Raw genomic sequence first — 55,202 nt, forward strand, 5'->3', positions numbered from 1 at the left:
TTAGGCCTTTGAGGAATAGACTTCTTTTTAGTGGCTGCCAGCATGCCTGTACCTAAAAGCTCCCATGCCCTACAGCTATTATTTCTCATTTTGAAGGCTTTTAAAAGTCATCTTGCCCTGGCTGGATAGCTCAGTCGGTTAGAGCATCATCCTGATATGCCAAGGTTGCAGGTTTGATCCCAGGTCAGGGCACATACAAGAATCAACCAATGGATGCATAAATAACTGGAACAATAAGTCCATTTCTCTCTCTCTCTCTCTCAAATCAATCAATAATTTTTTTTTAAAGTCCAGTCTCATCCTCAGAGACTCCTTGGTACCCAACACAAAAGCATTCCTGGGAGGCTTCAAATGCTGTTGCCTTGAACAGGTGCTCGGGGGCTTGTAGAAGGCTTCAAAGAATAAAATTAAAATGGTATTTCCACAGGGAGGTAGAGAACGTGAGGAACTGGAAGGATTTCTCCCAAATCTGGCCAGTGATCCTTGCTGAGAGGCCGATTTGCCCCGTGTTTTACGCTAGACCAGGCAAAATAAACAGTGTGCACAAAAGAGCACTAATTGCTTCATTTATTCCTCCATTTAGCCAGGGAACAGCAGAGCTCATTCAGTCTCAGGATGGAAAATTACATGATGGAGAGAAAATAGCCACACTGAAGGAATGACAATGCAATTCAGGTTCTGCTGGTTCACATATTTTATTTATCCAGTGAAGGAAGGGAAGGGGGGAGGTGGAGAACACGAAAGGGCACAAATTCTGAGAGAATAAATACCAAGGTCACATCTTCCATTTTCCTCAGTCCATTTAGATCCACATATTTAATAAAAGTCAAAGGGATGAGACAAATATCTTGCTGGAGAATAAAATGTCTTATTGGAGAAAGAAAACCCCTTTCAAGGTTAACATCTACTCAGTGGTTTCTTATTTGAGGATGGCTTACTATTGTCTTTATAAAAATATGGCAGCCTCCTAGAAACTTCTGGGGTTGGATATTGAAGGGTAGATGGATGGAGGCCACTGACTTGGAGGCTTTCCTGGAGTCCAAGTTTCAAAGAACCTCACCTCACCATGGTGAGAAGCACGGGACATCAAAAACATACTTGGAGGAGGCCTGATGACAGATGGCAAAAAAGGAACCTCAGACATCACAGCCCAGGACCCCCATTACACAGATGGGGGAACTGAGGCCTGGGAAATTAAATTATTTCCCTAAGGTCTCACAACTATTTAGCAGTAGGAATTCCCCAAATTTCTTGGTTTCTAATTATGTGCTTTTGGACATTGCGTAAATAGATTCTCCCAACATAAACTTCTTTCTGAAGATTCTAGAGTTGGCAATTTCAGCTTAAGTGAAAAACAAACAAACAAACAAAAAAACCTAAACAGAAAGGATTTGTGAAGATCTCTGACAAATGTATCCAATCTCAAGAACCTCAGGTTAAGATATAGTTAAAAGACTAATAATGTCCGGGTTAAAATCAGGGAACTCAATTTTTCTAGGGACACATATGACCATATCTTACATGTAATGCGATGGGAACAGAAGGCAGCACCACACAGGAGAGATTAGAAAAACGAATATTAGAAATCAAAGGGGGCCACGGTAGTGACTGGTAGGCTGGTCTAAACTGTTCAGGGCTTCCCAATAACACGGAAAATGACACTGAGCCACAATCTATGGGAGGGGAGTTTCAGGGGGCTCCTGGGGGCACACAGAGGCACCCTCTAAGCAGCTGGCGCCTGTGCTCAGGTCGGCACATGGCATCCCCCCGCACCAGGGCCACTGAGCGGGTGAGTGTGAACTCATGCCCTCTGCTGCCCACAGCCTAGGACAGCCACGGGGCAAATCAAGGCCAAATCCTTGTCTTCTCAAACGCTGGCCTGCTCCATTGTAGCCATGTGTGTAAATCAGACAGGAGAGGATGGGGGAAAGGGTTCAGGTAGCCAAGACAGGCTGGACATTTTGAACCCTGGACAAAGTGACTGGTATCTTTGTTTCCCCAGGGCCGGGCGCTTTTGTAATGGGTTGGGTGTGGGCCTTGATGTCTGCGATTCGCTCTTTAAACTTCTGCTGCAGGAATTTTTCTTCTTTGGAGTAGCTTTTCGCAAACACTGACATCAGCAGGCACCCTGCCATGGACGTGCCCCCGATGCAGAAGAGCACGGCTCCCGCCAGCTTGCACACGTCCAGGGCTCCATTAAACTGGACAGCATGTGTGTCGACCACCATGAAATCGGCTTCACCAAAAGCTTCGATCTTGGGGGGCACAAGAAAACCCACTGCCAGAACAGTCAGTCCGAGAACCACAAAGATGGTGCCGGAGATGAGTCCGACCTAGAGAAAGACACAATGAAGCGAGACAGGTGAGCACAGAGCCTCAGCTCTCCCGGAGGCGCCCAGGGCGGGCCTGGAGCACCTTTCAGAAACTGCAGTACTGTCTTAATTTTTCCTTTGAGCTTTCGGTGTGCACAATACTTTGTTGTTGACAAAGCCCCCTTTTGCTTACATTGTCTCACTTGGTCTCGAGGAAGAGAAAAGCAGGCCTGATATCCAGGAACCGGCCTGACTCTACCCTGGCCTTGATGCTGTTAGCAGAGGCCCAGAGCTCACAGCGAGGCCATGTTGTCCTCCTGTTGGTACAGTCAGTCTCACAGAACATCAACAGACAAAGCGCTTTCTGCCCCGTGATGAAGTAAGACTACGTCGCAGTTTTCCCTAAGCACAGACCAAAACAAGGTCAAATACCCAACACCTCCTCTCCTCTCCGCCAATATGAATGACTGCTGCATGTAGACCAATTACATCTTTAGTCTCTCCCTACAGATAAGATTCATTAAGAAATTCAATCATAGAATTGCCCCTGACAATCTACGGAGAACTCCTATTCCCTTAGGCCCTCCCCAAATCACCCAACTAAAGCCCACATCCTATATGTCCTTCCTCACACTCCCTTACTGAAATACTCCAGGAGCCCTCACGGTGTCATCTCTCTCACTATGATGCGTAATAAAGTTAACTGTTCAATATATAGGTATGTCCTGGTGATTCTGTGACAGTGACAGTCTGTGTAACTAACTACTTACCTCTTCCCTAAGTCCGTGGGAATGCAACCATAACCATTTAAAGCTGAGGAGATGTAACCTTGCAGAGGGTAGGTCACGGCCCAGGATGAACAGCTAGCAAGCTGCAGAGGCAGGGCTGGAAGCCACACATCTGACCCCAGGCCAGTGTTCTTTCTCTAACAGGGAGCTATTTGGTTGGGCCTGTGCAGATGCTGAGAAGTGGTAGGAATAGCAGATGGAAATTACACCACATCAGCTCAAGTTCTAATAAAATGTAACATGCTGAAGATGGAAAGTAATACACCATGTGGTGGATTAAACTCAGAGGTTTGGAATTAACAGACACAGACTTGGATTCTAGCACTGCCAACTAGCAATGAATCATATAAGGAATGTTACTTAAACACTCTTATTAATGTCCTCACCTATAAAATGATAAATGATAATAGTACCCACCTCCTAGAGTTGTTATGAAGACTAAGAGACATTCATGAAAGGCTTAGTCCTTTGCCTAAGTAATACATTGGAATAAGTAGTTATTGTTTGGAAATGTACCTCTTTTAAAATTATGCTACATTGGCAACTGCATTACAATTGCTCAATACTTAGAATAAAGAACAGCTATTATAGTTATTTATTTTTTAAACACATTTCTCATTTCCTCCTGTCTCTAATTGCTTTTAGTTAGAATAACAAAGTAGGAAAAATAACCAAATGCATAACACCATTTAATCTTGAACATTTAAAGTATGTTTACTTAACTTATTTATTAATTAAATCCCATGGTAATACACTAATAAAGAAGTTTTATATAATAGAAGAAAAACGTATTTGCAAACCCATCACCTTAACAAAGGGGCAAAAGGAAAATTAGTATTATTGAGCATTGTGAACCTCAAGAAGAAGTATATCTGCAAAGAAAAGAACTGATGATTAATTGGACTCAAATTCATAATCAGAGTCTAAGAACTGTTGCTGGCAGAGGTCTCGCATGCATGCTGAGAGTCGGAGAAAGCCACAGGCTGAACTGTGAGTCACCTGAACTGTACTCCTGCTCAGAGTGAGCTGAGTCTTATAAAGGAGTTCCTGGCATCATATTTCAACCAACAGGTTGTGACCTGCCTCATCTAATCAGAGCTACACAGCTATACCCTCATTTGCATATTTACTGACCAATCAGAGCAGCTCCATAATAACCAGTCAGAATAGGATTCCAGCCAATCAAGACATTGCTATTTGGACCAATCAAACTGTGCAAACTTGGATTCCTGATTTACATAAAAATAGATTAATCTGGGACCAAGGTGGAAGCTTTTCCTATATAAAGCAATCTTTCCTTGGTCTTTGGGGAGCTGACTTTCAGTTTCTCCGGGAGGCTGAGTTTCTCCAGTTTGCAAATTGTTTTAACTGAGTAAAATTTCTACTTTTACCACATTTGAGATTGGGGACTCTTTTTGGCATTGGATTGGTGGCAGTGACCTTTTGCTGAAAGCATCTATTATAAATTAGGCCTAGTGCTAGATATGTTTTTCACTTTATCCTCACCAGCCTTATAAGAGGTAGATATTTTTATTCCTATTTCACCTATCAAACACTGTGGTTTATAGGGTTGAAGAAGCATAGTTCAAGGCCCTATAATTAGCAAATGGTTTGATTGGACTCTGTCCCAGGTCTTCTAAGCTCTCCACCCTTTTTATTCTCCCATGATACTTCATCAATTATGATTTTGTATATTGCCTGATGTTATTTTCTTTTATTGCAACAAAGTTTTTGTTACCAGAGATGGACAAAATTCCATTATGTAATAGTGTGAGGAAACTGAAAAACAAAAAAAAGTCAATATAATCTCTTCTGAAAAAAAAAAAGAAACTATACTCCATAAGACATTAGTACAGAAAAAAATTGGGTTGTAAAATAGCTTTCTATTTTATAATTTCAAATAGCTTTCTACATTTTTCTAAAAATTGTGGTGAACAAATTCACCATCAAAGACTAACCATTATTTAAACATAACTTAAAAAATGACTCATATTGGAAAATTTTGAATGCACAAACTAAAATAACTTAAATATCCATGGTGACTTGCTTCATATGTCACTAAATTACCTTCCTCCTTAAGAACTGGCAATAATGCTCAAAAATTGAGGGCAGCAAAAATGTATCCATCTTAGCTTCTAAAGTTCTTCAGAGTAACTGAGGCAAATGCTCTCCATCTTCTATTTCTGTCTTGTCTCTCCACAGCTCTGATTCCAGCCTGTGCTCAATAAATATTCCTGACTGGCTAACCTGAACCACCAAGCTGCTGAATATGGAGCCAGGTGATTAATTCTCAGAGCAGTCTGCTCTTCAACTGAGCAGTGCTCTATAGTTCAAAATTCATGCTTGGAATAGCCGTCAAAAGCTAAAAGGCAAACCATGACTTGTAGATGGCAAAATTTCTGCTCACTTTAAGAACTGGAGAGTGGCTGGCCTCCCTGAGCCTTCTCCCTTTTCCTTGTGATATCCATGTGTCAGAGAGAGAGATGCCTACCATCTGTGGAGGGGAACACAATGTAATGGAAAGCTAACTCCAAAGAGTCTGAAGGTGCCACAAATGTAAGTCTAATGGGAATCTTCAAGAGATGCTCCCAGAGAGGCACTCTTAACCTGTTAAAACATATCAGGGAGAACTTGGTATGGTAGGCATGAAGGAGACCAATGATGGAATCAAACTTCCCTGCATCTTAACGTCCCTCAGCATATAATGGAGGTGGGGAGGGATGCTGGCATGCATCAGCTTAATTCTGGTACCATGTTGGAATACTGGAGAGAATAAAAAATCCTGAGAGTGATGCTCTACAATATCACAATTGTCTCTAAGTTGCAGTGGTCCTAGATCTAAGAAGATAAGGGCTCTATTAAATAGAGTTTTAAAAAATGCAACACAGAGATCTTTTAAGGGTTGAAGAGAGCAAAGCAGCCCTGTTTAGGGCCATGCAGAAGAGTTGAAATGCTTTTCGGCAAAGGGCCTCCCCCAGGTATACCAGAGCAGCCCAGGGCTGTGGGGTGTTCAGATCAATACCAATAGTGAGAGAGAAAGACCTCCTCAAGCTGTGACGAAGCTTGAAGACAGCAGCAAGGACAGCTTTTGAACTGCAGTTTCTGATGGTTCCCCTGGCTGTGGGGAGCATGTGTGAAAACCCAGTCCTAGCTGTTGGAAGAGAGGACTGGATAGGGAGGAGAACTTGGATTCCAGAAATTCTGCTGCTGGGGGCAACAAGCCAGCGAACGCTGTTATTTTGACCAACATCCCCTTCGCTGTACCTCCGTGAGCTGATGAGTTCTGAAAATGCAGTTTACTCCAATGAGCAGATTTGGCAGCAGCAGCAACGCAGCTGTTCTGGCAGCAAGGAGGCAGTAATGACTGTTGGAAGCAAGAACTAGTATGGCAGGGCAGAGCAGCATGTGGGGGGAAATGCTGGATGGAGCTAAATGTGAACGGGGCCATCTGGGTTAGAGGTAATTCAGGGGAAGCACATCAAGAGTGAAGACTGGCTTTTCTTCTTCGTTAGCCCCAAGGGCTGCCGCTGACCTCTCCTTGGCAGGATCTGAGCTACGAGTAGTGTCGGCTTGCCAGCAGAGATAACAAATTCTAGCTTGTGTCGCGACCTTCTTGCCTGACCTACCTGTCGGGACACTGAGCTTTACAAAGTCGAAAACCTATGCCAGACTATGATCTAGGTCCTTTCACATGCCTTACCTCCTACAGTGTTAAAGCTCCCTTCACCTGGGTGGTGGTACCCGTTATCCTGCATTGGTTCTTCTACTTCACAGAGGCTCTGTCCCTCTCTCACACATGAACACACTCAGCTGCTTCAGTCTTCAATATCTGTTCTAAAACGCTGCGTTCCTCACTAGCTACTGCTTCAAGTCATTCCTGCTTTTGACAGCCAAATTTGGTCCTCCATGATTCCACTGAAATTGCTCTCTCCAAGGTCACTACTGACCTCCTAATTTTCAAATCCCATGTGATTTTTCTTATCTCATTTGAATGTTCTGCAGTCATTGTGTTAAACACTCATGCTTTCTTCAAACCCTCACCTATTGTTATACCTGATACAACTCTCTTCTCTTTTTACATCTTACCCTTTAATAACCCACTCTCAACCTGCTTTGCCAGGTATTGTTCTTAATTATCAGTGTTCTCAAGGGTTTCACCTTGACTCATACCCTTTGTTCAATATGTTCTCTCTAATGTTTAATCTACTGACATTTCAATACCACCTATATATCAATGACTTCCAAATCTTCACAACTTGGGCCTAAGTAATTATCCTGGACTCTAGCCTCATATTTATAACAGTCAATAGGAGGATTGTTACAGTCCAATATGATGAACACTCCCCTAAAAGTAGTCATAGTATCATAGTAGTTACTGGGAGCACTCAGTGGGGGGGGGGGGGTGGGGGTGGGGGGACAAGATGATGTCCCAAAGGTTCATCAAACCCAAATATTCAAAATGGTACTCCTTCCTTCCTTTCCATTTTTCCTAACTGTGTTCCTGCCAGCCATTCACTGACTCTTTCCTCACATTAATAGTTAATAGTGCGTTAAATCATATGGATTCTATCTCATAAAGTTCTCTTGAACCTTGAATCACCACAGCTATTCTAATGGCGCAGACCATTACTATATCTTGCTCTGATAATCACAATAGCATTCTGATGGTTACCATTGGTAGTCTTATCCTTCTTTATACATTCTTCAAGTCTTATCTAAGAAAAAACATTTAAAAATACAATGAACATCACATGGATTGTCTCTTAAGAGGCTTCCATAGCTTTTCTCATTTCTAGTATGAAATCATCTCCTTAATATCTAGTAATACTTTGAAGAGAAATAAATAAAAGTAAGTTTAAATTCTGACTTAGCTTAGGGGGGAAACTGGACAGATCGGGACAGATAGGAGGAAGGTCTTGAAAGAAAAGAGGGAGAGCAGCTGCATCAGGTTCTCCCCATCCTGTGCTTCTACTTTGACTACTTTTAAGGGAATGTTTAGAATGTAGGATTGTAACAATCTTTGTATGTGTCTATCTTTTCCATTTGCTATATTAGTACTATACCTTATTCACAAGTAAAGAATAACATTTTATTCACAATTGAACCCCAGAGTCTAACACATATTTTGTGCAGACTGGACCTATAAACATCTGTAGAAAGAATAGCACAGTGAGATGGATGCTATGTCGATCCATACGACAGAGCAAATAATCTACCTCATCCCCATTTGATTCCAATCTCCATTCTCATTAACCCCTCCATGCCGCCCACTGCCAGGGAGCTGGTTTGAGGGCAGAGTCCCATTGAGACAGTATGAGCAGAGTCCCCAGGGAGATATCAACATGACCATGGCAACATTATAGTGGAAGAAGGGAAGGGGAAGCTCAGAGCTTGAACCAACTACAAATGCAATTTGAAATGAAAAAATAAAATAAAATAAAAGAATCATAATAGAAACATAGGCATAGGCAGTTCCTTTCTCTGTATTGGTAGAGAGTACTTCAAAAACCTACTGAAATGAACTCACTTATATTTCCAAGGAGGAAAGACAAGGGTTGTTAGTTTATTCCATTTGTAGGGGTGAGGTCTCTAAGACAGGGATTCCTAGGTTATTCAGGTTGACTGAAGGGTTCTGAATGCCCAGTCCAGTGTTAATGACTAGAATATGAGTCTAAGATTTGGATTTTGATATAATATAATCTCTATGAGGCTATGGATTTTGCCTGTTTTTCTTCTCTGCAAGAATACTTTTGGATCCTGTTTGTATAAAATGAAAGGGAGAAAATATTGAATATGAAAATCTGAAATCTGGGGTTGGTAATTTACTGTGAGTTCTTTATTTCAAATACAAACTTTTATATTATTTGATCAACTTACAGCAGCACAAATCACATAATCATCAGTGTTTTGGATCCACATAAATGCTGACGATATTCTGTATGGCAGTGGCATTTTAGGCTCTTGGCACAACAGCTCTGTGAGGCAAATATTTGTTTTTTGACACATACTGAAGCAACCACCCACTTATGTGGGTAAATACAATATGTGCCAGCTTGGCTATTTATTTCATTGGTTCAGGCCAATAAGGATTCATCAGAGGTGACAGGGCAAGGATGATAGCTTGACCAATTCTAATACAGAGCACATGACCCTAGTGAGATTTTTAATAATACAGGTCTTGGATAATCTATGTTAACAACTATTATCCAATATTTTGTTTATTAACTAGATTTCCAGTTTTATTTCCACTTCAGGATTTAATGTTCCACATGGCACCTGATAATAGTAACTACTACATTGAATGCTTATTGAGTGAGTACATTGTTCTAAGCACTAGGGAAATATTATCTTATTTAATTCTCACAACTTTATCTAGTTGGTACTATAAGTATTACCATAAGAGTCCCATTAGGGTCAATTACTGTCCAAAGTTGCAGAGCTATTAAATGGAAGAGCTGATATTTGAACCATGCAGTCTGAGGACAGAGTCCATGTTCATAATCATAATATTGCATTGTCTCTTGTTACACTATTGCCAATAAATTGTAAGTTTATGTCAATATCAATGTCTAAAATTGTGAGATATTTTGGGAGAAAGTCAGAATGATTGGAAACCCCTGAGGTACAGAATGTTATACCTGGAGGCGACCAGAAACATCATGCAAGGCTGTATCTTCTCAGAATCCCTTCCCAATCCTCAGCCTTTTCTTTATTTCTAAATGTTGGCATGCCCCAATGACCCTTCTCTTCTATGTCCCTACTGTCTTCCTAGGTGATCTCATCTAGTCTAGTGCTTTATATACATTCTTTATACCACTGACTCCCAATCCATGAGCTGCAGATCAGTATATTTAAATTGCCACTAGGGATTTCCATTTGCGTGTCTAATAGGCATCACCAATATGGTTGGATAGCTGGAATCAAACTCTTAGTTCCCCACTCATCCCACTGCTCTCCCTGTGTTCTCCATCCCAGTAAATGATAACACCATTCACTAAACAGCTCAGGCTGCAAGCCTTGGAGTCATGCTTGACTCCACTTTGCCTTTTATCTAGTTCATCAGCATGTCCTGACAGCGTGGCTTTCAAACTTTATGCTAAATTTGACTACTTATCACCATCTCCACTAACATCACCTTAATTTAAGTCACTATTATGTCTTATTGGGGTAATTTAATAGCCCCTATACCAGCTGCTTCTATACTTTTCCTTCTATAACCTCTTTTCTGTACACTAGCCAGAATTATCCTGTCAAAGTATTAATTTGATCACAAAATTCTTCTGCTTAAAATGTTCACATGGCTTCTCATGGCTCTCCAGGTAAGAGTCAAAGTCCTCACTATCATCTATAAGGCTCTACATACATCATCTGAGCCCTGTTGTTTTCCTGAATCCATCACCTTTCCTTTTCCCCATTTCATTCCACTCCAAAAAGACTGTACCTCTTGCTATTTTTTCAAATACATCAAACTTATTCTCATTTCAGAGCTTTAGATTTGCTATTTTCCCAATCTGGAATGACCTTAAGCTAGATAATTTTATGGTCTGCTCCCTCAGCTCATCCTCATATTTACTCAAATATTTACCATGGAAACCTTTCTATGATCAGCATATCCAAATACATGTCCTCCACCACTCCCTGTCCTCTTATCCTAATTTATTGCTCTTCATTGTACTTGTCACTACCTGACATTCTATTATGTGGTTTCTTTCTTTATGGTCTGTTTACCATGATAGATGGTAAGTTCCATGAGGGCAAGGGCTTTTACCCCTCCTGCTTACCACTTTAATCTCCAGCATTTTGCAACATTTTGGCACAGTATAGGTGCTCACTAATTATATGTTGAATATACTGTCTACTGAGGCTCCTTCATTAGAGGAAGTTGATGATCAGATATCTCGTAGAGCTTGAGCTGGAATACAGGCCACTTTATTATGTCCCAGCATTAACCCTCTCTATATACCTAATTATTTCCTTTTTAATAATTATTATAACTTGTCAAATGATACTCATCAAGACTGTAAGGGATGCTGAAAGCATATAGTATTTTGCCCATGGATGGCTTCACAATTGATGAATTTAATGGCACATTAATAACAGTAGCAAAAATAATAATTAATGAGGGCAATTGTACTTATTAATGTTTAACCTGAAAATCAACAATAATGCTGTCTAGAGACTTCCTTCAGCTCAAGGTTTATATTCTACTTTCCTAAGGGAAGAAAACTGTATTTACTATCACCAGGAGGGATGCACACACTAAGTTCCGTTCTTAACCTCAGAGTTCTCTACAGCTCTACAGTACTTACCATATCCAGTAGCTGTTGCATTTCCTAAGTTAAACACATGCTTCTGACTTACCTTCCAGAATACTGAGCTCCACTTGTTAGGTGATCTCTGGATCTGGAAATCATCCTCATACTCCCAGATTGAGGTGGTACAGTCCTCATAAAACTGGTGCAGGTAAGACCGGACTCCATAGCGCTGGTACCCGCCCTCAGCAGCAGCTGGTGCCTGCTTGGACCCACAGACATTGCTGCAAGAACTCATCCTTCCCAGCTGGAATGACAATATCCATGTGCATCAGCCTCATGGGCTCTGGCCTCAGGATCAAAAGGCAGATCAAAGATGAGAACCAGCCTGAGTAGTGTCAGCTTATTTGAACAATGCTCTTTTCTTAAGAGAAAAGACACTTTTCAAACCTGCCTTTCTTGTAAGCTTAATGCAAACTTTCCATAAATACTCAATGATTAGAATTGGTTCTCCATGAGTAAAACCAGACATAACAGCATAGCTCACTTAAACTATCCAAAAATGTAAGCATGAAGCACATGAGAAATGGCAACAAAGAGGCTGAGTTTTCATTGTCTTGACAAGTAATCTTTAATCTCTTGGAATCCCATAGTCTTTGTATTTACTTGTAAAGAAATAGGTAGGCATTCACTGTCTACAGATAGAATTTGTCTTGGGCTGTCCTCTCAGATGCTTAATGGTGTTCCCTTGTGGAAACTACATAGTGTTACTCTTAGTAGTTTGAAATTCTGCCTTTGGATCTAATGTATCTTGCTCTAACATTTTAACTAATTGTCAAGTTGTACAAAAGCTTTATTAAAAAGCTTCTGAGCAACTTGTGCTTCCTGCTTTATTAATCACAAATGACTTGGGCAATAATTTACACCTCACTAACTATAACATCAGGTAGTTCAGTAATTATTTGTGGTTACATCTCTCCATGTGAGATGCTAATAATGTACAGAGTAGACCCAGCTTTTATTATCTTCCATGAGGTGTCTAGTATGAATAAGAATTCAGATAACTATTAAATGAAACTATATTCCAGATAGGTTTTTTTGGGACTCTGCCTTCTTCTTGGTTGACCTAATCATTACCCATGGAGAGAGGCATTTGATTATTAATCCATAGGGGGGGGGGGGGGAAGGAATTACTAAGGGATAGCAATTTTAGTGAGCAAGAGAATTCTCAGTTATTCTCTGTTTGTTCTTTGGTTTTCTGATCTCCATATAAACAGAGTATTGTGTAGCTGGAGGTATGAAATATTGTTTAGATTTTTCAATTATCCTCTAGATTATTTTCCTTGTGTGGACATAGTCTCAAAATGACAAAGCAAGGAACAATATAGAAGGGCATTTTCCCAATTGAACCAGGGCTTGTGCTATAATTCAAGCTAACAGAAGACATAATAAATGTTTCTAATTACTTATCAAGAAGCCAAGTAGTCATGTATATCTACAAGGAAAAAATAATCTAAATTTGTGGCCAGTGCCCCTTTGTGGCCACTTAGTTTGGTTGGATAGACTCATGGGCTAAAAGCAAAGTTGAAGCCAGGGATATTTAACATTTTCCTGTCCCATGGCCACAAAGTGAACCTATAAGAATATCTTGTAAATGTTTGCCCTTGGCCATAAGTGGGTTATAGTTAGGAAATTTAGTCAAATTCAGGAAAATATGGCCCTCATCTTAAAAAATGATGCAATCAGGTGTTAAAGATGGTAACCAATAACATCATCCTTGTAAGTGTTGGTTAATATTACATTTAGTGCCTAACTCCCTGTACCTGTGCCTTCTTCCTACTCCAGGTGTAGCTACCATTTAAAGAAATCATAGGAGGAAAGATCAAGGGAGGCATTTTTTTTTAGCTTTTAAACATTTCAAATCAAGAGTTTAGAATGTACTTTGCCTAATTAGAACAGCAAAGTCTGATGGATCAGATTTTGTAAACCTAGTTGTTTATCCAACAAAACGCATTGACTCAGTCTGTGGATTCATGGCCAATGTCTTCTTTTGTTAACCTAGTTTTCATACTTTAAATGCCAGGATGACTTCTTCACTACTATTTACTTAATGCTTGTACAATGAAGATGATTAATAAGGCTATGACTAGTGATTTACAAGTAGAACACTTTTAAAGGCACTTTCTTTTAAGACATTCTAACAAAATCTCAGTCAAAAGGAGATAGGATTATTATTACCAATTCTGCTTTGCTACTGAAGAAACTGAGGCATAGACAAATCATCTGCTAAAGGTTATACCATGAGTCAGGGAGCAGATGAAACATGACAATACATGCACTGACTCACATACTTAGATGATTAGAACCAACTCATTCAAATATATATTTTCAGATTTTCTATAAAGTATCAGGAACTTTAACATAAAAAAGGACAAAAATAGATATTATGGGAGAAAAAGAATCCTTCATAGCAATGGTAAGACTTATTTTTCTGAGTTGTTGAAGTCATTCTTTCTTGGGATTGAGCTTTCATGCAGAGCAGCACTGGGTGATATATTTTAGTCATTCCCTGCACAGCTTGTCTCCAGCACACCAGGTTAACTGTTTCTGCTTTATAGGATGAGACTCAGCAATGCAACTTTGTTAAACACAACACGGGTAAAATCATAAGAGAGACAGGAAATGTGATAAAACAAATGTTTTTGAGGCTGAGTGATGGAAGGCTATACTCTAAGTCAGAATGGATTTTAGTGATGCTACATACATTCTAGAAAAGGATCCTAATGAGCCTTTCTCCTCTCTCCAAGCACAACAATATGGCCTGCACTGTGCTAACCCATCAGAGCAGAGAATAGACTTTAATGCTAGTTTTTGATCTGCAATTTACTGGTCATGCCATCTCAGGCAAACCTCTCTGGGCTCTGGTTTTAAACCTTAAAATAAGATGGTTGCACTCTCATTCCTTCTAGATAGAGTTGTGCAGGAGTCTTTGGCCATGAATCTACAGAGTGGGTCAATTATTTTTGTTGGATAAAGAACTGGGTTTACTAATTTCCCACCTCCTTCTAAACTCTCATTAATTGATTGTCATTGTCCCAAATTCTGCTTTACTATTGTATGTAGGGAACTTCAGTTCAAAAGAGCGTATAAGCTACTAATTGGGTTAGTTACTTGGTATTTAGTAGAATAAATGGTTGTGTATGGTTTGTTTAATAAATTCACTTCAGTATCATTGTATGTGGCCCACAATAGTAGTTCCTGGGGCCTTAGAGGTTCATACATATAACTTGGGATTAACTCCAAGAGAAGAATGATCACTTGGAAGAACATGAATGTTAAAATATAACAAAATGGAATGAGAATGTTGCCCCTACAAAATCTCAACAAAGAGTTTCATTCCACATACATAAGCCAACTACTTTTTGTCCCAATATAGAAAATGTTACAGTAATTGGAATCTACCTGGTTAATTAATACCTCCAGTATCATAAATAGGATACACGGGGTCACATTAAGACCTGAGTAATTAGAGAAGAAATGGAAGATATATTAAAGGCTTTTTAGCTTGGCTCATCATTTCCTTAATGAGCAAGTTCCATGAGAATTCTGATATTTGTATTTCAATAGCTATAGCAGTATCAACAGCAAAAACAGTAATGTTAAATCTATGACTGTTGTTAAGTGACAGATCCTAGAGGGCTCCCCTTTTTTGAGAAATCCTTAGTATCCCAAGAAATGCATGAATGGGGGGAAGAGGTGAGTGAAAATATTTCCAGTATTGTATTTAAATGAATTCTGTGAATATTCATTTTATAAACACTTCTTGTGGAGCCTATTGCATCCTCATTTCCAGCATGGCCATGTTTTTTATTTCTTAAATATATTTTTATTGATTTCACAGAGGAAGGGAGAGGTAGAGAGAGAGAGAGAGAGAAACATCAATGATGAGAGAGAATTATTGAGCATCTGCTTCCTGCACACCCTCACTGGGGATCAAGCCCATAACCCAGGCATGTGCCCTGTTGGGGAATCAAACTGTGACTTCCCAGTTCATAGGTCAATGCTCAACCGCTGAGTCATGCCTGATGGACCAACATGGCCATTTTGATGGAGCACAAGCAACTCTGGTTTCTTGGTCATCTATGAAGAGACAATTGTTTTTGTTCTCCCTGAGGACATTCTAGGTGCTGATAAGTGAGGATCCACCCACATTTTTAAAAAATTTTTCTTTTTGTACTCTGTCTATCTCAATTGCATGTACAATTAATATATTTTATTGATTTTTTACAGAGGGGAAGAGAGAGGGATAGAGAGTTAGAAACATCGATGAGAGAGAGACATCGATCAGCTGCCTCCTGCACAACCCCCACTGGGGATGTGCCCGCAACCAAGGTACATGCCCTTGACTGGAATCGAACCTGGGACCTTTCAGTCCGAAGGCCGACGCTCTATCCCCTGAGCCAAACAGGTTTCGGCTGCATGTACAATTATACATTAAATGGATATTCAATTCTTAGCAACACAGCATACCTATCATATCCCAGAAACCCATAAAAGGAGAAAATAATAGCTTAACTCCCCTTCCAAACTCTTTTGAGAGGTTTTCTGCAATCTGCATATTAAATATCATCCTCTATCACTCTCTATCTCCTTGTTAAATCTCTTTGTCTTCATAGTACTTGTTACTACCTGATATCCATTATGTATGCTATGAAAGACCAGGTACATGATAGACTGCAAGCTTCACAAGGGCAGGGACTGTCCTGTTTACCCCTTTGATCTCAAGCACTTTGAAACTTCTTGGCACAGAGTTCTGCCTGGGTTGATGTGGGTGATGGCCTGAGTGGTCCTTCATTTTTCATTCCTCTGTTCCTTCAGTGTTTTTTAAAGCCCTAATTATGTGCTAGATTATGTGAGATAATGTTACAAAGATGAGCAGGGCACAGTCTGTTCTCAACAGACCCTTGGATTTGAAGGAAAAGTCCTCATAAGGCAATAATTGCAATGGAACAAGCACCAAAATGAGGTATTTGCAGCAGAAGTACAAATACTGAGAATCCCTTGAACAATTCCTCTATTTGGCAAACAAACTCATACATGTGTTATTTTGATCTCTATGTGTGCCAATATCCTACAGTATCGATTTGTTGGAAATTTGAATTTGTCTAGTATATGCAGTTACTTTTTATTTTACTTAAAAAATGTTCATAGCCCTGAAAACAGAAATAAATATTTATGCCTCATGAAACTCTAAGAATATCACTGACTTTATATTACTTGTCTTCATGGCCTCCTTGAGAGAAGACTGACAGAAAATTGAGGCATAAAAAGGATGAGTGTTTTCCCATGGCTCTGTGTGTGAGTCAGTTGTTGAGTCCAGGCACAGGCCCTGTTCTATTTATTCTACGTGAAATATCATTCCATTTTCATACTGCTTTTCTCTCCCATAAAATCATTCTGAGATAATGAGAGTGAGGTTCCCATTAGAGCCACTTTCCCACAGGGCCAGTTCTGCAAGGTATAGGCACGTGGCTGATTTAGACCATTTACCCAGCACCAAACCAAAAGGGCAATTCACTTAAAGGACTCAGACTCACAGTAGATGCAGGAAGACATGAAAGCCTGTTCACAGCTTTTTCACTTCGTAAGCAGGCATTCTAGAATTATATAAGCATGACCTTGAAACTTGAAAATGTGTTTCTAGATCATTTCAAAGGTATTTCATTCTCCTGTAATAGTGGTAGAGATTGTGGCTCTATCTTAGAGCTTTTTATAATACCCTGGAAATCAATGGCTATGCATCCACCATGTAATTTTTAAAGGAGGGGTGATGACATGCAATTATCTTATTATTTTACTCCCTCAAGATATATTTTTAAGAAAACTATATAATGTCTAAAACCAAAATGAAAAGAACCCATATTCTCTTTAAATCTCTTATTTGTCTACATACCAATGACAAGGTGCTCATAAATCAACATGTGAGAAGTTTGAGTCTTACCTTTGAAGTCCTCCTCTTCCTCTTTTTGTTATTTACTCTTTGAGCTTTCTTCTTAATGGCACATTCTTCAAGCCTATTTAAGAAAAAAAAATATCTGAAGAATGTGATCTAGATAAAAACCTAAATTTTATAAGCCATTTTTTATAAGTTACAAAGAATCATTTTAATGTTAACAAAAACATTAGCAAAGAACTTGTTCAAGAACAGAGATAGCTTTTTTTAAACAAAAGTATAACATTTTGTAACTTTTTAATGGACTCTTGTGAGTTTATAGAGTAAATAAGACAACACAAATGAAAAGGGACCTGTAAACTATAACACATTATGCAAACACTATTATGATTTTGATATAAATTATATCCCATGCAGTAAATAATACCACTTAGACTGATCCATTTGTACTTTACAAATTATAAGTAAAAAGATTACATGCTTCCTAGATACTCCAAAATTAATCTATTTGGTGCCTGTTTCATTATATTATAAAATAAGTGAGTTTTATAGCCATTGAACTTTCTGATCTATTACATACACTTTAGACTTATTAAGACTCCTTGGTTGATTTACCCATTAGGCTGGTTTTCACTCCTATATCTGTTTTCTTCCTATCCTGATAATTTTACTTTTCATCTGACTAAGAAAACCAGGTGCCCATGCAAAATTTAATTAAAAAGTCATTGCCAGCAATAGAGCTATTGGTTTCATGCATTACTCTAGTCATGCAAAATAAAATAATAACTGGGGGCATATTTTTCAAGAGGTCATTAAGAATTCTTTCTGATGAACAATCCCCATTCCATTTACAGGAAAACCTCAAAGACTTGAGGTGAATAAACCTAGTTGAGAACTGTTTAACTGTTTTCAGTATTTTGCAGGTTCAGTGCATGTGAATCATAGCCAAATCTTCTCCAAGGTTCCTTTCTTTGCTCCAAATTTTTATTTTGTAGATATCCTGAATCTGATAAGCAAAAGAAAAGAAGCAACTTCCCTCCCTTCTCCTCCTCTCCCCTCCCTTCCTCCCCCTTCCCCTCCCCTCCTCTTCTCTCTCTCTCCCCACCCGCCCACCCACCCACTCTCTCTCATCTGTGCCGGTATCAATTAAACTTCCATTCTTTATCTGTTGCTGCACGCACCGCCCCCCCCCCCCCCCCCCCCCCCCCCATTTCGCCCGTTTTCTTTGCAGGAATTGACTCCACACTTGCCCTTCACCAAAGGCTGGCCTGGAGCCAAGGAGCTCTCCACGGTTCTGAAAACATTTCTGCTACTGAGCCAGGAACCAAACAAAAAAACAAACAGAAAACCAGCTGTTTAACTCCAGCTCTGTTTTCTTTGAGGTCATCAGCCTTAGCCTGACCCCTACCCAACCCCCCTTTCTAACCACACAAGAATTAGGTCCTGAGATAATATCAAAATTCTTAAACATTTTTAGAAGTGGCAAAGGAGTGGGGAGAGCAAGTGGGGATTGAATTCAGCCTGGAAAACAAATCAAACCACCTTTCCAAACTCCAAATACATAAAATTTACTCTTACCTAATATACAACTTACCTTGTCTCAGTTAAGAAACTCTTAAGTTTCCCCCTATACCTTCCAAATTCTTACATAACAAATCATCAAAGCATGGAGTTTGCAAACCCTTATTTGTTCCTGGATTTTGTAGATTTATGCACATATAATAAACGTGACGAGAAATGAGAGGGGGGAGAGGGGAGAGAGAGAGAGAGAGAGAGAGAGAGAGAGAGAGAGAGAGAGAGAGAGAGAGAGAGAAGAGAAAGAAGAGAAAGGGAGGAGAGGGAGAACTGGAGGATAAACCGAGTATAGATCACCGCAACCTGGGCTTTACCTGTCCCCTCCAATCCCCTGACCCGTGGAGCAAGTGCAGCCTGCTAGCCGCAGATCTCTCGCTGGGGTCCCATCGCCACCGCCGCCACCGCCGCTCCAGCCGCACCAAGCTCACCCCGCGCCTGATTGACAGCTGGGTGCCCCCGTGCTTGTGCCTCCGAGTCCTGCGCAGCCGCTGTTGCTGCCGCCGAAGGGGCGGAATCCGAGCTGCGCCGGCTCGCTTCCAGTGGGCGGGTCCCGAGTGGTGAGTGGGCGGGGTCCCGAGCTCTGAGGTGCCTGGGCCTTCTCGCCAGCACTCAGGGCCTCTGCTTCCCTAGAGAGCATCTGCTCTGTGAAAGTCTGGTCACTGTGCCCTGAAGAAGCTCAGGGTGCTAGGGTCGGACACCTTGTCTGCTTTTCTGCTTGTCCACCCTTTTCTTCTCTTGCCCAGCACATTGGCTGGCCATAGCAGGCTCAGTACACACACATTTTTTAATGAATGGAGAAGGTAGACAGATGTCTGATTCTCCACCACCACCCCATTTAGGATGTGTAGAGGCTTCTCCCCACCCTGTTTTTGTCCTTCAGGAGACATGGGTGAAGAGCTTCTCTGACTCCCAGAGCGCTGCCCAGAGGAAAGAACCTGCTCACCTCTGTTTGCATTGGGTGCCTTCAGTTCCTCACCTGGCCCTTGACCCCAACATCAGGAAGTCTCAGTGGGTGAGATGGAAGAACAATGAAGGAAAGGGATTAAATGATGATATTCAGGAAAACACACACACACACACACACACACACACACACACACACGCAGACAACAACATACCCGAAAAATAAAATACCTGTGAATATCTCAGAAAATTTGTGTGGGTATAGACAAGAGAGTATATAAATGACCCTTGGTTCATGAGACATTCTACAGCCACTGGTAAGTGGCATTTAATGAAAATGATTCCCAGGGTAGTTAACATTTGCACAGCCATTCTACATATAAATAATAACACCTAACATTTACATCAGGGGTGGGGAACATCCAGCACCCGAAATCATTTGGTCTGGCCCTGCCAAGGTGTTAGGGGTGAGTTAATTAAATGTTTGACCAAATATAGCAGGCTAATTTTTAAGTTGATAATTTTGCATGGCCCATGAATGATGTTATGAATATCCAAATGGCCCTTGGCAGAAAAGGTTTTCCCATGCCTGATTTACATAGTGCTTACTATGTGCCAGCTATTGTTTTAAGCACATTACCCACACATTAATTACACACATATTATATCATTAAATCCTCAGATCATCCCTAAGTAGTAAGTGTTCCTTTTTACCCCAGGTTACAGATGAAGAGGCAGAGGTAGAGAGAGAAGTGACTTGTATCCATGATGATACAAGCTGGCAATTACTTCTTGCAGGCCACCACTAAATGGGAGAGGTGGGCTGGAATCTACAAGGTTATATCCTGGAGAGGATTTAGGGTATAAGTTATATTTTGCCTAAAAATCACAAGAAACAATTATTTTTATTCAACAGTGGACAGACCAGAGCAACTATTGAGCAAATGTATAAGGGGAACCAAGGATAAGGATGGCTGTGTCTTTGTTTCACCAGTTCACAAGTCTAACCCCAGTTTCAACACTACAGTAGACCCCCTTATCCATGGGGCATGTGGTCCATGACCCCAAATAGTTGCCTGATACTATGGATAGTACTGAACCCTGTATATATACCAGTATATACATACCTGTGACAAAGTTCAATTCATAATTTAGGATCTTTTCTTTCCTTATTAAGTCAAGAACTTTTACCTTTCACTCAAAGGGAGCACTTTACAGCTTTTTTGAGGCATAGTCAAATTGCCAGCATCACTATTCTTGCACTTTCAGACCATAAATAAGTAAAATAAGGATTACTTGAGCACAAACATTGTGAAATCTCAACAGTAGATGTGATAACCAAGATGGTTACTAACTGACTAACAGGCAGGAGCACCTATAGTGTGAAGATGCTGACAAAGAGATGATTCATGTCCAGGGTGGGACAGTGAGACAGTGTGAGATTCCGTCATGCTATGCAGAACAGTGTACAACATAAAACTTCTGAATTGTTTATTTCTGGAAATTTTCACTAAATATTTTCAGACTGCGGTTGAGTGCAGATAACTGAAACCTCACAAAGCAAAACCGTGGGTGGGGAGGGAGGATTACTATACTTTTCAACACTATTTAATTCTGTAGGTGCCATTTTTTCTTTCTCCCCTCTCAGTATTCATGAAAGTGCATTTTTTGGAAGCTTTGACAAGTTGCTTGTTAAATTCTCATATTTAGTGTGTGGATCTGCTGAATAATTATTTATTCTTAGATTGTGACATGACCCATGTGTTTTCCCATCCTTGAAAGCCCATAAGAATCAGCACACATGCAAACATCTGGGGGTTCCCAGTGATACTTTAAAGATTGGGCTGCAAGAAGGGCAGGGCTGACTTCCCAATGTCTACCTTGCTGGTTTCTGCTAAGCACCTGGTCTCTTTTGACAACACATGAAGAATCCATCATCCACTGATTCAGAAAGGTAATTCAAATAGGACTTGACATTAGACAGACATGGGTTTTAATTCTGGCTCTGCTAATTCCTACTATTCAATCTGGTCAAGTTTCTTCACCAATCTGTACCATGTTTTATTCATCTATAAAATGGTTATAATAATATATACTTCTTATAGTAGTAGAATTAAGTGAAGTTATTTTTATAAAGTATTATAACAAACATTCAATAAATACTGAAACATAATACTCAATAAATTATAACTATTACTAGAGGCCCGGTGCACAAATTCGTGCATGGGGGGTCACCGATGGCCAGCCCGGGCGGATGGATTGTGGGAGGTTAGCTGCTGGCCCCAAGAAAGGAGTCAGCCTTCGCCCCCCCCCTGGGAAAGGGGTCATGTCCACCGCCACCCACCCTAAGTTCACTGTCCCAGCCCAGGGCCTGAAGGCCGTGGCGGAGTCAGGAGACAAGGCAATGGTTGCCAGGCCAGGCACAGAAGAATGGATGCCCTGCCACCCCGTAGTAGTTTTCCACCTACCCCCCTCCTCCTTCCCTCACTGCTGTGGTGCTACCACAGTGGGAGGGTGGCCCCTAGGGAAGGAAGAGGATGGGAGTGAGACAAACTATTATGTTGAGGGATGACTTTCAATAGATCACAGCAAGGAAGCTGTTCTGCTACGTACAAAACCCCAACCCGGAAGCAGGTCTCTACAAATGGTTTAGCACCAGGGGCCGATGGGGGCTGGCCGGTCAGGGGGAGGGGCCATGGAAGGTTGGCTGTGGGAGTGCACTGACGACCAAGGGGCAGCTCCTGTGTTGAGCGTCTGCCCCTGGTGGTCAGTGCACGTCATAGTGACTGGTTGACCGGTAGTTCTAGTTGTTCAGTCATAACAGTGGCTTAGGCTTTTATATATATAGACTAGAGGTCGGGTGCATGAAATTTGTGCAGGGGGAGTGTGTCCCTCAGCCCAGGCTGCGCCCTCACCAATCCAGGACTGCTGACTCCCAACTGCTCACCTGCCTGCCTTCCTGATTGCCCCTAACCACTTCTGCCTGCCAGCCTGATAACCCCCTAACCACTCCCCTGCCAGCCTGATTAATGCCTAACTGCTCCCCTGCCAGCCTGATTACCCCTAACTGCCTTCCCCTTTAGGCCTGGTCACCCCTAACTGCCCTTCCCTGCAGTTCTGGTCCCCCCCAACTGCTCTCCCCTGCAGGCCTGGGTCCCCCACAACTGCCCTTCCCTGCAGACCCGGTCACCCCCAAATTCTCTCCTCTGCTGGCCTGGTCACCCCTAACTGCCCTCCCCTGCAGGCTTGATCATCCTCAACTGCCCTCCCTTGCAGGCCTCGTCCCTCTCAACTGCCCTCCCCTGCTGGCCTGGTCCCTCCCAACTGCCCTCCCCTGCTGACCATTTTGCGGCGGCCATCTTGTGCCCACATGGAGGCAGCCATCTTGTGTGTTGGAGTGACAGTCAATTTGCATATTACTCTTTTATTAGATAGGATAGAGGCCTGGTGTACAGGTGGGGGCCGGCTGGTTTGCCCTGAAGGGTGTCCCGGATCAGGGTGAAGTTTCCCTTGGAGAATGGGGTGGCCTGGGTGAGGGGCCTGTGGTGGTTTGCAGGCCGGCCACACCCCCCCGTGACCCAAGCAGAGGCCCTGGTATCTGGGAATTATTTATCTTCTATAATTGAAACTATGTAGCCTTGAGCAGAGGCCAGGGCAGGACAGGGTGTGCAGGAAGCTTGGCTTCCTCCATTGCCTGGAAACCCAAGCCTCCTGCTAACTCCGTGGCTGTAGCCATTTTTGTTGGGATTTATTTATCTTCTATAATTGAAACTTTGTAGCCTTGAGTGGAGTCCAGGGCTGGCCAGGTTGTACGGGAAGCTTGGCTTCCTCCATTGCCCGGAAACCCAAGCCTCCTGCTCGCTTCATGGCCGCAGCCATTTTGGTTGGGTTAATTTGCATACTTGCTCCTGATTGGCTGGTGGGCATGGCTTTGTAGTGGAGTTATGGTCAATTTGCATATTACTCTTTTATTAGATAGGATTATTATTATTTAGCTAAATGTTATGGGAGTTTATGAAAATTTTCAGCATGGAGTCTCAAGTCTTCTAAGTTTATTTTTCTAAGCACTCTCCATTTGCCTCATCTCTTGTTTTACCACATCTACTTCCAACTTGTGCCATTGCTGGCCTCTCTGAGGAAGTTTCTGATGAGGTGGCACATAAGTGGACATGCCTATCCAGGTGCCTTGGGGCAGCACATGTCTACCACATTCCACTAGCACATCTACCTTTGCTTCTCTCTCAACCTGAAGTTCTTGAATTAGTGAAATAAGATTTACACATTCCAAGATAACCTTAAAATGTACATTTCCACCATTATCTCACCTTTAACAAACCACAACTTTTATTCATTAGGTTTGCAAACATTAAGGAACAAAGATGATCAATTGAAACAACCAAGTTTTCATTTACAACATATTGCACAATTTCCCTGTTGTATGGAGATTCATTCACAGAAACATTAACCAGTGAATGTCTCAATTCATTATTCAACACACATTTATTGAATGTCTGCCATTTAGAGCACAAAATGTGAGATCCAAACAAGCATTATGGAAAGACACAGAGAAACGGACTCAGCAGAGGTTGTAGATTCCTGGGTGGTTTTCCGAAGGGATGCTGACATTAGGCTTTAACCTGCCCTTGTGATCTTACATTTCATGATTTCCCTTAAAAGTTCATTTCTTATCATACTGAGTATATTCTGTGTTTTTCAAAAACACTTGTATTTTCTTCCTTCCCTTTATTTACTTTGGTGGTTCTCTACCTTCCCCCATATATGCGTATCTCTGAGTACCACCCATTCTTCAAGTCCTAGCATGAACACCCCCTTTTCAATAAAGCCTTCTTTGAATATGCTTGAATATGATTCATTGTTCTTTACTTTGAACCCCTAAAGCATCTGGTTATACCTGTCTTATGTGCCACTTTGTGTTTTGTTTTTTGTTTTTGCTTTGGATTGGCATTTGAGTATCTATTTACTCTCCCTTGTTAGGCTTGTAAACATCATAAAGGAAGGAATTACCCACAATTCACTTGGTATTCTACAAATGACTAGTACATCACTTGGTGCAAATTAAGTACTCATTTTTGGTGAACGGACAAATTAGTGAATGAATGATGTGGATCTAGAGATGAGCCTTGACAGGTGGATACATTTTGGGAAAAAGCAGGAGAGAAGAAAGTATTATGATAGGGTTAGGGAATGAAAAGCTAGATTCATCATGCAGGCTCAGTGCAGAGATTTGTTCCTGAAAGTCAGGGTCCAAAAGAGGAGGGTGGGGCAGTGATGGAGGAGTGCCATATGATTCATTCACTTGTTGGTGAGAGGCTGTCTCAAACCACCAGACCCTTCAATGGTAGCCTGCAATGCTTCTGGGATGACTGCAGCCTTCTCGGCCTCCGTCCTCCTGGCGGACAGCCTGTCCAAGCTGAGCCTACTGTGTTCTGTACGAGGCAGTGGCTTGTGATTAGTATGCGCTCTGTGTTCCCGGACAGAACAGATGTCTGTCTGCTTTTTCTGCTTAATGATGATGGCAGGTTCCCAATGATCAAGATCCAGTTTCACATTTTCTGAAAAACTGTTGTTGAGAAATTCTGTTTGACCATTGTGAGGTCCAGCCTCCCCTTTTGCAGGGAATCTTTGCTTTTCCAATCAGTATTGACGGAAGGTTTAGTGGATGTGAGTGGTGGCAGCACTTAGCCTTGCTCAGGTGGACCAGGTGATAGAAGGAGTAGTAGGCAGTTGCTTTCTTTTGCATTTCTTTCTCTCCCACTAACAATAGGAGCTTTGTTGATCTTGTAAACCCAGTGCTAGACGAAAATATTTGGCATTTGAAATAGTTTCTTCTTATAAGTTTCTCTTTGGAAGGGAAAATATATTAGCTTTTCTTTAGTTAGCAGGAAAAGAGTCAATCAAGTCCTTTCTTAAAATGATTTGGGGATGGAGAAGGAATGGGTTAAGGTTTGAGTGGAAATACATGTTCAGAGCCTGAAGAGCTGTCCCAGAATCTCAGAGTGGTACATCTGCGTAGTAGGGTTTATTTTTGTGTATGTGTTTTTCCTCCATTTTTATTGAGAAATAATTGACATATAACATTGTATAAGTTTGAGGTTTGCTCTGTTGATTTGATACACATATATTGCAAAATGATTACACCATAGTATTATGTAACACCTTCCTTAAGTTACCTAATTATTCTTTCTTTTTCTGGTGAAAACATTTAAGATTTACTCTCAGCAACTTTCAAGTATATAATGCAGCATTATGAACTAGAATCGCCATATTGTGTATTAGAACTTACTCATCTTATCACTGAAAGTTTGCAACTTTTGACCAACATCTATCCACTTCCTTCATTCTCCAGACCCTGGCAACCTGTTCTTCTCTCTGTGTCTATGAGTTTGACTTTTTTAGATTCCACATATAAGTGAGATCATATGGTATTTGTCTTTCTCTGTCTGACTTATTTATTTAGCATAATGCCCCCAAGATCCACCCATGTTATCACAAAAGGCAGGATTTCCTTCCGTTTTAGTAGTTGAATAATATTCCATTGTGTATATGTGTGGGGGAGCACAGAGACTTGCTTGGAAAGTTGTAAGGAGGACATTCTGAGAAAAGGGAAGTGTGTGGAAGGCTGCCTGCCCTGTTTATTGGAATTCCAACTTAGGGGAGACTTAGGGAAGTGTCCAAGCCGGCGCCCCTAATTATTCCTTAACCTTTCCAAACAAGCCTGTGTATAGGCAGACCCCCAGATGTTTACTGGAATCGTTATGCTTAAATCCCTGGATGCCCTTGCCTAGAGGACAATGTAAACACATGTGTCCTCTCTACTGATTGTATCTAAAGATAAAAATTTCAATAAAAGCCTACTGAGGCAGGCAATCAAGGCTAGATATCTTTGTGAGATCCTGTTTTTAATTTCTTTGGGTATACCTTAAAAGTGGAATTTCTGGATCATACAGTAGTACTATTTCTAATTTTCCATACTATTTTCCATAGTGGGTACCCCGATTTGCATTCCCATCAAGAGTGCACATGGTTTCCTTTCTTCCACATGCTGCCAACACTTGTTATCTCTCTTTGTTTTTCTTTATGACAGCCATTCTAACAAGTGTGAGATGATCTCATTGTGATTTTGATTTGCATTTCCCAGATGATTAATTGATGTTAAGCACCTTTTCATGTGTCTGTTAGACATTTGCAGGTCTTTAGAAAAAATTGTCTACTTAGGACCTTTATCTATTATTTATTTATTAATTTTTTTTTTTAAAAAATATTGATATTTAGAGAAAGAGGAAAGGAGACGGAGAGAGAGATAAAAACATCAATGATGAGAGAGAATCATTGATCTGCTGCATCCTGTGTGCTCCCAACTGGAAATCGAGCCCACAACCTGGCCATGTGCCCTGATCGGGAATAGAACCATGACCTCCTGGTTCATAGGTCGATGATCAACTTCTGAGCCACGCAGGCCAGGCCTTTGTCTATTTTTTTAATCAAATTGTTTGTTTTGCTATTGAGTTGTAAGAGTTCTTTATATATTTTAGATATTAACCCCTTGTCAGATATATGACTTGCAAATATTTTCTCCCTTTTTGTAAGTTGCTTTTCATTTTGTTAATTGTCTCTTTTGCTGTGCAGAAGCTTTTCAATTTGATTTGCTCCTATTTGTTTATATTTGCTTTTGTTGTTTGTACTTTTGTTGGCATATAAAAAAAAATCATTGCTAAGACCAATGGTAAGGAGACTTTCTACTAGGAGATTTATGATTTTAGGTCTTATGTTCAAATCTTTAATCTATTTTGAGTTAATTTTTGTAAGTGGTATAAGATAAGGCTCCAGTTTCATTCTTTTGCATCTAAATATCCAATTTTCTCAGGTCTATTTATTGAAGAGACTGACTTTTCTCCATTAAGTATTCTTGCCTCCCTTGTGAAATATTAGTTGACTGTATTTGTGAGGCTTTATATTTGGGCTCTCAATTATGTTCCATTGATCTATGTGTCTCTTTTTATGCCAGCATCATACTGTTTTACTATACCTTTGTAATATAGTTTGAAGTCAGGAATTGTGATGGATAAAGCTTTGTTCTTTCTCAGTATTGCTTTGGTTATTTGGGATCTTCTGTGGTTCCATACAAGTATTAGAATTATTATTTTTTTCTTTAACAAATGTCATTGGAATCTTGATAGTGATTGCATTGAATCTATAGATTACTTTAGAGAGTATGAACATTTTAACAATATTAAATCTACCAATACATAAACATGGGATATATTTAAATTTGTTTGTATCTTCCTCAGTTTCTTTTATCAAAGGCTTATAGGTTTCAGTGTATAGGTCTTTTAACTCCTGTGTTACATTTATTCCTAAATATTTCATTATTTTTTATGCTATTGCAAGTGGGATTTTTTCTCTTTCAATTAGTTGTATAGAAACACAACTAATTTTGTATGTTGATTTTGTAACTTTACTGAATTTATTTATTGTAACAGCTTTTTTGGGGGGTGAGTCTTTAGGATTTTTTTTACATATAAGATCATATCATCTGCAAACAAATACAGTTTTACTTTTTTCTTTGGAGGAAAAAGCTTTTATAACTAGTTGGATGACCTTTATTTCTTTTCCTTTCCTGATTGTTCTGGCTAAACTTCTAGTGCTATGTTAAGTAGAAATAGTGTGTAGGCACCTTTATGTTGTTCTGGATATTAGAGGGAAAGCTTTTAAGCTTTCACTGATGAGTATGATGCTATCTGTGGTTTGTCCTGTATGGTCTTCATTATTTTGAGGTATATTTTTTTCTAAGCCCAATTTTTTTTTACCATTTTTATTATGAAAGAATGTTGTATTTTGTCAAATGTTTTTTCTGTATCTATTGAAATCATTATATGATTTTTATCTTTCCTTATATTAATATGGTATATCACATTTATTGATGTGTGCTTCTCAGTGATAAATCCCACTTGTTCATTTTGTATAATCCTTTGACTGTATAGGTGACTCTAGTTTGATAATATTTTGCTGAGAATTTTTGCATCTATACTCATTAGAGATATTGGTCTGTAACTTTTTTAAAAAAATCTTGCTTATCCTTATTTTGCTTTGGTATCAGAGTAATGCTGGTCCCATAAAATTAATTTGAGAGTGTTCTCTCTTATTCAATTTTTGGAAGAATCTGAGAAAGATTGGTGTTAATTTTTTAAATGTTCGGTAGACTTCACCAGTGAAACCATCTAGTTCTGATATTTTCTTAGGGGATTTTGATTTCTGATTTCTTACTTATATTGGTTTGTTCAGATTTTCTATTTCTTCATGATTCAGTCTTGGTTGGTTGTATATTTCTAAGCATTTATCTATTTCTTCTGGTCTTTCCAATTTGTTAGCTTATAATTATTCATAGTAGTCTTTTAAGATTCTTTATGTTTCTGTGATATTAGTTGCAATGTCTCCTTTTCAATCCTGATTTTATTTGGCCTGCCTCTCTCTCTCTTATCTAGCTAAAGGTTTGTCAATTTTGTTTATTTCTTTTAAAATCCAGCTTTCAGTTTGATCTTTTCTATTGTTTTCATGGTCACTATTCCATTTATTACTGCTTTGATCTTTGCTATTTCCTTCCCTATGCAATCTTTGAGCTTTTTTTTTTCTGGCTCCTTGAGGTATAAAATTAGGTTGTTTATTTGAGATTTTTCTTTTTTGTTGTTGTGAGTGTTTGTTGCTATAAACTCTCCTGTTAGAATTGTTTTTGCTGAATCCATAGGTTTTGGTGTGTTGTATTTCCATTCTCATTTGCTTCAAGATATTTGTTTTATTTCCCTTTGATTTCTTCTTTGACCCATTCATTGGTTGTCATAAATGTGCTATTGAATTTCCACATTTGTGTACTTTCTATCTTTCCTCCTGTTATTGATTTCTACTTTCATACATTTTGGTCAAAAAAGATACTTGGTATGATTTTAATGTTTTTAAATTTTTAAGACTTGTTTGAGGCCTAACATATGATCTATCCTGGAGAATGTTCTATGTGCACTTGAGAAAAATGTGCAGTCTGCTGCTATTGGCTGGAACATTTTGTATATTTCTGTTAGGTTCATTTGGTCTAAAGTATAGTTCAAGTCTACTGTCTTTTTATTGATTTTCTGTTTGGATGATCTATCCATTGTTGAAAGCAGGGTATTGAAGTTCCCTACCATTATTATATTGTTGTCTATACTACCATCAGATCTGTTCATATTTGGAAGTTCTCAGATATTATTTCCTTAAATAAGCTCTAGGAGAAAACATAAACTGCTCTTGGAGCTGAAGGAACTGGGAAATTACTTCTTTGGAGGGATAAATCAGATAAATCTTGGAAGGCCACTGATCTGGATCTTAAACCATAAGTGAGATTTTTGAACTTACGACTGCAGGGAGGAAATTCAGAGATGGGGCTGGGGAAATACCCACTATGGACCCTTATAACTCTAGATATCTATGAATTTTTACCTCCAGGTTCTTTCTTTTCCCCCTGTTTATGTCCTACCTCTTCTGATTAAATTTGAAACTTCTCAAGTATTTCTAATTCTTGTTCCTAACACATGTTCAATAAACATTTGTAATCATAATGACTGATTCCTTCTGCAGTTTTATGAGTGTCATAGAAATATGATGTGTCAAGATTTAATCTGTGTCATGTCTAATCTTTGGAGGGAAAAGCTTTTAACTAGTTGGTATCATGTGAGAATGGACTGGGATATATTTGTTTATGTGATAACAAGGATTGAGGGTTTTAAACACAGGTTTCAGGTATGCTTTGTGGTTGCTGCTTACAGAGAGGTAATTATACTATGGCTTTAGTGTCAAGGATAAGGTTATTAGTTGAGACAGAAGTTTAAATATATGCATATGTTGGTTAAGCACCGCAGTGTATGGATATTGGTATGTAAAAGATGTTTGGGATAGGACCAGAATGCCTCTCAAATATAGTCAAGAGTTTTTGGTTGTTTCTCAAAAAGCTAAAACCCATTCAGTTGCTTTCTGGGGTAGGTCATAGCTAGGCCTGTTGCATTGAAGCCTTGAAAGTATAGTAAGAAATAAAAAAGGAAGGATGTGACTGGAGAAGCATGAAATTCCTCCTATAAACATAAGGAAGAATGCAGACTTGGCCTTCCCACTCCTGCCAAGTTTTATGTTGTGTGAATGGCAATATGCCCACAGATCTTAGCTTCTCTGACTTGGTAAATTTCTCACCTCACCCTGGCTGCTGAGGCCACCAAACTTTGGATAGGCCTCTGGAGAAATGAGATATGCACCCAAAGTCGACATATACTTACCACCAAGAATGTTTGATCACATACATATTTGCTGCATGGCGTATTAACTGGTTCAGTGGTTAAATGGAGTGACATAGCAACTCACCTGACTCTGAGTTGCCATTCTCTGTCCATCTTTATACTTGGACTAGTCTTTGAATATTGTCCTAACTCACCTTCACCATTGCTCAATTCATAACTCTGGAGTAATATCAGGAGTGAGAGGGGAAATGTAAACATGGAGTCAAAGAGTTAGAATTCGTTAGATTATCTCCAGCTCTGCTCTTGGCAGAGGTCCTCTAGTGATTTCATTCAAAAATCATTGCTTGGTGGGTGGAAGGAAAGTGTTGATGCCCTTTCTTTTAAACCTTTGCTAACCAGGAAACCTTCAGACTTGTTACGTAGGGTAACCTGGGCTAGGTACATATTTCTCAGACTCACTTTTACAGCCTTAGGCAGTTTTGAAAATCATTTCAGATTTAGGTGTTCAGTTTTGAACCATAAGAAAAGTTGGCGGGCCATGAACTGACTTATAGATAATAGGTTCATGTTCAAAGTTGATGGTGATCCATAAAATTATGCTTGGTTGACATCATGTCTGCTGAAGGAATTCTATGTGACAGGACACAAAATTGGCTATGATTTCCAGGGCTCTAGGGAAGCTCATTGTTCAAAAAAGTTCTTTCCCGACTTTTAATTTATTTTCTAAAATATTCCAAAGCATCCCCCTTCTAGTGTATAGTTTTATCCAGTTAAATTTATTCATGAGGGGTTGGCAATTTTTTATATCTATTGGTCAATATAGGGCCTGAGATCATCAAAGGAAATGGCTACAATAGCAATGGGACCAAAGAAGAAATTCTGGGTTATAGGTGGACAATTTCCCTTTTTCTTTTTCTTTTTTTTTTTTTTTGTGGCAAATATAAACACTATCAGTACCAATATTAGTATATTTATACTACTTTACGTTATAAATGAGGTACCTCAAAAAGCTTGAAATGTCCCTACTTCTTAGGAAGCAAGTGACTAAGACTTTGTTTAATTCTGATGACTGAATTCATTAAATTCTTGGAGGAGAAAATGACTGTGTGCTATAGCTTCTTCTTCTTATTATTCTTTTTGTAATACAGCCGATATTATTAATTCTCCAAAATACATACTCAAGATAGAAGCCAAAGTCTCGAGTTGTCCAGTTAGGAGCCTCTGATCTACTATGCTTACTAAGTTTCTTCTCAATATCCATGGCCAACATCTGGCTTCCAAATGAAAGGCTTTTGTTCCTTTCAATCACTTGCTGATATGGTGAAACTGCATTGTTATCCACAATGACATGACCTATTTTGGAATCAAACTTGACATCCAGTCTTGCATTTCTAATCAAATTTACAATCTGCCTTTCAGCTTCTTCTGAAATCATGTTCAATTTATCTGCCAACATGTTAATGCTGATACACTGGTGAATGTGACAAAAATCTCAAATATGAAAAGACAAGCCACCAAGAAGAAGTAATTTACAAGCACAGATTCCCATTCTCTCAGCTTTTTCTGACCCCCATCAAAGTCAAAGTTAACATAAGCATTCAATAAACTCTGTAATGGGATCTTTATATATGAAAGGTTCCTGTTGAGTAAGTTTGCCCAGACCTTTTAGCACCCGCTGGCGCTTTTGAGCATCTCTTTGTTGAGGCTGCTCTAGTCAAATAGTGAAGAATATGGACACATCATATGAATTACATTAAGACACTGTGGCTGGTAAAGGAAGAGATCAATAATGCCATCGCGTCTTTTGAGGTGGTTGAAGAAAACAGAGACCACGAATGAGATGTGTTCACTACTGAAGACACTGGCATGGCGAACTCAGAGTTATTATCTATTGTGTCTTTTAACTGTGTGAGGACTTCTGTGGCTGCATCCCGATTCTGCATTAAGATTTCAGAGGCCCGTTATCTGTGCTGTAACTTTTTTCTCAACTTACCTTGGTCCAACTTTGCCAGCTGTATGCAAATGCCCTAAAAACGTTCATGTAACGAAATGGTCTGTATAAAGTAGCTGCTCTCCTTTCTGGAGGAATCAGTGCCAAAGGCTTCCCCTGTTTTAAATTGCTGCCATGGAGACAAATCTTATGCATCAGCTTGGTGCATTAGTCATCAGATGTCTAAATACCTGGAGAGAGTACTTTGTCCTCCAAAATGTTTAGACAGTGAAAATATAAAAACTATTTCATAATAAATAGCAATTCAATTAGATTTGAAGGGGGATAATTAATTATAAATGAGGTAATCAATGATGCCTAGTGGGACTTTTGCGAGATTATATCACTAGTTAGAGATAAAACTTTAAATAAGATACCTGATTCATATTTCCACTGCTTCCTGGTATGGTGTTTGATTCATTTGCCCCTCACTGAAGGAGGAGGAAGAGGGGGTGTCATTAGTCATCTTTTGCGTAAGGTCCACTCAAACCTGATGCTACAAAAACATTACAGGAGAGTTATGTGTCATTGCTATGACACCCATATGACCACCAAGACCATAAAGGAGAAATGGAAATTTGAGGGATTGCTTCTTCTCTCAGGGAGCAGCAAATTTGAGAAGCAATGTGATTTGCCCAAGTTAGAAACAGTGTGGCTAACTTGACTTGTCAGAAATAATGAATGTGGATACATAACACAATCTAGTCAGGATCCTCTGGCCCAGAACCTGGACACTGTCTTTGGAAATAGAGAAGAATGGGTATTGTGATTCTTTTCATGCTTTGAATTCTATTAACCTAATTCACCCAGTATTTAGAAGTTCAGGTGCTGTAACTTCCATCTCACCTTTTGCCACATGGCTCAGAACTTGGGCATCAGGACCACAAATTTGGGGGTATTTAAATAGTCCTACCGTTGCTTAGTCAAATCTGAGTAGAAGTAATATTGCTGTTTGAATCCTGGAACCTTAGCAATAGAAAGAATGGAGAATCCTGTCCACTCTTTTTCCTAATTTGGGTGTCCTTAAGTGGTGGCTTCTAGAAATGCATCTAAACCTAAGATTTATCCCTTAGAGACCTAAGATTCTATGCTTTTTAACATCCTCTAAGTAAACTATGACTCTGAATTTCTGATCTAATGATCTAGTGTGGAAATCTATACATGTACATAAAACAACATAGAGTGATAATGGCTATCATAGAATCAAGGTTTATGTTCCAACTGCTTTTCATATTCCTAATTTGAAAGTCATTAGTTTGAGATTAAAACAGATAAAGATTTCTTGTGAAAATTATATCTACCGATTATGTTTAGAAGTCCCTATATATGAGAAGGGTGTATAGTTTGAAGCTACTCAGTGTGTAATTGATGCTACAGTGTGTCTCCTGTAACATGACCATGCCCTACTCCCTCCTCATCAGCCTGGCCCTGTGGCCAGCTTCCTCTGGGGGTGGGGGGCAGGGGAAGGCTGTGGTTGACTAGAGATGGGGAAGAGGGCTGTAGAAGGAGCCAAGTCTGTAGATTCTCATTCCTATAAATTCCCACTCCAAAGTGTTGGGGCTTTAAGGAGGGTTTGGATGAGGAAGGGATGGGGTAGAGAAGTACACATCCTGCCCAGTTGGACCCATCTTCAATTCCAGTCATGCTCAGCCAAGAATCTGACTATAGTGAGAGCCAATCAGGCAATTTATGCAATGTTTAATTTTCTTAAGCTATTGTACTTGTATTCATTCTATAGTTCTGGAACAGGAAATGTGTTCAAAACATTGGAAGCAATTTAAGCTGAATAATTTTGCAATAAATATGTTATATGCCAAAGACAAAGCTTAGGTCAGTGGTCACACCACACCTTGGAATGAAACTAAGAAACAATGGAGGAGATCAGATTTTAACTCTCAGAACATTGGGTTCCTACTCAGAGTTGAACAAAGAGCCTTGGGGCTGGCCAAGTGGTCATCCCTAGAGCACCAGAGCCCTATGCTGGAGTGCTGACTAATTCTCAGCCTCAAGATTTTCCTTTCTTGGAAGTGTGTGAACAGAACATTCATATAAGTAATTAAGAGGGCCAGTAAACATGTGATGAAAAATATTAACTCATTAGGTACCAAATAAGAATTTGTGAATTTGTGTCCTTTTTGTAGAAAAACAGTATATGGTAAGTGTATAAATTTCTTAGGGCTGCTATAATAAAGTACTAAAAACTGGGCAGCTTAAAACAACATAAACTTATTCTCTTCTAATTCTGTAGGCCAGAGTCCAAAATCAAGGTGTTGGGAGGACCATGCTCCATTTATGACTGGGTAGAACCCTTCCTTGCCTCTTGCTGGCATCTCGTGGTGGCATTTATCCTTGATGTTCTTGGGCTTGCAGCTGCGTTTTGCCAATCTCTGCCTCTGTCATCTCATGGCATTTTCCCTGTGTGTCTTTGTTTTCTCTGGCATTTTCCTCTTCTCATAAGGACACTAGCCATATTGGACTAGGGTCTGCCTTGATTTAACTGATCTTAACTTAATTACATCTGCAATGGCCTTATTTTCAATAAGGTCACATTCACAGGTACTGAAGGTTAGGATTTCAACATATCTTTTCCGGGAAACACAATTCAAGCCATAACAAAGGGCATCCTATTTTGTCATTGTTTGTTCTTTTAAATCTGATTTTTACTGGCTATATACTATTTCATTTAAATTAAAATATCTATCAACATGAAGAATTATATGATTACGCTTAGTTTGAGTCAAGGTTTAGAGAACCGAGCATATGTTTATTTTCATGCTACTAGCATATAATTACTTGATACAATTCCCCTTGACTGAGTAATCTTACTTTCAACCAAAGAAGTGGCTTGAGGGACAGGGCTGAGGGCCGATGTCCCTCCATAGGGATGAGTAAAGGCTCATTTTGCAAACTAGTCAGGCCCTGAGCCTCTGACATCTGTAGAGTTTTATAGTCTTTGGGACAGAAAATAGAGTTAATATCATCTAAGTAACAAGCAGGGTAAATTCGGCCCCCCTGTTCATGCCACTTCAGAGAACCTTAGGCCTGAAGAAGATGGTCCCTCTTGTAGGTACTGCCAGCCCCTCTGTGTGCTCTCTGCCCACTCCATTCCACGTGCCCTGAGAATTCAGACCAGCAACTGCATTGACACTGGGTGTTGCACACTTCTGGGCCATTGGAACCCAGCCTACACCAGGTGAACAGCACGTATGTAGGCAGAGCTTCTAACATGAGCTTCTGAGCTCCTCAAGGGCCAGACCAGTGCTGTGCTCATTTTTATATACTCAGGATTAGGACAATGATCTACATATATTGGTGGAACCAAACAAACTTTTGTGTGGCCCTTTCAGGGTTATTCTTGGAAGACTCTGATTATAGACAGCTCATTGTAGAGACCACTCGAAGGGGCCACCTTTTTACCTTAGCAACAATCAAAGCCAACTCCCTTCCTTCTCACCTCCCCCGACCACCCTGTGTTTTCTGTGTTCCTGCTGTGTGTTGTGACTCAAAGGCCTTTGGAGCCCTTAAAATAGGCAAATGGGCACCTGAGCTCACATCCAAGCTGAGCCAGCCCTGGTAACGAATGGACAGTGGCCACTGGTCAGTACAGGTTGTGCCCAGTTGAGCTCCCCAGAATTTTGACAGGCTAGTGAGGAGTATACCTCTGCTCTTCTCTCTCTTCTGGAAATAAGCAGAAAGCATAGGCCATTTTCCTGGGGAAAGGCTCAATTTCTGAGAAAGAGCTGGTGTCCAGAGACACCAGAATGTTCTAGAAAATCTTTCCTTTCTCTTTCTCCTGTGCCATTCCAGGACATTTTTAATGATGTTGTGGTAGATGGTTTTAGTGAGAAAGCCGGCCCTGCCCAGGCTCTGCCCTGTTGGTGCAGCTTACTTAGAGTATCATGGTAACATTGCCGATGGGAAAAATACAGCTGAGCTCCTGTGACTGGTGCTGCTTTCCTAACAACAGGCCTGTGAGCAGACTCCGGTGGGAGATGAGAGTGATAGCAGAAATGATGTTTCCTTTCATTTGCCCAGTGTTTATAGGCTCTGGGCAAAATTGCTTAAGGAGACATCTCCAATTTGAAGGAATAACACTGGTACCATGTTGGAATAGAGATGCTTGATTAATAAATGTATTGAGATGAAAATGTACAGCAAACTGTGGCCTCACTCTCATTTTTTACAATAATCAGGTAGCAAAACATCAGTACTTGGGTGCTGGAAGATGAAACAGCAAGGCTTCAATTAGAATACATTCTTCTTACAGGATCCCCAATTGTACCATGTGTGTGAAAGGATGTTAGAAAGGCTGCCTAGGCAGGGGAGAGAGACCTGGGGTGACTCCAGTGTTTGGTTTGGGCTTGGGAATTGTCTCTTTTTAAAAAAAATTTTATTGATTGATTTTAGAGGAAGAGAGATGGGGGAGAGAGAGGGGCTAGGGGGAGAGAGAGAGGGAAGAGAGAGAGAGAGAGAGATATTTGTTGTTCCATTTATTTATGTATTCATTGGTTGTTTCTTGTATGTGCCTTGACTGGGGATAAAACCCACAACCTTGGTGTATCTGGATGATGCTCTAACCATCTGAGCTACCTGTCCAGGGCGGGCCTGGGAATTGTCTTAATGGTTTTCCAAAAGGGCAGTAATAGTTTGAGAACCTGGATCTTTGAAGAGCTTCTTTGAAATAGACCTGTTATCAAAACACTAACCTACTCCTGCTCAGGACCAGGTTCCCTGCTCTCTTTAAACACACACACACACACACGCACACACACACACACACACACGCACACACACACACACACACACACACACACGCACACACATATCTTTGATTGATGTGCTCTCTGCAGATTTTCTATGGCCATTCTTTTGATGTTTATATTACCATGTTATAATTAGAAACTTTAGCAACTATTGAATGCTTGCCATATATCAGATTCTGTAATTTACTTGCATTATCCCATTGATCCTTCATGGCCCTGCCATGTAGCAATCATTAGCATCCCTATTTTACAGGTGAGGAAACAGAGGTTCAGAGAAGTTACATGATTTGCCTCAGTCCATGAAGATGGCCAGGGGAAGAGCTGAGACATAAAGTCAGATCTCTGCTCCATTCCACTATATTTTGATGCAAGAGACATCCGAGTCTGAGCAGCAGGAACTCACGGCATTGCAGTGCCCCAGGGACGCTCCTGGGCTGCACTTAGGGTTCTGTGGGCATTTGTGTGTCTATACTGCAGAGACACTCAGCACTGGATGGCACTGCTCTGACCTAGAGAGTTTGGCTTTAACTAGTATAGGAAATGCATGCGTTAGTTTCCATTCTTGAGATCTCTGTTTCAGATGAATCACCTCCTGCCTTCTACCTCCTGGCAGTGGTGGGATTGAATGGAAAAAGGTTTTGTCAGCAAACAAAAATCCTGGGGGCAAATTTGCTCACTTCCTCTCCCTCCCTCCCTCCCTTCCTCCCATATTAAATAAAGTTTGAGCACTGTGTGTGTGTGTGTGTGTGTGTGTGTGTGTGTGTGAGAGAGAGAGAGAGAGAGAGAGAGAGAGAGAGAGAGAGAGAGAGAGAGAGAGATTGTGATAGGAGCCTAGGATATGGTGGGGGAATTGATCAGACAATCTCTATTTTCCTAAAGTTGACATGGCTTATTCATTTAACCTTTCTGAAGATTTCTTCATCACAATATGAGAATGACAGTGCCAACTTCAAGAAATTGATGAACATACTAAACTAAGAGAATATATGTGAAAGTACTTTATAAATTTTGAAGTGCTCAAGAAATAAGAACCATTGCTGTCATTTATATCTTAGTGAGTTAATGAGATAGGACCTTGTCTCAACTCCTAGGATTCCTGCCAAGAATCAGCATCTCTTCTCTTTACTGCTTGCTTTCAATTCAAATTAAAACAGTCTTTGAGTTCCTACTATGCTCAAATACATAATCTTATTTAATCCTGGAAGGTCTAGTCAATCAGGAATAAATTTCCAAGGTATAGTTTAGCTCCTTTGCTTTAAAATAAAAAGGGTGACCTTTTATATATATTTCCTACAGCTTGTTTTATCCATTTAGTTAATTATCTTGGACAAGTTTCCAAGTATACCCCGTTCTTTTCAACTTTAAGAGCACTTAACTCTTTTTAACAGTTGCATAGGATTTTATATGGTTTAGCATTACATATTTAATCAGTCCCTTCTTCATGGGCATTTGCATTGCTTCTAATTGTTTCCATTGCAAACAATGTTTTAATGAAAATCCTTGTATACGTATCTTAGTGAATTTGTTTGCATTTCTGTGATATGAAAGTGGAACTGTGGGTTGAAGGGAATTTATGATTTATATTTTGATAGATACTGTCAAATTGTCAAAAGAAGATAGTGTTAAATCTTCCAAAAAGGTTATACCAATTTATATTATTTTTCACTGTGTAGATGAGTACCCCACATTCTTGCCAACATAAGATATTCTCATTTTTAAAGACATTTGACAAACTTATGGACAAAATTCACATTTAATTATCTACTTTGTGTTTCTTGTTAACAAGACTGAGCTTGATTTTTGGCTTTTTTATTTCTTTTGTAAACTACCATTTCATATCTTTCTGCCTTTTTTTCCTATGGATTGTTAATTTTTTTCTTTGCTGAATTGTAGGAGATCTTTATATATTTTGGATGTTAGAATTTGTTTGTTAAGTACACAGAAAGGATTTACTTTTTGTTAATCTTCATTAAACTTTCCCTTACTCCCTGTTCATGGGTATTAATCTCCCTTTCCCTGAGAAGCTCTGTGGGTCATAAAATTCCCTCCCTTTTTTGGCACACCAGGTGCAGAATCTTGGCACTGCATTTTTGAGAAGCGTCTACCATTTAGAATGATATCATAAGGTTATTGCAAAGAGCATAAACTTTAGAGACAGGAAGTCAGATATTGAGTGTTGATTTTATCACTTACCAGCTAAGAGACATTGGGAGAGTTGCTTAATCTTGTCCTTCTGTTTCCTTAGTGGAAGGTAAGATAATAATATTTGCTTTCTCCAAGGACCATATTCTCCCCAAAGGCTGGAGATGTTTAGAAGTCTCTCTTGTGGGAGATTAGGACATCTAAAGGCTTTAAGAAGGAAGGATAGCTAGGTAGTAAAGTTATACAGACCAAGAAGGTCGAGGAACTATGAACAAAGCTTCTTCTGCCAAATTGGCAAATATGGATTTTTTATTTTTAAATTGAGAAAGAACATAAAATAAAACTCATGGATTTAAGAGTTAGATGTGATCAATGTTGAAAATTATACACACATATGGAGTTACCACGCCCAGACATGTAAAATTTCTATCCTCCTCAGAAAGCTTGCTGCACCCTCTACATAATTTTTACTTTCAACAACTTTCTGACTTATATGGCAGTATATTAGTTTTCCCTGTATTTGTATACCTATAAATGGAGTCATACAGTATATACTCATTTGTGTCTGGTTTCTTTTAGTCAATATAATATTGTGACATTCATTTATACTATTTCTTATATCAATAGACCATTCTTTTAAATTACTGAGAAGCACTCCATTGTACGGATAGACTACAATTTATCTAATCTCCTGTTGATGGACATTTGGGTTGTTTCCAGTTTTGGTTGCTATGAGTAGGAATGCTATAAAAATCCTCATTATTCTTCATTTCTTTTGGGTACCAGAGTGAACTGGTTGGTCAAGTACATTGTTAGTTTTATCGGAAACTGCCAAACAGGTTTCCAGAGTAGTTGCACCATTTTACAGTCCCACCAGCAATGTTAGAGAGTTCCAACTGTTGTTTGAACTTTTTGATTCTGGCTCTGTTAGTTGGTGTCAAATAGTATCTCATTGGTTTGGCAAGTTGGAATTTAATGTCTTGGTTTTCAATTGTGTGCTCTCTGTCCATATCAATTAATATTTCTCTTTTTCCATGTATGTTGCTTCTCCAATGAGATTTGAAATTCTGCCTAATATACTTCCTTTACATGCTGGACTACACCAAACACAGGGCCTGGAACATAATGGGTGCTTACTATTTAGTAAGGAGGACAGATGAGAAAGGGCTGTCACCATCCAATGCTTTTCAAACCCTTACAATTGTGTTGGTTTTCAAATATCTTAGAAAAGACTGGCTCTGGTTCTCTCTCTCTCTCTCTCTCTCTCTCTCTCTCTCTTTCTCTCTCTCTCTGCCCCCACTCTCTTTCTCTCACACATTCTCTCTCTCTCTCTCTCTCTCTCTGTCTCTCTCTCTCTCTCTCTCTCTCTCTGATAATTAGGTAATTAGGTTTAATCAATAGTCAGGGCTTCTTAGCAGCCCTGACTGATAAGAAAGGTGTGGTGGCAATTTTTTTGTGTCAATATCTGGTCAGCAATAACTAGTTTAGGAGGGCAGAGAAACAAATGATTTGGTCTTTCTTATTGGTTAGCTTCCCTCTTCCACCTCAGTTGGCCTCCTTCCTGCATTTTTTCATTAATTGATGCTACATAGTATACAAATTATTCTTTCCTTTACCTTTTAGATTTTTTTCTCCTCTCACCTTAATATATTCTGTTTTTAAAAACTAAATGGACAAATGAAATAATTTATACTGTTAATTTTTTTTCTTCCAAAAATGGAAGAAAATAGAAAACTATTCACAACCTAAAAATTATCTGAAGATTATCATAGATTGCCTGATAACTTGTTTTGCTCTCTAAATGTTATATAAAAGAATCCATTGAAGCTCTTCTATTTGTTAGAAATATATTTTTTTTTCATTTAAGTTCTGGGTGTTCTGGTCCAGTGGGGAACACCTCAGGCAGGACTCTTGTACAGGCTCCAGCAAGACCTTGCATGAGGACTTGAGACAAATTACTAATCTCCCAACTTACCTTGCGTGGAGGAGGTCATCGAAAGGACAAGGCCACCCATTGACCTGCAAGCTGGACTTAGGCAACTGGAGGTTCCTCACCCAATCCCCTTGTCCTTGGAATGTGCATTCTGCTCTCTGTTCACACAGTGGGAGTTGTCTTCAAGGTCACAACCTTAAGAGATCAATGTGGTGGTGTGACCATCTGGTTGGTATATGTGACTGAACCCAGGTAAGGTCTCTACCTTAACTTTTAAACTTCCGGCAGGCAGGTATAGTATGTGCTCATTTGCATCCTCCCAAGACAAGCCTGGTATATAAGTTCCCTTGCTTATTAAATTTGCCACATACCATCTGGAGCGGCCTGTCTCTTTCTTCCATCTCTCCTTGCCGTTTTTATATGGAAATCTCTGAAGTTGTGAACAAACATTATCTGTCAAACCCTTATCTATCAGTTGTGAGAGATTTGCAAAATATTTAAAACATCAGAGACTGAAAAAAAATGGTAAGGTTTTATGCAAGTATTACTGCCTTTTTTAAACTTTACTTGTGATAATGCATATAACGTATATTATACTTACTCATTCTTCTTGTTTTCTTCCATATATTCAACACATATCAACTGAATACCCACTGTGTGCAGGGTTTCTGCTGGGTGCTGTAGATGTACCTGTGAACTAGACAAGCCTTGTGCCTGGCTTTGCAGCACTCGAACAGTGTGGCCATGACTAACAGACAAGCAATCAGATCATGAAAAAGAGTATATGTGATTAGGACTGTGGCAGATGCTGGCCAGAGCTGTGAGTCCTTCACTCGGGTCTCGGGGTCAAGACAAGCTTTCCAGAGTAAACTGCATCTGACTAGGATGAGTGAATCAGACATATTTAGGCAAAGGGACAAGGGGACCATTGGTTTAGCCAGAGATGGGAGAGAGGAGGTTCCTCCAGGACCTGAAGTTCAGTGTCACTGGGGCTTATGGACGGGGGACAGTGAGGACAGTGCTGAGGGATGAAGTAAGGATAAAGGGAGAAGCCAAATCATGCTGGGCCTTCTAAGTCGTGTTAAGGAGTTTGTCCTGTATCTTAAGAGCAACAGGAATCTTTTGTATGGTTTTAAACAGAGCAATAAAATAATCAGATTTGTTCTTGAAGAAAGATCATTCTGGGTTGTTATGTGGAAGTTGGGAAGGGGTGAGCCTGAGTGCGGGAAAACCTCCTGGAGAGGGCTGGGGTCAGACTTGGGGGCCCCCAGTGAGTGGAGGGAAAGTGGTGGCTTTGAAAGATGGTTTGATCCTTTACGTTATTGCCTAGTTTCCTCAGCAATGGTGGTTGGCCAGAAGACTTGGGAGGACACGGACACGTTGGAAATCCTAATGACCTCTTTCAGTCTCCTGCGTGCCATTTCTGGGGTCAGAATCACAAATTTAGAGCTGAGTGAGACTTAATAAAATCACCAAGATGAATTCCAGGGTGTATGTGACTGTGAGAATTTCTGAGTGTGCCGGCAGCATGCCAATTGTCAAGCTCCTTCCTCTCTGAGCGGCATGATGCTAAGTTTATTCCTCTGAGGAAAAAATATGGGCTACTATTTCAAACCATCAGTTCTCTCAAAGTCTATTGTCCCCGAGTCCCCAGAGGTGATGTTCCTGGTCTATCATATGGCTGCTATTGCTGCGTTCCTTGAGTACTTGGTGTTCAGTAATGCTTCCTGGTTTTTATTTTGCAGGTGGTCATATTGTCCATTAAAATATTCCTCTCCCACCACCAAAGCTGTTATATTGTGTTTTTCTTCATGGTTTCCAAAGGTGAAAAAGGGTCACCCTGTTAGAGTCAGCAGGCTCATTACCCAGGGGTGAACTGGACTGATCTACCCGCAGGAGCTTCCTCTTGAGAACTGGCTTCCCACAGAAAGGAAAAAATGACAGAAGATGATGACTTGTGTACCTGTAGTTTAATCAAGGAAGTTTGCAACCTGCAGTGTTGACATGTAACCTGAGAGCAGAGCTGAGAGACCATTACAATCACCAGAGGAGATTGTCAGCTGTAGCCACAGGCTGTGGATCCCCAACTCTTCCCAGCAACTACAGGCTGGTTTGCTTACCCACGTGGAAGCGGGAGCACCGCGCCAGGGCAGAGAGCATCCTCTGCTGTCTTGGTGAGCAGCAATCAAAGTCCCCAAGTGCCACCTGGGGAAAGCTGTCCCTTTAGCTCCTGAGCCATTAGTTAGGATTTCAGCCTTTCCCTCCTGCTCCTGGAGTCCCTGGCCCTGCAAGTGCAGCTCATCTATTTTTGGCTCACTACATTTCTTTCCTACTCCGCTGTGTTGACATTTTGGATACAGAGTTTCATTTGCCCGCTTGGAAAATGCTTCCCCCCACCGCCCACCCCCTTGCCACCTGGACTTTGGTTCAGGTCTGTTGTTGTACCTGTGGCTGCTGGCCTCTTGGTCAATGCTTTTGCTCATATCCAACCCCTTTGTTTTCTTGTGTCTGACATGATAGATACATAAAGTCAAAGCATGAAAGAAGGCCACTTTCTTTGACTCTGTAATACAGATGCCCACTGGGCTCACCCTGGCTTTTCAAGGTTGAATGGAATTCACTTGAACCTTTCTTCCTCTGGCAGTAGGATGCTTCCAGTCTCTCTGGGGGGATTTTGCATGAATGTAGTGAGATGGGCAGTTTTCCTTCGTTAACTCTGTTTATCTGCTTTGATTGAATTCAGTCAGTTTATTGTAATGATCTCAGCCTCAGCGCTCCCTGTGTGCTGTTCTTTTTCCTTTTCATATTACTCTATGCTGGAAACATCTGCTATGCTCTTACTCCCAGGAATCCTATCTGCACAGGATCTAGAGGGCGCCTGACTTTACCTGAAGCTTCAGAGTTGTCAAGGGAACTTATGTTTTAACACTGCAAATCATTTAAATCAAATGATCATATCCTGTCTGATTTTTTTAAAAGCTCTTAGAGGAGACTGTCACAGGAATTTCTCTTTGGCCTCCTCTCCTCCCCAAACTCCTCTGCTTACTGCTTTAGTTGCTCTACTCAACTGCTAGCTTCCGTGAACAGAGAGGCTGATTGAGTTGCTATTCGGTTTCCTGCCTTTGGGGCTTACTTTCCCCCTTTCAACGAATCCAGTCAGAGTCTGCTGTGTGCTGGGTCAGCTATGGCTGGCTAGAAAGAGCTGATCATTTTCAGGGGTGGGGAACATCTGGCCTGAGGGCTGTATAAGGCCCGAAAAATTATTTGGTCTGGCCCTGTCAAGGCATTAGGGGTGAGTTAATTAAATGTTTGGCCAAATATAGCAGGCTAATTTTGAAGTTGATGATTTTGTATAGCCCTCAAATGATGTTATAAATATCCAAATGGCCTGTGGCAGAAAAAAGGTTCCCCACCCCTAGTTAAATATTCAGAAATTTGGGGACTCTTGGTAGCTTGAAATTGGCCATAGGAAGAGTATTTACACCGCAGAGATTGGCAAGTGCTTACAAAATCGTTCTTTGTTTTTGTTAGTCATTTTAGTTGGCAGACCACCACTTCAGAAAGCTTACCTGTGGAGAAATATCCTTTCACTCATTACCCTTGCAGGCATAAATGGCTGCTATGAATTGTGACATTTTTCTCTTCATCACATGTTCATGGTTGACTCTGCTGCCTGGCTTAGCTGAAATATATAGAGAATGTGCTGGAGTTTTAGATCTGGACATACATGGGTCACTGTTGGTGGGAAGACAAACTGGGTCTAGTTTCCTGAGTTAAGTCCCTTTTTGTGCAGATGTAATGTGACGCCCAGACCAGTGGGGCTAGGCTCACTAAGAAGACATTTGTGAAGGTCAGAGATTGCACCACCTCCTGTTCCTGTGGGAGGATAAAGACAAAGACCAGAAAGAGGAACCGGTAGAATGAGTGTTGAATGCCATACTAAGGGACTTTATCCTTATTTCCTGCATTACTGAAAAGCAGGGACAAGATTGAGCAAGTGGAATTTTACCAAGATTTACCTGTGAATTGGTACAGAATAGGTTGGGATGGGACGTCTACTAGAATGAGGGAGACTATGTCCAGAGCTGTTTTAATGGGAAGCTCTCCACTCTCCCATGTCCTACACTCTTATTAGTCTGTTTCTTCAAAAATTTCTTCCTATACCTCAGATGAGGCTAGCGCAGATCATGCTTTCTTTTTGCGTAGCCTATGCTAAATAGCTCATTAGTGTTCCCAAATGAGACTTAATTGTTTCATTTCTTTATGAAAATCACTGAGGAGAAAATTGCTCTAATGGAAATCCCAATTAGAACCCACTGCCAGTAGCTGCAGGGTCCCATGAATGAGAGATTAACACTGCTTGGCCTTTGACTCTCACTTAGCGGATGTTAACCATTGCCCCATCAACTCCAACATTTGGGAAACTTTAGTCTAGGCCTGGAGTGAAGTTCTGTGACAGGATATAGCATAGTGGGTAAGCTAGTGACCTGGGATGCTGGGACTAATCTGTGGTTTCTGGGCTAGGTCTCCTCCTCCGAAAACTGAAAGCTTTTTAGCGTAAACTGGCACCGAAACTTTGGGGAGTCAATTTCACTGAATCTACTGAGGCTGAATCTGTGTATACTTTATGAACCAGAAGTTCAAGTTCCTGGCATCTGTTCTAGAGAAAGACTTATTCATGGGCAAGGAGACATGACATCCCTAAGCACCCCTCAAATTCACGCCAAAAGAAAGCAGCAAAACGTAGATGATGAGGTCAGGCAGACCTATCATGTGCCATCTCCTGGGCTCAGCTTTCTCACCTGTAAAATGGGAGTAATAATACACAGAGGCTTCTTTTGAGTTTGAGATAAAAAATTCACATAAAGCACTTTGTATAATATCTGACATAAATTTTTAATAAATACCAAGTAATACTTTTATTTTTAAATTGTTTTAATTATATAAAAACGTATTGTACTTGTAAAAAGAAAATGGGAATATTACAGCTACGGCCAAAGTTTTTGGTTATTCATTCTTTAAGCTATTAATTCTCCCCAATATTAATCATTCTTAACCCCCTACTTAAACCCTCCCCCCCCACTGAGGGACAATTACTCTTGACATTTTTGGATGTATCTTTCCTGATCTTTTGCTATACATGTGTCTATCTCTATCTCTATCTCTATCTCTATCTCTATCTCTTCCCTGCCTTTATCAAATATTAAATTCCTACATAGAGGGACCTGTTTTAGATTTTGATTCTTTCCAAATAATCTACTTATTACATTGATCCATTTGGTTCTCTAGTTTTTAATATGTCTTGACACCTGGGAAGGCGGTTCCCAATTCAGCTCTTTTATAAAATTATTTTGGTTATTCTTGCTCTTTTGACTTCTAGAACTAGTGTGAATGTTATGTGAAGAAACTGACTGGATTTTGATGGAAATTATATTGCATGCGTAGATTTATTTTGAGAGAATTGGTGACGATAATGATACTGTTGATGAGGGTGACAAGGATTGATTTCAGATCTCTGCCAGAGCACTTTCTGGAGTTCCCAACAGGACCAGTTAGGCCACTAAAGACGACAGGGCTGGTGATGAGCCATCTTCTCTGTGTACCATTTCTTTCCTTAGATGAGCCTTTTTTCCCTGAATTAAATCTCCTTAGAACACAGCATAGATGAGATCTGAAGACAGTTTTGATTGAGGTCAGACATCAGTCGGGAGCAGAGTGATGCTTATAGCATGTGCTCCACTCAGCCATCTGACCTGCTCACGTTTTCTGAAGGTCACATGGGCTCAGAAGCCAGGGTCCATTCCCAAATCTTACACTGGTGCTTGGGCAGTGAGACTACCTACCATATGAGGACCCCTTTCAAATATGATGACTCTTATGGGAAAGCAGATATTCTTCTAGTAATTGCTGACTGAGAATACATATAATTAAAAAATGCTACTTGAATGAAGTAATTTGTAAATTAAATTAGATTTATCATTCACAAAATGGGTACATACGTATGGAACATATTACTTATTTGGCTATAGATGGTACTTGGTGTCTACCTGGATTGCAGAACACCTGACTCCTATTTCAGGGCATTCTATGATTTAATTGAAGATGAAAGTCTGTCTCATGTCATCCCACTTTTTTGGTCACATCCTGTTATACTCCTGAGACATCTTCCAAACTAAAACTTATATTCAAAATCACCAAACCTTTATCTTGTGTGTGGCTCACCTTTCCTCTCCTATACATGTGTTCTAGGTACCCAGGATATAGCAATACATGTTAGCCTTTTAACCAAATGGCCTAATCATTGACAGATAAAGCCACATTCATGTGTGCACTGACCCCTGGCCATGTAAAAAAGATAGGAATAGTTATGAGTAAGAACAAATGGGCCAATACACAGAAAGCCATCTGTAAGCTGTGAAACATTATACAAATGTTGTTTTGCTACTCAGCACTATAGAAAGTTACAAATGAAATAGCCACCTTGGCTCTGCCCTTGAGACATTTGAAACCAGCTGGAGGCTCAGATCTAGGTGGAACAATTAAGGAGAAATTGCAAGGTAACTGGGAAAAAGCTCCTGAAGATGCAATGAAAGATTGCAGCCTTAAGTGCCAATATAGCACAGGGAGCTGCTGTACTCAGAACCAGCTCTAACGCCCAGTGCAGGTGCTGCAGCAGCCCATTGCTCTGGCCTGGCAGCAGGGTCCCACTACTTCACCTTCCTCTCTTCCTCCTTTGTCTTTAAAAACTCCTGGAGAACTTTTCAAACTGAGCCTTCCAGTTACTTGGGGCCCCTCTTTCTAATTGCTCTTTGCTCTGTGGCTTGTTCCTCCTCCCATATGGCAATATTAAATTCATGCTGCTGGCGGTCTTGGGCCTTGTGCTCTGTGGTACTTGATGCTGATGAAAACAATGTGGAAAAGAACCCACAGCAGGCTCTCTGTCCTGGGCTGCAGTTCAGAGTCTGTGTTTTGATCACTTCATTTATTATGCTTGCATTTTGAAATGGTGAGCACTGGAACCCACTGTTCTTTCATTTAAGAAAGTCCAGGGATGCTGGGCGGTATTCACAGGTAATTAATTTGTCAGGGTAGGAGAAGCAGTCTTACTAAATACAAGCAGGAAAAAAAAAATTCACACCTCATCTAGCAGTTGATTAGTTTTACAAATGATCATGAATAACATAAAAAAGTATGGGTGGGGAGTTGGGTAGTGGCAGGGCAGACAGACCTGTAAATGGATGAGGCTTTACCGCTAAACCTGATGGATTCATATATTTTGCCTCATAAAAGCCTGTAGTTTCCCCTTGTAAATGAATTCCTTGTGGCTACCATATCAATCTCTTAGATAAATAAGTGTGCCTTATGCGGTCCATGTGTGGGCAAAGGAAAGACTTTCTTTCTTTCTTTCTTTTTTATTTCTTTCTTCCCTTCCCTTCCCTTCCCTTCCCTTCCCTTCCCTTCCCTTCCCTTCCCTTCCCTTCCCTTCCCTTCCCTTCCCTCTCTTCCCTTCCCTTCCTCCCTCCCTCCCTCCCATCCTCTCTTCCTCCCTTCCTCCCTCTTTTTCCCTCTCTCCTCTCCACTCCCTTCCTTCTTCAGCTAAATTATACTTTAAATTGACTCTAAACTAAAGATAGCATAAACAAGTTTTCCAAACTCAAAATTGAAAGGCATGGTCTGGTGGTCTGATGAGAGAATATTTGAAATCACCTGGAAAACTCAGGATATAGCCTATAGATATAGATATAGATATAGATATAGATATAGATATAGATATAGATATAGATAGATAGATATAGATAGATAGATAGATAGATAGATAGATGATAGATAAGAGAAATCTCAGCAGATAGGTTGATTGTTCCTCTAGGATTTGGATAATTGACAAGATTCCAATGTCTGGAATTATCAAGAGTTTAGTGTTTGTGAACTGTATGAGTAAAGTTGTCTGGTAAAATCCATGTAGTGAACCTAGTGATACCGTTGTAATTAAGCTAGTTATTAATAAGAGAAAAGGAGCAAAGGGAAAGCCAAATACTATAGGCGTGTCATCTGGGCAGCTTTGCCAGGAAGCTACAACTTTCCACTCCCCAGGGACCCAGCGAAGGGAAGATAGGTGCATGCCCAGTAAAGTTGGGGGGACCAGGGAAGGTGCTTGCTGTCAGTCACACCTGGCAACAGAGGTCATTGGTCAGAATGGGTGTGGCCACTGCAAACTTGGGAGGATTTGGGATATTTAATTCCCTGAACAAAGGCATTCGAGCTTTTGGGCTCTTGGTTTCTCCTGTGCTCTGGGCGTACTGTGCTTGACTCCTGGCTTGCAGGGCTCTCTTGCTCTTGCTTCCTGTATTCGCTCACGTGGCCATGGACTAATGGACTGCAACTAGCCTGATGCTGAACTGGACCTGGCTGCAACATGGAACAAAAACTCTGGACCCTGGCTTTGCTTTTAGCTCTACTGAATCCCCAACTACACTTCTTCCAGGCATGGATTAAGGGAAATGGGACTTGGAAACACAAGGAATTTAATTCCATGCAAATAAAAATCACTCATCCTCTTATGTGAGCCCCAGGAACTTCTTTTTCTTGAGATATCCTAAATACTCCACCCACAGCACTCAGTGGGGAAAGGGATACCTCAACTTCCCTGATGACAGAAGGACAAACCCAATAGGACTCAACAAGAGGATTAAAGTGTGGAAAGCATCTCTTCCTGGCTCCCTCCCACTCACAGCCTCCAAATGTCAATCTCTCCAGTTGGTTTAGGTTGGACAGTCATGGGATGCCACGTTGGCTAAGGTGTCACAGGCCCCTCAGATTCTGGTCTATGATAGAAAGCTAGGGAGCATAGAAGGCATTCATACCTCCCTCAGCTATCAAACCTCCACCTTTTAAGAGAACGAAAGGGGGTGAAATGTTATTTATTTTAGGTTTTTCTCTCTGAAATAAATAATAATACAATTTCCATTCCTCCAAAGTGCCTACTCTGAAAAGGAATTTTATTCTGTTTTTTTTTTTTTTTTTTTTTTTTTTTTTTAAAGAGGACTGTCTGCCTCTGAAATGCTAATTCCTGGTCTCTAAGGGTTCTTATCTGAGCCATCTGTTGAAATGCAGATTCTAAGAAATGGAACATAGATAGCCTAGGCCAGTGGTCAGCAAACTGCGGTTCGCGAGCCACATGCAGCTCTTTGGCGCCTTGAGTGTGGCTCTTCCACAAAATACCATGTGTAGGCGCACACGTACAGTGCGATTGAAACTTCGTGGCCCATGCGCAGAAGTAGGTTTTCGGCCTGGGTGAGTCTATTTTGAAGAAGTGGTGTTAGAACACTCAAGGGGCCAACGAGCCACATGTGGCTTGCGAGCCGCGGTTTGCTGACCACTGGCCTAGGCTATCTAAATCAATTAGTTTAATTCAGTTCTCCAGTGAGTTGCTAAATCAGTGAGTTTTGCTGTACACCTGTCTCCATGATGTGGTTTCCATACCTTTAATTATTCAACTATTGAATATCAAAAGGAATAATGGCGAGGGGGTGGGCTAGAGGCAAGGAAGCCTGTAATCACGTGTGGTATCTCAGGCCAATGCCTGGATGATTGAGCAACCAGCTGCCTGTAGCAGTGGCTTACACATCTTTGTGTCGATTCTCCCTTTTCCCTGCTGTACTCTCCTGCTCCTGGAATCCCACTCTGAATTTCTTATACACAAGTCTCTGTCTTGGCCTCTGCTTTCTGGGGAACTGAAGCTACAACAGGACTATTTGAATCTATTGCTCTCTGGCTTTGCTTGACAATAGTGTGCACGTGATAAATGTGTTTGATTTAAAAATGTTTGGCCTGTGGCTGGTTGACGTGAGGTGGTTAAAATGAGGCCAAGATAATGAATGTGGACTTGAGTGACCCAGTTAGCTTCATTTTGTTCCAGGGCTAGATTTCCATCCTGTGGATATGTAACTTCTCCATAAAGACCATTCATTCACTACCAAACTGTCTGAGAGACTTTCATGTTCTTCCCTCCTCTACAATATGACTCTTACCCCACCAGTCATTGCAAATATTTTCTTAATTTCACTCTTTCCCTCATCCCAGACATCCAAACATCACTCATTTCTTTGGTTTGCATTTCAAAAATGTCTTTTAAAATTGGCCTGTCTTTTTTCTTCAGTGCCCACAATCCCAACCTTTTCTTCCTGGATCATTGTTGCAATCACAGCCTATCTGGTTTTATCACCTGATTATTATTGTGTTGAGGGTCTTCGCCTCCTTCCTTGGTCTTCCATGTTAGACTTCTGTGTCAGAGTGTCTGTCTCAGAGCTTCTTAGGGGAAATGAATTTCCTGAGGCCCCCACAGGAGGAAGGGGATTTGTGGAAAGCTTTATTGATGATATAAAATTAAGGGGGTTTCCCTCTAAGGTCCCATCTCTGTCTGTCTCTCCAGGGAAGAAGTTCAATCGTGTCATCAGCAGGGCTAGAGTTAAGGCCGCTGCCCAGAGTTTCTGCTCCATATGCAAGCCCAGCATCTGGCTAGCTTAGCTTGTGTTCCCAGCTGCAGTACATTGTGTGTGGGGTCCGCATGGCCATGGGCCAGGAGACTGCCTAAGGACACATGGCTATGGAGAGATAACAGGTGGCCACACAGGTAAGGGTGGGTCATGGAGCAAGAGAGAGCAAGAGCCAGGGAACTCTTTGTCTGAGGATTTTAACAGGAGCTTAACAAATTAGCTTTTTAAGATTTCTTGTGCTTGCAGTGGCTCCACCCTCCTAGCCAATAATCTTTTTCCCAGGCTAGACTGACAGACAAGCACTTGCCCTAAATCCCCCCAACTTCACTTGTGCATGCACCCATCTTCCGCTTTGTTCCATCCCTTCCCCCAGTGATCTGCAGGGAATGGACCAGTGGTTCCCTGGGAGTGTGAAGTTGTAGCTTCCTGGTGAAAAAGACCAGATGACCAGGCTTATAATGTCTGGCCTCCCCTTTGCTTTCTTCCTATTAGTAATAGTAATAAACTTGCTAATTACAATAATTTCAACTCTATTCCTAGGAGTTATTCCACTTATCTATGGAGAAAATGTTTGTGTGGGGTTTTTGTTTGTTTGTTTGTTTTTTGCTTTTTGTTTGTTTGTTTGTTTTTTGAGGGAAGGGCATGGGGAAGACTGAAAAAATTAGGAAATTTATCATCCCATCAAAAAAAAAAAAAACAAAAAAAAAAACAATGGTGGTGAATCACCAGCAGTGCATTGTATACTATGTTGAAGAAAATCTTGGCTTGAAATCTCAGATGGTATTTTCCGCCATGTCCAGGATTGCTGGTACATAGGCCATTTAGGAGGAAAGCTTGGATGATATCTTGTTTGGCTAAAATCTGCAGAGCTGCCATCTATTTCTAGAAAAGGGATGGCTTTTACTGGTTAAATAGAGTAACATTCTGCATCTCTAACTACTTGCTTCTAGATAGCCAGTGCCTGTTAAATGATTGAATCTGTGGCTTAGTAGCATCAAGCATTTCCTGTGTAGCTGAGAGGTTGCAGTTCACAATTATCTAATCTGGACTCCACTGAGAAGTGATAATTAGGTGCTAAATGTTAACCGGATTACAGCAGGGATTGCTCCCACCAGTCATTTAACACCTCATCAGGGGTTGGACCTTGGATGTTGTTTTCTATTTACTCTTCCTATGCAGCTGCCTCTTCCTGACCTTTTCTTTAAAAGTCTATATTTCATCTTCCTGTCCAATTTTTGGGAGAGCCACATCTGCTTACCTACTTGATAGAATCAGCATTTACTTGTGGCATACAAGTAAAATCTGTGACTCTTCTAAGAGGGTAGAAGGAGCCACAAAATGTTCTCCAGGAAGAGAATTTACTATAATCATAATGGCAACCATACATTGTTGACTTCCTATGTGTGTGATAACCCACACGTTCTGTACAGGACTGTGGTTTGTGATGTGTTATGTATTATGAGCATCCCCATGCTACAGTTGTGGTAACTTGGGCAATAGGCAGTTTGCACATAGGCTGGATGCACTCAGAGCCCTTGTTCTTAACCCCTGTGCATGCTGGGGCCTCTAACTTACTCTATCCTGGGCACTTGCCCCAATTTACTTGGTACCCAGGATAAAAAGGGAATCCCCATTCCACTCTTCCCTATCAGGGCTTCAGGAGTGAGGTGTGTGTGTCCTTGCCTGCAGTGGGACAGACTGGGCGTGTCTAATGGGTCTGAGAACAAGTGTTTCCATGAAGCCAGCTGGGAAAATTTCCCAGGCAAAAGGCCACAGCTGGGAATTTCTAAGTATGACAGTCTATTGCTGCCCTTTGTGTTCCTTTGAAAATCCACAATGCAGGTTGTAGTAAAGACCTGTAGATCAGTGGGTTAAGTTCCATGGAATGTGAGCTGATTTAGAGAAGTTGAGAGAGCCACAGAGGGAAGTTTGAGGGTATCAATTCAAATATTATATTTATTCATCATTATCTCAAGTCACCTTAAATGTCATTGGCAGGGTCCATGTGATTTTATTTCTATATCCATTATATAACAAAACTTTAAGGCATTACTCATAATGATTACAGATTTTTTTTCTAATGGTGGTGTATTTTTTCTTCTATCTTTACAGTCATAATTTGGTAAATAATAAATTTCCATCATTTTGGCTTTCAACTGTGGACTTTTTTTTTTAAAAAAAGAAAAACTCTATACAACTCAAAGCACTTTATTCTTTTGCAGTAGGAAATCTAGCAGTTCTAGTAATTTTTAGTTTCTAACTTATATTTTGTTTTGAAATTTATCAACATTTAGTGTGTCAATACAATGTATTTTACTATTTGCCTTTTTTAAAAAAAACAAATGCACTATGGTTATACATGTTGATTAGGTTGTTTGTTTGGCTGTATATATTTTTCCTAAATATTGGTGAGCAATTGTATTTTAAAAAAAGTAATTCCAGCCCCCACTGACTGCAGACACTTTCCCTGGTACTGTTTGTTATTCTGAGGTTCGCTAGTCTAGGTGGTTGTTTTCACACTTCCTCAGCATGTATTTTCTTAGTGTTAACCATATATCTGGCTTGATCTTGCTACAAACTCACTTAGCATTTTAATCTGAATCTCACTTAATCCATGTCACTCAGCTGATATAGCCTGCCCATTTACAATGCTGCTTTAATCATTCTGAAAACATTTGGTCATGAATAAAAGAACGCTGCATCTGTTTCAACTTGCAGACAGAGCAAGACACTTTTAAGGAGCTGTTCCGGGGGGCTACTGTAAATTCACATTGACCTTGACTCCTGGTTTGTGAGATAAACAAATATCAAACAGGTTGTTT

The 55,202-nt window shown here is 40.4% G+C and overlaps 1 protein-coding gene and 1 pseudogene across 1 annotated transcript; both read right to left on the reverse strand.

Moving 5' to 3' along the window:
- Nucleotides 1–1,934: 1,934 nt before the first annotated feature.
- On the reverse strand, nucleotides 1,935–11,650 carry NRSN1 (neurensin 1). The gene is made up of 2 exons (XM_054721407.1): nucleotides 11,462–11,650; nucleotides 1,935–2,333 (listed from the first exon to the last, which is right to left on the reverse strand). The coding sequence occupies exons 1-2, from the start codon at nucleotides 11,648–11,650 to the stop codon at nucleotides 1,935–1,937; spliced, it is 588 nt and encodes a 195-aa protein (XP_054577382.1).
- Nucleotides 11,651–25,096: 13,446 nt separating this feature from the next.
- On the reverse strand, nucleotides 25,097–41,948 carry LOC103290204 (eukaryotic translation initiation factor 3 subunit E-like; annotated as a pseudogene).
- Nucleotides 41,949–55,202: the final 13,254 nt, after the last annotated feature.

Source organism: Eptesicus fuscus, chromosome 9, assembly GCF_027574615.1.
Source record: "Eptesicus fuscus isolate TK198812 chromosome 9, DD_ASM_mEF_20220401, whole genome shotgun sequence".
Classification (NCBI taxonomy): Eukaryota; Metazoa; Chordata; class Mammalia; order Chiroptera; family Vespertilionidae; genus Eptesicus; species Eptesicus fuscus.

Excerpts from the sequence above, each read along its gene's own strand:
- NRSN1 (XM_054721407.1), bottom strand. The coding sequence starts at position 11,650 with ATGAGTTCTTGCAGCAATGTCTGTGGGTCCAAGCAGGCACCAGCTGCT. Across the intron at positions 2,334-11,461 it reads GGAGCTCAGTATTCTGGAAG|GTCGGACTCATCTCCGGCAC; the intron begins GTAAGTCAGAAG and ends GTCTTTCTCTAG.